The sequence below is a fragment of the Copidosoma floridanum genome, unplaced genomic scaffold, assembly GCF_036245765.1.
Source record: "Copidosoma floridanum isolate Cflo_tuat_1 unplaced genomic scaffold, Cflo_Japanese_pri ptg000013l, whole genome shotgun sequence".
NCBI classification, from domain to species: domain Eukaryota; kingdom Metazoa; phylum Arthropoda; class Insecta; order Hymenoptera; family Encyrtidae; genus Copidosoma; species Copidosoma floridanum.
Window position 1 is genome coordinate 36,114,280 of NW_028321890.1, and position 72,089 is coordinate 36,186,368.

At 41.9% G+C, this 72,089-nt stretch overlaps 3 protein-coding genes across 5 annotated transcripts; 1 reads left to right on the forward strand and 2 right to left on the reverse strand.

The window, feature by feature from the left end:
- Positions 1 to 11,839: 11,839 nt before the first annotated feature.
- LOC106646845 (retinol dehydrogenase 13) lies at positions 11,840 to 13,414 on the reverse strand. Of its 2 annotated transcripts, none has more exons than XM_089591259.1 (5): positions 13,191 to 13,414; positions 12,883 to 13,048; positions 12,395 to 12,818; positions 12,092 to 12,299; positions 11,840 to 12,015 (listed from the first exon to the last, which is right to left on the reverse strand). In XM_089591259.1, the coding sequence occupies exons 1-5, from the start codon at positions 13,262 to 13,264 to the stop codon at positions 11,910 to 11,912; spliced, it is 978 nt and encodes a 325-aa protein (XP_089447385.1). In that variant the 5' UTR covers positions 13,265 to 13,414; the 3' UTR covers positions 11,840 to 11,909. The 2 variants fall into 2 exon arrangements, with proteins under 2 accessions (XP_089447385.1, XP_089447384.1); XM_089591258.1 differs by having other exon boundaries at positions 11,840 to 12,018.
- A 135-nt stretch (positions 13,415 to 13,549) lies between these two features.
- Positions 13,550 to 15,360, forward strand: LOC106646849 (regulator of microtubule dynamics protein 1). The gene is made up of 5 exons (XM_014363003.2): positions 13,550 to 13,955; positions 14,021 to 14,215; positions 14,294 to 14,545; positions 14,620 to 14,968; positions 15,032 to 15,360. The coding sequence occupies exons 1-4, from the start codon at positions 13,869 to 13,871 to the stop codon at positions 14,965 to 14,967; spliced, it is 882 nt and encodes a 293-aa protein (XP_014218489.2). The 5' UTR covers positions 13,550 to 13,868; the 3' UTR covers position 14,968; positions 15,032 to 15,360.
- Positions 15,361 to 16,041: 681 nt separating this feature from the next.
- LOC106646865 (Wnt oncogene analog 2) lies at positions 16,042 to 54,896 on the reverse strand. 2 transcript variants are annotated; one of them, XM_014363027.2, is made up of 8 exons: positions 54,820 to 54,896; positions 33,881 to 34,101; positions 18,098 to 18,212; positions 17,551 to 17,622; positions 17,300 to 17,387; positions 17,008 to 17,187; positions 16,518 to 16,914; positions 16,042 to 16,404 (listed from the first exon to the last, which is right to left on the reverse strand). In XM_014363027.2, the coding sequence occupies exons 1-8, from the start codon at positions 54,894 to 54,896 to the stop codon at positions 16,253 to 16,255; spliced, it is 1,302 nt and encodes a 433-aa protein (XP_014218513.2). In that variant the 3' UTR covers positions 16,042 to 16,252. The 2 variants fall into 2 exon arrangements, with proteins under 2 accessions (XP_014218513.2, XP_089447565.1); XM_089591439.1 differs by lacking the exon at positions 54,820 to 54,896 and having other exon boundaries at positions 16,518 to 16,759; positions 16,826 to 16,914; positions 33,881 to 34,094.
- Between the last annotated feature and the right edge of the window lie 17,193 nt (positions 54,897 to 72,089).

Sequence of the window (72,089 nt, forward strand, 5' to 3'; positions counted from 1 at the left end):
ACGTAAGCGGTGGCACGGGGGTAGGGGGAAAGGGGCTCCTTTGTAGGTACTACCTACAAATTCGATTTCTCAGCGGAGACGTGAAGTGTGTGTGTATAAAGAAGGGGAGGGGGGCGAATAAATGCCCCTGGTATGATCGTTGCAACGTGTATCGAGAATTCATCCATAGCGAAATGACGCGATGGAGCCCTTTTTTTTTTTTTTTTTTTTTTTTTTTCTATACATCGTGGAACGGTAGTGGAAATGTAGTGCCATAAAGTTGCGTACATCGAGATGAAATATATTTGTTGTTGGTATTGCTTTTATATCAGCGCGAGTATCGAGAAATTAAATTACCTACAACTTTTTGTGATTCTTCTTTTTTCTTCCACGATAGTACATATATAGGTATACATATAGAGAGGAGGGAGTTGTACGTCGAGCTTACAACGTCGTACAAGAATAAGATAAGCGGCCCAAAGAGGAGGGAGGGGGTGGTATCTCCCTTCCTCGTAAACTTGTAAATTTACGACTCTGCATGTGAAGCCCGTTAATAACGGGGAGCTGGCGTCGTTTACCCGCGAAATTCCAGGCACTGCCTACATGTATATGTATGCTCGTTCCTATACGTAACTTCCCGTATACCAAGCCTTTTTCGTTCACTGTTACATGAGCACACGTTCGCTTGGCTTTGCGTTTCGATAGACGTGCATCTTCTCCGTTACACGGCAACTGATCCCTCGCGTGCTGGAACACAAGCGACCAAAGAAGGTACATCTCGTTGATATTTGCGCTCTTCGCCCGTTGATACGCGAATCGCGTGATTAATGCAAAGGGATAACGTATACGAGTACACACGAGCCGAGTACGGAAAGGTTGACGACTTACTCGTCGGTATATAACACGAAGGGGGAGAAGTGAGCGTGCGCGTCGTCGAGGTGGCCACCCAGGATTTAGGGGAGCTCCTTTTGTTTTTCCTCACCGCAGAAAAAGCTCCCTCTCGTTGCCCAGCTTATCCGTCGACGCCGATCCGGATACGTATTATATTCCAAGCAGGAGGGTATATCGTGCGTGTATACAGAGAACAAATGAGGCCGTCCCGCCGTTGGCGTGACATTTCTGTCGACGAGCGACAAGTTCTCGCGTGTAAGGGACGCCTATACATTTATTACGTTATTACTCGTTTGGTTAAATCGTATGTAACTTATATTCATAAATTCACGGGCTGAACACGTGCCGTGAGTTGGTTCTTTTCAAAAACGAGTCGTCGACCACCGTTATTTGTACCTCAGGCCTGATATCGCTCGCGCGACTCGTAATGGACATTTCGAGAGCTCTCCATGGAGTAATTAATACAAGATGATACAACTGAGAGTGCCTAGCAGCGGAACGATGAGGAAAGCCTCGCTGTTCGTACACAACGCCTAAGGAAAACGGAGGGAGCGAGGAACATTTTTGCGTGTATATGCATCGAGTCTTGTACGGCTGAGCACCCGGGGCTGCGTCAATAATACGCTCGCACGGAGAGGCCGGATGATTAGGGCTGGAAAAGCCCTCCTATGATCGTGTCGTATACGGTTTATCCGAACGTGCACGTGTATTTTACACGAAGGAAACGTATTACTTGTGCAGCTTCGCGTGCGGTCTGATCGCACGTTGACCCGCACTACTTGCGGGGTCCTATTCAATTTCGTTCGAGGTTTCGTGCGTTAATTTACCACACGGAGCTCCCTCCGGTCACTCTCGCGACCTCAATTTCATCGGGTAAATACCCCACCCACGCATTTAGAAAACACGTGTCACCCCAACATAGCGTTGAAAGAAAAAAAAACAAAAAAATCACACCTCGGCTAATCCCTCGAAACTCCAATCACCGTTACAGACCTGATAATTGCTGAGAGGGAGCCGATTAAGCGCACGTTGCTGCCATTCACGCGTTACCCCCGCCACAAGAGCATAACCATTTTCCACGGAGCACACACACGCGTCCATAATTACATATAGTCACGTACGGCGTTAATACACGGCACATAGTGGCGGGAGCCGAGTATATATTATAGTGTAGCGGGCTTTCATTTGCCTCGGATTCAAGTGAAAACTCCATCATCAAGTGGGTCTCGATGCGCATCGGGACTTTGACTCGGAATCGTCGGGGCGCACGTGTGCTTGTTATTATGTACACGCGGGGTATATAGGTACAGGGAGTCCGTCGGGAAACTCATCCAATTAACGTCTCGTATACGAGTCGAACACAAAGCACCATTATGCGCTCAAGAGGCTGTGGTATAGCTTGATTCACACACGCGCGCAATTTTTCTTTTTTTTCTTGTTTTTCGCAAAACAAACGCGAGAGCAATACGCGTACACATATATACCCATAAACAGTGGCAGCAGTGGAAACATCTTCGAGATAGATAGGGGAGCTTATCTCATCGTGCTCCAATCGTCGCGTAAAAGAATCACAGAGTCGAGAGTGTGACCCCGGATGGACTATTATCGGTAAACGCGTCTCATATACATTTAACTCATCGCCCCATTATGTGTATATATATACGCGTTGGAGGAGATCAGGTAAACACCTGGGCGCTCGGAGATAACGAGCACGGGGGAGAGCTTGCAGTTTTCGAGCATTACGTTGGGGACGAGAGGGTTCGATGATTAAAAGCGGCGCCGGTCGGCAGGCGCGAGCGTATATGTTTGAGCTCCTCCTCTTTCGTTAATGGGGCGCTCCAAATGGAGATTGTCCCCCGAACAAGGGGGGCCCGGGGCAGAGGAAAAAGGAAAACGAGAGCAGAGAAGAAGGAAAAAAAAAAAAAAAAGAAGGGTGCTTATTACTTGCCGCGACCTGGTGCGTCTTTTGGCTTTTATTTGTCTCCCAGGTGGATCTCGTGTTTCGGAGGGTCAAAGTACGCGGGAATGAGAGACAAAGCCGGCCTTTCCTGCACTGTAGTAGCATAACAGTGGAAAAGAAAAAGCAAGATGAGGTAGGTACGTGGGGGAGCAAGGGAAATTGGGCCGATTTTTGAAAGGGGCTCGCGCGCTGGAAAAATTATTGGAAATAAGTACGGTGTGCGCGTGTTCGCTTTAACATGCATTCCGATGAAAAATACTCTACTTTTATAGTTCGTATTGAACAATGAGCGTGAAAAAAAAAAAAAAAAAAAAAAAATTGTTGAGAAATTCTTATTAAAAGAAATATGTATACATGCACAAGTGGCTACGAACTCTTTTTTTCTATTTTACGCTCTAACATAGAATTTTTTTTTTTTTTTATATACATATATTTACATGTAAGGGTGCAACGTACTCACTATACCATTGGTATAGTATATGGATTTAAAATTCTGACAAAAAATCAAGAACAATACGTCGCAATTTATAGTCTATCGATAAACTGATTCATACAAATGATTTTAATGAAACTATAAGTATATCCCTACAAGGATTCGATACAATAGAAAATTATCGATGCAAATGTTGTACTCTTGGAATATGTGTTTGTTCTTATTTGTTTTTTAGATGATGGAAACTACAAGAGAAGAACTGATTGTCGTACAATCGATAAAGTTCCCTCGATATTTTCTCGAGACAATTTTTTAAAGACGATGTACTTGCAAATTCGTTAAATTGCATACTCCGACAAAATGACGAATCATTCATGAAAAGAAGACTCCAAAGTAAACCGGAGCTTAAACTGAGATACGAGACACCATTAGCAGGAGATTCAAGAAAAAAAGGGGGGGTGAGTGAGAGGGAGGGAGGAGAAGAGAAGATTCCACCTGAGGCACTGTACCGGCGGAACAAGAGAGCAGCAAAACTCCTCTTTACCTCTCGGAGCTCGTTGTTCGGGCTGAAGTAGCTGGTACACACGCGAAGCACCCGATACAAGCGGTACTCGAGAATTACTTCGACAACGGCCCATTAGGTACGCGTCCGCGTGTACTATTACTACATAATAATGGCCGCAAATTATTTGCGAGTGCAGCTCCGGGCCATCAGCCTTGACTGTCCTTTTTTTTTTTTTTTTTTTTTTTCTCTCCTTGCGCTGCTACGCGCGTAACGACCTAATAAGCTTCATTACTCGTTTATGCAGGCAAGATGCGAAGCCACTTTTCTTACTCACTGGGCGAAAATTTTTCCTCCTCTTCTTTATACTCTCGCCTCGTGTATGACGAAACTTTCCTCCTCCTCGCGTTGGTCACGCATCTCTTTGTCCGGAGGCTATACGCTGAGTACCGAGTTAGTTGAGTGTCAGAGGTGCTTACGTCACGTTGACGGAGGACACTATTACTATTACTACTACTATTATCATACTAATTCGTGGCGAGGAAAATTTCGCTATTTATTTGGGAAATTTATTCACGTACGTACACAAAATATACAAATAATTATCATATAATAGCTACATGTTTTCCTCGGTTTTTGCTTTACTTGCTGTTTTTTGCGAAACTGCTATAGTTTAATCTCGATTTTAAATCTCAATTATGTTATTGTAATAACAAAAATTGTTTTCAATCAAACTTATTAGTTTTACAAATTTGTCCACGTCAAATTATCAAAAGGTGATAATGAATTGTTTTCAAAAATTTATCATAAATATCGCTTAAAAATTTCGTGAAAAAAAGATAGTGCAATTAATGAATATTTCTTATATACTAATTTTTGTAAGTTTCCGATAAAAGAGTTTTGATAAAAAAACAAAAGAAAAAAGAAAGAGATGACTGAACTAGTTTTAACTTTTCAAGATTGAAAAAAAAAAAAAAAAATTTATTATACCTTGTAAGTTACAGTTATTGTGAAAATTGCATAAAAAAATGTTGTTCCTGAAACACCACTCTGATCATAGACCCTCACACTCATATGCGTACATACAGACATTTTTTTTCGAAAATTCGATCATTACACGGTAAAACTTGTTTTGACCACACATGTAAAGAAGCTATATTTTATACCGATATACAAAGTTTCCTCCGCGAGAAAACGAAGAGGAAAAAAAAGGTATCGTAAAACAGCACGTTACTTTCTATAGAAACAAGAAAAACAACTTTATCGAATGTCCAATCGAGCTCGTCGCAACGAAAGCATCCAAACTCACCGCAACCGAAACAAAACAAAAGGAGGGAAGCTCCAAACTCAATTACACCAGTCGGACTAAATCACCCCCAGCCGCGCCGATCACTCTCCAACGGATCCACCCGCGCGTGCAACAAACGCGTATATATATACACACAGCACCCCCCGCTCGCGCGCAGCCGAGGTGAGAAAATTACACTTTGCTCGGGAGTCGGATTTATTGCTGCCTCGGACTGTTGAAAGACTTTTTCCATCCGTATATACACGCAAACGACAAAAGCCGAGTCGGCCCAAAGTAATAAAATTCAGAGCAAGCCGAGGCATCAGTCGGCCGACAGTCGATATTCCCAAGTTTTATTGGATCCCAGCTCTCGACTTTCCGACTTTTCCCATCCCCTCCCCCCGAGTCTCGGAGAAGTGCAAGCCGGGGCTCGATGTCGGATGAACAATGAAAATTTTAAGGTATGCAAATTCGCCATTCCTGGGGGAGCGGGAGATCCTGAAGCCGTTCGGCGCGCGATTTGGTATTCCGAGACCCGCCGGCGCCCAAGTCGACGTGTATATATATACGTACACGGAAAAGCGAGCCGACGAAATTAAGCTTATCTGGGGGAGGGGGAATGTGTGCCAAAGTAGCGGAGGAGGGAGAAAATCATTGCGCGCCAAAAGCCATTCGAGCTCATGATCGAAAGTCATTAGAGGCTTCGTGGGTGACGTTGATGTATCTATATAGTGGTTTTGTTGCCGAGTGCGGACCGTGTGTGAAACTTTGTCATGTGGTGAATTTTTTTGCTCTCTATTGCTTCGTTTTTGTATCGTTACGAAACGTAGTATTTGAATAAATAAAAATAATCGACAAGTACTTTTTGTGCAAATTACCAAGTTAAATACACCATCGCTTTCAAAGGGAGTGGAAATCTTGTTTTTTTTTTTTTTTTTTTTTAGTAACAGGATACAAATTGCATCGCAAAATAATTGAAAAAAAAGCTGGGTTTGATCCACAGAGCCCTCAAACATTTAAAAAAAAGAGGATTTTACTTCTGCCTCTGCGTATAAACATAAATATTTGCAAAACGAATTTTCGGCGATGATTAAAAGCTTTTTGGTAAAATATGTATTTTATTAAATGTGATAAAATTACGGAGTACGTTTAGCTCGACATTTAGGATAAAATATGCGTGTAGTGTATGATGGCAACTGTCACGTGCACAATTTGACTCGATATGAGCTGACGAACAACACTTTTTTTTCTTCCCCCGTGTATATGCGTGGAAAAATCATACGTGGTTGCAAAACCCGTATCACTGCAACAATTTTTTCAATTTCCAGTGCAACCGGAAAAATTGAACAAAGCACAGCTGACGCAGTCTATAAGAGCTGTACAAAAAAAAAAAAAAAAAGTTCGCTAGTAACTCGAAAAAAAGAACCGAAAATAGCTTTGGATGTTGATTTGTTTGGCCGTAACTGACGGGGCCGTTGTATGCACCCGCAGCCATTTGTCTGGGCTCGCGGAGCGAAAATTTCACGTAACCCCCGCCGCGTATCGTATCGCGCGACCACTATCTAACTCGCTCCGAGTAAATTTAACACGCGCGGAATTTGTGCCGCTGTCCGCCTTTTCCGGCTTTTATTTGCGAGATTAAACTGGCAAAGTGCGCGGGGATTTTAGATTTTTTAACGCGAGTGAAAGGTCGTTTATCTCCTCGGAATATACACGCGAAACAAATTAAGGGGGCCCTGTTACCCGAAATCGTCTTGGTTTTTAAATTTGATAAAACCATTTTGTTATATCGCAGATGTAGGAATCGTTTTTAAGAAAAGTAAACTAAAAACTACATACTCTGTTTACGTAGAAATTACTCTTTCGTGTGTGTGTTTTTTATCGACTCTAGCATTACATTTTTTTTCCGTATAATTAGGTATTTCTAGCGGAACAAGAACTACGTGTCAAAACTTACTTCGATAAAAAGTTGAGCTTGGAGTTCTTTCTTGTCAAGAAAATTCACGCTTCTAATACACTTTCAACTTTTCAAAGCTACTTTCACCCCTTGATAATCGATTTCGTGTACATTTATAGATTGAAATCGTGAAAAATTTTATACAACTTACGAATCATGTTCTATATGGCTTGATTTCAATAATGAGAAAACTTATGACGAATCATGGAATACATCTAAATAAATTTCAAATAATACTCCGCTACCTCGTAATTGTTGGATCACAGTAAGCTATTTTTTTTTTTTTTTTTTTTCATAAATAAATTCACGTAAAAACTTTATTCAGCGTATATAATAAATGTATACAGAGCCTCCTTGATTTTCCGTTACACGTATACTGTATCACAAGCGCACTCGTAACGCATGAAGTACCTCAAACCTATAATTAAACGACCTACAACGAGGGGCCTCGCCGAGCCATAAAAAAAAAAAAAAAAAAAAAGGGGGTCCGCGTTTCTAATAAAAGAAAAACCACAAATAGACGTTTATATATGTGCATCGTCGATGAGTGTAAACGACTGCGTGAATCGTACCTCCACGTCGTACGAATCGCTTATAATATACACGGTAAACCGGGGGGTAAGGGAGTAGACTCTGTAAAAGCGGCCGATAAACGTTGGGATACGTCGCGCGTGCACGGGATGAAGCGACACCGGGGCCACGGCGTGTGAAGAAGGCAAGGGCGCGACCACGCGACGCACGTTTTATGCACCGATAAAGTTTACACGGCTATTCTCGTTTGCTGCCGATGATACTATAACATCTACATTTTTTTTTCTTTTCAAGTAAACATTAAATAAGTGCACGAACTCGTCTTTCGCTTGGTGTGTTTTGTTGTACCTCATAAGCAAAGTAAAATTAATCACACCCCCTTATCAACAACGCGGACCCTCGTAATCCGGATAAACACCGTTAACGCCCCGACGCGATACCGTTGGAAGGCTCCGCTGTTAGGGTGTCTCGGAGTCTGCAGACGGAGCCGGGAGAGTCGCTGCTGGGTGGAATTGAATTTTCGTATCTTTCGCCGATCCGCCTCAAAAGTGCAGAGGGAGAGAGATTTGCCCATCGCGGGCGTCGGTTCTGTCGCGGTTAATGCAATAGAGGCCCCATCACCTACATACCACGTGGATACGTTGGGAGTCAAAACTCGGTGAGATGTATTTTTATCCTCCAGCCTCGCCTGAGATATGTATTTCCGGCCAAGTGCCTCTATACTATCGGTACTGTATCCCACGAAAAAAAAAAAAAAAAAAAAAAAAAAAAAAAAAAAAACACATACCCAAAATATTTAACGGGTTCCCGGGGGTGGGTCGTTATTTGGAGATGCGCAATCTCGACACGGAGATACTCATCGTGAGGGCAAAAATAGCACGGGTATAGGGCGATTGCTATCGCGGCTGCATATACACTGACATTCCGATTCTCCTCCTCCGTTTCGTCCTTTGGAAATGTATTTCCGGAGCCGCGTATACATGCACACGCCCGACCGGTCACTCCTAGCTCATTCGAGCGAAGCCCCCGACCCGCCCTCGGTTACACTCCCTGCTCTTGGATAATAAATAGCCGAACAGGACGGAAGGCTAAATCTCGTTCGAGCCTCATTGAAATGCAGTCGCTCTCACCGCTCGTTTACCTATACAACATAACCATCGATAATGTACCTCCGAGGAGCTCGGCTGGTTTTGTATTTTCATACTACATGCGGGGGGAGGGGGCTTGTATCTGGCGTCCTTGACTCCGTCTGTGGTACGTGTCCTCGCTATATCCGGTCATCCTCAGCTTTATTCGGATACGCGCATGGTGTCTTTGGAAGCGTCCAGTGCCACGAGAGCTCTTTTTACTTATCTCCAGGTTTTGGAATTAGCATGCGATTGACCTTTATTTTTTTCTTTTTATGAATAATGTCCTAAGATTTGGGTCAAGATCAGGAAATACGCCGAGGCGCGTCTGACCAAACTCGGAGTATGACTACTTAAAAGTCCGATGCATCAGCGGGAGTTTCTACTTTACCGGTAGGCTGGTTTTCATCGAAGCACTGTATAAGTAGGTATATACTTATACGAATTCAAATTTATCGAAATCGGTCGAAAAATGAAGAAAGAAAAAATAATAAATACGTTTATTCTTTTTTTTCAAGTTTAATTATAATGTTCAATATATCACGTACATCTACGTCAACATAAAACAGCTGTACAACCATTGCTCCGAGTCGACAAAAGAATCAAAGAAATCACAACAAAGGCCATACGACGTAATGACCAATTAAGGTAAAAAAAAAAAAAAAAAAAAAAAACTACGCCATCGGGCACGTTGACGAGTTTCCGCTTTAAGCAAATTGCACTTCGTAGGATCTTCCGTAGCAGCTGCCCCCGGCCTTTTTTCATCTTTTCTGATCACCTCCGTTTGTTCACCTCCTCGCGCTTAAACAATGGAGAAAAAAAAAAGTAACAGACGCTCCCCTCTTTTCTTTTTGATCTTTTGTCGAGGGCCTCCGACTTTTTCTTTTGTTTTTGGACGAAGGAGCACAAAAAGAGCCAAAGATAGTCTGCTCCCGGTTATTGGATTTCATGTACGAGACCGGCGCTGAAAGATCCAGACACCGACAATGGTATACATATATATATATATGCAAAGGAAGGAAGGGAGATAACGACGCGAGAATCAATTTCAAGTTTACAATGCGAGCCACCCTACATATATATCCATCAGCGCAAAAGAAACAAAAAAAAAAGGGGGACCGATCGCGAGCAAATTTTTCGGCTCCTTTCCATCCACCCCTGCGTGTGTGTGCCTCTCTCTCTCTCTGATTGCAGCCGGCATTAAACGCCCCCCACCCCCACCCTCGTTCGCGGTCTTATCTCCACTGCAGCAATGGCCCCGGAAAAAGTGCTGCGTTGTGTATATACACATACATACATATGTGTATACCCACCAGTTACCAACAATCGAATTCCACCTGCTATATATGGTCACGAGAAAAAAGGAAAAGGGATATGATGGAGTGCAATTTCCCGGAAAGGGCTGATGGAATTTTTTTCCTTCGTTTTTATACCGAGAGGCGCACGGTGGGTAAACGCGATTAAAATATGAGCGCCCTTTTGTGCATCCGGGGATGATCGGGGTAAGGGTAAAAAGTAAAAAAAAGCTTTAACAGCTTGGGTTAGCCTCGCCTACCGTTGTGTATTATCGATCGTCCGAGTTATTGCGAATTTCGTGCACAAGTTCGGTATTGTCTCCTGGCGTTTGATCGTCATTGAAGCACGAGAACGTGGTTTACGCGATGGGTACACGCAAAAAATACACATCGTCCGATTATACTCGAATCAAAATGGCTATCGATTGACTAATTAATTCATAGCTGCTCTGATGTCTGTATTACACATTTGAACGATACAATATGCGTTTCGGGTATGATAAGTATAATTGAGTAACGCCACGCGCTACAGAAAAAGAGAGAGAGAAAGAGGAAGTTCGTGGGGGAAAAAAATCACAGTGGCTTAATTAATACGCCGCTATGATGATGTACCACGGGGCTACCGTTTCATTTATCCCGCAAATTGAAATTTCAGAGCCCGGAAGTTCGTGGCGCGGCTTTTTACTCCGACCATCCCTCTCCCCCTCATGGGCTCGAGTTTCCGACAGTGTATATATGCTGGATTAATTCGGGGTGGGTGTAATGGCTGGGACAAAAAGGCTGTTGTAGCGAGTATATTTACAGTGATGTGTGTATGTGGCTATAACTATAAGTGTGCACATGATGTAGTTGGGGATGGATAGCTGCTCTGGTAATGATGATTACTATACTTAACGAAAGTCTATTGAGTAAGGAAAATTGTACGCAAAGTTTTTTTGGGTGCCAGTGAAATTTACCTACAAGTTCTTGTAGTTAATTAGTACAACCAAGTGAGTGGTAAGCGAAAAGAGAATCGAAAAGATCTTGTGTATTTTTTCAATCAAAAGGAGGTACATGGAGTCAACGAAACCAGAATTTTCCCAGCGAATCGTCCCGAACCTCATTATCCGGTATCGAGTTTAAAGTCCCCTCAGAGCGACAAAGTGCATATATACATTGCACCCGGGCACACCCTACCGAGAGCTTTTCAATATTTTTCAAGTGCAGAAAGATGGAAATCCCTCAGGAGCCGCGAGTTTTCAATTCGAAGAAAAATGTTCGTCGCTGAAAAATTAAATTTTTTCATCACTCTAGAAGTATCCTTATTTCTTCGCTCGGCCAACTCTGTCGTTTTTCTTCTTCTTTCACCCCGTTTGACTGCTCGTGTAAGGTATACCTGTACAGCCAGTGTAGAGGTGCGGCGTATATGAGTCTCCTTCTGTGGCTGCAGGTCCATAAAGGTCGGAGTAATTATTCATTCGTGACGTGGCACGAGCTACACGCTGTTGCGCTACTGTACACGGGAGCCACCGGACGTTGCGATAAACTCAATTTCGACCCTGTGATTTATCACCTGGTTACTAAGTGCCGTACTGCTACCCCTGCGATCCGATGAACACTTCCGGTTTTTTTTTTTAATTTGTTTCCTCATCCTTTTTTTGGGGGGGGGGTCTCCAGTGACGAATGATTCGGGAATCAACACATATTCTTTGGATTTTCAATGCAACGATACTGCAAGCTTATAATTTATCAAAGGAAGCAGTACCTCAAAGCTTTATCACGCGTAGGGTGATAAATTATGTAGTTGAGGAAGAGCGTACGGCTGGCGGCATCTACTGTTAAAATTGCCATCGCAGAGCGGGTAAGCATCCATACCGATTGATATTATTTCGACGCGTTAACATTAAAATTAACAAATTCTTTTATTACAAAGAATTAAATATCTACAAGTAATTATTTTATAAAAACTAACTATTGGCCTCGATCTTTGTCCACTTGGCACTGGTCTTCCATAGCCACTCCTGTATTTCATCCCTTTGTGCCTGAGGATGCGCTTCCACCACCTTCCAATTGCTGCTGCAATGGTAATGGAACAATGAATATCTATCGCGTAATGTAATAAATGTTTTATACAGTATTTAATGTTTACTCGAAATATTGTCCTGACAGGTCCTCCACTTCAGGGCTCAGAGCAACGTACAAAACTGGTTGGGCTCCTTTCCTTGGTGGTCTTACAAATGGCCATACAATTGGTTTTATGAATATTTGGCTCAATGTACTATTGTAATAAGTCATGTGTCTCGTTAGATCTGTGTCCACGATGCCTGGATGTACGGCATATGCATTTACTCCAGTACCTACAACCAAATGGATTTCAATTTTTTGAAAAAAAAAAAAAAAAAAAAAAAAAAACTCGATGTTTGTTGGTCAACTTCAGTAACTATTTACAAACCTTTTAGTTTTTTGGCCAATTCTTTGGTGAAGATAACATTGGCTAATTTACTTTGAGCATAAGCTTCACCAGGATCATAGTACTCGGAACTGTTTAAATCATGAAGTTTGAGATTCCCCCTTAGGTGAGCTAAGCTGGATACATTCACGATTCTGGCAGGAGCAGAGGCTTTCATCGTGTCGAGCAATAGATTAGTCAATAGAAAGTGGCCCATGTGATTCACACCTATTTGCATTTCGATTCCATCCTTGGTGAAACTGTAAGGGGTTCTCATAACGCCGGCGTTATTAACGAGAATGTGCAGATTTGAATATTCTTTTTTGAACAGATTCACAAAATCTCTGATACTCTGCTGCGAAGCTAAATCGCATTCTCTGCAGTAAACGTATTTATTCTTGGTCTCGAAAACAATATCTTGTCGAGCCTGAAAATAGTACATTTTATCAAAACTTGAACCACATCTCGGCTGTGAAAGCAGTTTTATTTACATTTTCGCATTTTATCATGTCACGACATGCCATGATAACTTTTGCATCTCTCTTTGCCAAGCCAAAAGCCACTTCTTTTCCAATTCCGCTATTGGCACCGGTGACAATAGCCACTTTGTCGGTCAACTTTTCCTTCCCCTCGTACATGGAACCACTATAATAATCCCTGCAAAAATATAAACTTTTCAACGTGATCGTGACCACAAAACATCAAGTCGTAACAGTACGTCCTCGATTTATCAACAATTTGGTTTTCAACGACTGTAATAAAATGAAAATAAAAAAATCATTTTGTACCTAATACATACTTGACTAGATAGGAAACTCCGTACAACGCTGCAAATGAGCTTCCCCATAAGAGTGGCTTCGGCAGGGAACCCATTGCGAGAGTGAGAAAGACTAAACACTAAGTACGTGTTAAAAAAAAAATTTAGTCTCAAATCAACACATAATTAAAAGACCAAAGTATTTATTTGTTGTCAAACTGATAAGGTTAAGACGGACGCAAATTGAAACACGCACTTTCAGCGGCACGAACCTCGCGATGTCTCGGAGACAACTGTTCGATCAACCGTCGACAAGCAAGACAAGCACTGGTATAAGTGGTATATGTTCTTAGTAGCAAACTAGCAAAGGTGGACGAAAACAAACACAGATGGCTTTCGATAGCAATAAAATCTAGCAGTCAGCTGCAAAAAGTGAAATCACTGTTTAATGTGCGTATTATATATTTTGACAAAGTGTGTTGTGCATATCAACAGGTCAAATGCTCGCGAGTTATTTAAATGAGGTGCAAATCGATTTAAGACCAAAGAAATATATGTAACAATGGGGCTTTGCGCTTATCCAAGATCCAGAATGTGAAAGAGAACTGTCCGTTACGATTTAACGAGCTGTTATTGTTTCAACAATAATTTGCACTGTCAATCGTTTGATTACACGTGTACAAGTATTAGGGTACATTTTTCTTTTATTTATCAAGCAAAATGTTTGCAAGATTCGTAAGATTAGCTGGTAGGATCAAGCTGCAGCAGAGCAGGTCATTAGGTTATGCTGCTGCGGAGTTGGGAAGAGTAAGTAAAGTGTTTTTCGAACCAAATTTTTTTGTCCTCTGCAGTTTGGATTTATTGTTAATTAGCAATGTGGCAACGGATCGAGGAGCAAGACCTTTACTCCAGGGACTCCATTTTATATTTCTGCCTTATGGGGCATTACCAAGAAGACCGGAGACGACAAGTCTTTGACGAAAAAAGAGCTGCTCATAGCCAAGGCTGATGCTCTGTTTGATCAGGAGGAATACAGGGAAATTTACAAGTTACTCAATAGCTATAAGGTAATTGATTTACTTGCAACTAGGATGGAACTTTCGAAGGACATTCATAATCTTATGGGGTTGCTTTGTGTATGGTAGGAAAACAAGGATGTTGAAATTTTGTGGCGACTTAGTCGTGCTCTGTACAAAATGTCCAAACTAGAATCTAAAGAGGCTGAAGCAAAGCAGTTAGTTTACGAGGCTTACGACGTGATCTGCGAAGCTCTGAGTCTGCAAGAAGATCATTGGGCTGTCCACAAGTGGATTGCAATTTTGTTAAATTCCAAAACATCGTTCGAGGGAACTAAAATAAAGATCAAGGAATTGTACAATATCAAGAAGCACATGCTGGTAAGCTGAGAACGTAAAATTAAGTGTTTTTTTTTTTCATACACGCTGAAGTTAATCGGAAAAAAAAATTACAGAGAGCGGCTGAGCTCAATCCTAAAGATGCTACTACTCTCTATATGATTGGCAATTGGTGCTACCAAGTGGCAGATCTGGCGTGGTATCAGCGCAAGATAGCATCAGCTATTTTTGGGGAACCCCCAACTTCTTCGTACGAGGAAGCTTTGAATTACTTTGAACTAGCTGAGAAAGTTGATCCCAATTTTTATAATCACAATCTTTTGATGCTTGGAAAGACATATTTGAAACTAAACAGGAAAGATGAAGCTATCTATTACTTGAAAAAAGCTTCAGAGTACTTGGCTAAGACTGAAGATGATCTTGAAGCTAAACAAGAAGCAATGAAAATTTTAGACAATTTATGATGTAAGTGCGTAATCATAATGATAATTCATAATTTCGTCTCTAATACAATTTTTTTTTTTACAGAAATCAAGTATTATACGTTTAGACTGATAAAACACTACCGTATTACCTTCTAATGTCATGATTCTTCTCAATCTGGGTTGGTTTGGTGTCTTTTTATATCAAGCAATCTCCAACATTAAAAAGGAAACAGCTGTATTAAATGTATAGTACACTAATATTGGTAATGGTGGAATCATAAAATTTTAAGGTCCGGCACTGGGCTTTGATGGAAAACAATTTTACAATCTGTCCAAGCTGCAGTGTAGCATGTGTAATTCCATATTTTATATATATTTTTTATAAATTAACTTTTCATGGAAGTACAATAATAAAGTATATTTGATTTTACTCTGACAAACAGACTGCGTGAATACTCTCTAAAAATGATCTTTTGATAGATTTTAATTTTTCTGCAGATGTAAGAATAAGATGAGAAAGTACGCGGATAAGAGTCCAGAGTTACGATTCCTACTTAATTGAACGTGACGAAGATGGAAGCGGTGTATTCGCGCATGAGAGAGGCGAAAATTAATTACACTCACGTTGCGTGAGTATATACACGCTCGAGGCGTCTCGAGGGCTGAATGCAAAAAAGGCAAATTTTTTGCGGCGGAACTAATGCGAAGGGACGCGCGTATACATGCACCTTTTGCGAGGCGGAGGACTCGTGACAGGATCGTTTATGCTCAACATGCGTCCGCTCGCTTAAGGAAATTAATAAGAAAGACAAGATGGAGAAACGGAGCAAAAAAACAAAAAAAGGACCACTTGGCGGGGAAAAGGAGATATCTCGAATGGAAAAAAATAAAAACAACAGAGTATAGGTGCTTGAGGGCGGTGGAATAAATTAAACGAGGATGAAATACGAGTTCAGTTTCTACAACTTTGTTTTTTTTTTCTTTTTTTTTAATCATTTAAAATACAACGCTCTGCTTAAATACTTCTACGTATGCGCTATCGAAAAAATCGCAATATTACTACACGTTTAAAATCGTGCAGCGCATCACACGTTAAAAAGGTACAAATTATAATATCATTTACACGCCTTGCCGCAATTTTCACCAAGCATCCATACACACACTTAGTAACGGTATACACAGCGAAGCGCGAACCTCGCGAATAAATTAATTCTCTCTACGTACACTTCTTAGACACATTCGCTATATTCACACGTAAGCTGGAAAAGTACAATCATCTCGTTCGATGGGATGTGTACCGATAATAGTCCGTACATATGCCCGACTACTTGCACGTGTACTCCTCGATGCGTTCGGTGCACGTGTCGCACTGCACTTTGCAGCACCAGATGAACTTGCACGCGCACTGCCAGGTCCGCGTGTACTGGTGCGTGTTGTAGCCCCGTCCGCAGCACATGAGATCGCAGCCGTGCGTTTCTGCGAAAAAAGGAGGAAAAAAAAAAACAACGTCAAAGCTTGTATCGAAGGAAGAGAAGAAAAAAAAAAAAAGAAAAAGATCGCGCAACAAAACGAACCTCGCTCGCGCGTACCTTTGCTGGTCCGGTTGCAGTACCTGCCCTGGGTGCCGAAGCTGCCCTGCTCGAGATCGGGCTCGCAGTAGTTGGGCGACTGTTGGAGGTAAACGAGCTCGCTGCGCTTGGGAAAGCGCTTCTGGAGGCTCGACGCCGCGCCACCGCTAATTTTGCTCGCCCGCTTCAGCACGAGGTGGAGCTTCTTCGGTTGGTGTTGCCTGGTTAGCAACAGCCCGGGAGCCACGCGCACTTTGGGCTCGCTACCGGGTCGCCAGAGCGTCCAGGGCGCATCGCCGACACTACCCGGGTCCTCCTCCGTCGGGGACCTGAAACCGTCGCTGGGCTTGCCTTGGGTCTTGGCGTCGTTGCCGAGGATCGGCGACACTTCGGACGAGCGCAACACCACCTCCGTGCTCTGGAATGTAAAATGTACTTAACAGTCGATATACATTGAAATTCGAAAAATAGAGTAACGGGTATTGGTGTGCGCGTGAAAATATATACGTACGTGTACCGTGGGTGCCGAGGGCGGCGAGATCGGTACGACCGATCTGGCCCTGTCGTACTTCCTCATGAGGACGTCGCCGATCTCGCGGAAACTCGGTAGGGTTCGCCAACAGGTTCTCACGGTGCACGAGCCGCTCACCCCGTGGCACTTGCACTCCACGTCCAGCATTGTTTTCACTATCTGAAAATCGAAACGTTTCACATGTGATACAAAATTACAATTTTATATATATATATATATATATATATATATATATACTCGTGCGTGGATTTTGAAAAAGTGTTGCACGCACCTTTCTCCCGGCTTTGTTGTTGTGGAGGTTCATGAGGCTGCGCGCATCGCCCTCGATTTCCCTCGAGTCGAGGAACCTACGCGCGATCCTAAATTTAATCGACAACGTTATAATCCTCGGAGTTAAAATTATTAAACGAGTTTATGTACAAAAGATCCATTGATCACTTTTCAGTGTCTCGTGTGCTTGTATACCCACACAATTGTGGAGGTATCTCAAATAATATATGTTATTGCAATGCGTTGGTTTACCTCATTCCGTAGGATACGTCGGCGCTGCAGCCTCCCCATTCCCAACCGTTGGGCGGCATCTCCTTCCGCGTTCTTTACCATGTAAACATACGTCATATTTATTTATCATTATTATTATTATTATTATTTTACTTAACTCTTACACCAAGCAATTATTCTAAATTTACGCTCAAGCGCCGAATGATTTTCCGTGTACACCTGCAAACGCTTGCATGTAAATTTACTTGGTTATTCATCCCGCGGATATTTTAATATATTTTTTGCAAGCGTCACAATATCTCTGTATACGGTTGTAGTTTTTAAAAGGATTTATCGCCATTGTATACGTAGGCGTGGCGCGATTCGATGGCCGAGCGGAAGAAAATTTCTACTCGTACAGTTTGAAAAAATATATGTATGATCATTCGCTCGGTATAATCGACTTTGCACAACGAAAGCAAAAGACGAATTTTCCTTTCTCATATCCTTAATATAATTAATTTTTCGCTTGTAATCTATGTATACTTATGGACGTATGATAAAAATGGTCAAGTACTTTCTCATTAACCTGGTCGTCGGCTCGCATCCGCAGGCCGTTATGTTTCCCCGGCTACAGGCCGCCGTGACCGCGTACGTGATGGCGGCCGAGCTTATCGCGTACATGAACGCCGCCTCCCTGCTGCCTGAAAGTACAAAAGAAACGAAAAAAGGTTTATTGGAAATTTGTTGTTTTTTTCACAGTATTTTTTATTGTTACACACATATTTCGCGCAGTGCGCGTACAAGGTATACAGGAAAAAAAAAAAAAAAAAAAAAAAAAGTGTCATGTGGTTTTATGTAATTTTAATGTATAAATTAAAAACACAAAAAGCTAAAGCCTCGCGTGTGTCCGTATTAATCGAAGTATACGAGTCGCCCAGCCAACTCTCGTTGTCTCACGATTCGCATGTATGGGGTATACGGAACGGGAGAAAAGAAAAGTTTTTGGTGCCGTAGCATGCGAATGGTCGCTTCGGGCACACGTATTGAAGAATTCGAGATGGAAATAACCCAGAAGGTAATTCCTTGAAAAGACAGCCATATGTTACATGTATACTCGTGCTCCTCTTTTGTCGCACAATCAACGAAGGTACAAGAAAGGGGTGTGTATCCCCGCGCGCTTGACACAATTTTTTACGGAGGCACGCGATGATATGAGTGGATTTTAAAAAGGCGGGGGGGGGGGTATCGACGAAAAATCAATTAGCCGCGCGGGATCGAGTTGCCCGCGCTTCCGAGTGTTAATCGACGTCGCGGTCGCGTCGACAAATTAATGCCGCGCACGAAACTCGTTACATTGAAATTTCGACGCTTCTCCCCCCCTTTGCCCCGCCGATCGAGATTTATCACGTTTTATGTTTATGCATGTGTGTTTGTGTGTGTGTGTACACATATTTATATATATGTATATATATATGTATGTATGTATGTATACAAACGTACACGCACACGCGGGTATCACGAGCAAACACGACTTTTAAATTGGTTTGGCGAATCAAGTGGCGTGGAATATCGTGTTACCATCAGCAGCAGCACAGATATGACTGCATAGCGTGTATTGAGTATATGTATATATAAGTACACCAGTTGCTGCGAGCTATAGTTGATTTCAGAGAGAAAAACGCGTTAATCGCGCTTCTCAGAGACAGTCTTTACCTTGAATTTTTTTTTTTTTTTTTTTTTTCGAACGAAGATTTCGTTTATTCACACGAACCACGTAAGATTAAAAAGGAAATTCGATTGAAAAAAAGGGCTCGTTGAAAATTTGCAAAATTTGATGATCCTTCGCTGTATACACGTATATTATATGTATGATTATAGAAAACAAGTGGTATTCAAGTGTATACAGGTACTATACTTTATAAAATCCGTATGACGTAGAAAAACGAGCAACAGCATTATTATACCTACTTATCAAAAGCAGGGAAAAGATACATCGCGACCGCATTCCGGTCAGTTTATGAAAGTTCAAGTTATAAATGTTAAATGCGCCCACGTGTGCCTATACATATTTTACAATAAATAATACAAAGCGACTCGACCGATGGGATATACGTGCGTGCGTGATATATGTTATGCGTAGCCTTACTTGTTGCGTATACATTTTATTATACGTACACATAGCAGATTAGTATTTAGCGCTTACTACTTGGTGATTAAACATGGGGGTCGAATTTACAGATGTGTATTTCATTTATTTTCTATAGACTCCTCTTCTCTATAAAAAAAAAAAAAAAAAAAAAAAACGAAAGAAATTTATCGAATCGGCGGAGTTATCAAACAACAAAAGCTTCTTTTTTTTTTTTAATTTTTACATCCTCGTTGATTTTCTCCGTGTGCAATACGAAAGCGCATCGTTGTAATATTTGTCATAAATCAAAGTGGTATCGATCGCTTACCCATAAATGCAATATCCATACCCTAACGGGACACGACAAAGGCGCCGAGCGCATCGGTGCGTCGCGTAGGTGCGTTGGTTTTCAATAAACGCGACCTCGGAGCGAACTGGGATAAATGTGGTGAATGGGAGAAAAAGATACCTAGCCCGTCATCGTCGGTGCAGATAATAGAGAGACACGATATATAGGTATACATATATGTATATATATATCGGGTGTGCGCAATTTCATATACGAGGTTGTACATTAGAATATCGGATGTGTAGCTACCGGAAAACTATCGGTGTATATACTTATGATGCATCCAATAACGAGTTTCCATCGCTCGTTACGTTTCAATTGGTATACATATGAGTACATACTGTTTAGATCAAATATAAGTATTACCGAAAGCTTCAATCAAAACCTTATTTATACATAATGGAATTTCAAGTACCCCGTGCCTCGTTACGAATTATATCTTGTTCAAAAAAAAAAAAAAAAGTAAAAAAACCGTTTACACGTATATTTCTAAAAAGAATAAAAATTCGAATATAGCGCTTACATACAGTTCTCCTGTCGCCGGGGCCGTAAATTTTCGGTCCTGGATAAACTTGTTTCTCCCTCCCAAGAGCGAGGGATAATCAATTCATTTATAATTGGCGTTAAACGTTCCTCCGAGTACATATTTTCCGTCCCCTCTTCCCATCACCTGTATATATATTGTAATGCACCGTGTGCGTACACCAAAAATAAGAGACACGAGCGACCGAATAAACTTCCACTGGCGAAATAATGATTTATCGACGAGCGTAAAAATCACAATCCCCCCACCCCTCCCGGGAATTTGCATGTGTACAAAAGCTCGCGTGAACGTGCATATATATTATATACTCAATAATGTACAACATGCTAACTACTCGGGTATGCATGTGTATATCTAACGATGAAAATCGTGGTGGCTCGAATTTATGAGTTTGCGTTTTTTTTGAGCAAGAAGAGTACGACGAGTAGGTATATACAATATAAAACACGCATCGCACAATGCATCACGCTCAACCATGGGCATACATGTGTATATGCACGCGGGGGATATGCCCTAATGGGCCCAGGCCAGAAATTTATGAAGAGTCGCGTGCAACGAGCCGTGGTGTGGGCGATTATTTACGAGACGATGTATATATATAAAACGCGTGTGATGCATGTATAGGTGCGGTGCACACGTACACGATACCCCCCTTGAGTCGGACAATTATGTTATTTCGATTTCAACACGGGAACCGAGAGATGAAGAACACTCGGTTTTGCGATCGACGCGGCTTGTCCATTTCCTCCATATATATTCCTGATGTTGTATCTCCTATACTTACATACAAATCAATTTCTATCGAAATAATTTTTTCAAGTTGTCGAAAAACACGGAATGCTGACGATTGCGACTAATATCAACGGAAAAGGTATCAGGTGGGGTCCTGAGCTTTCACACGCGAGCGAAAAACGCGGAAGCCTTTTTGCCCGTGTATATATATGTGTGTATATTGTGGGTATTTGCCAATACACGCGCACAATCTGCTCATTATTAGATTCCAGGGTTTTTTTGTGCATCTCCTTGCACGCGGGGAGTTTTATTATTACAGAGATAACAAGCTGCCACGCACACGCGTGCGCATCGACGAGGGATCGCGTGCGCGCGCGATAATGAAATATTCCGGGACAAAGACTGGGGGGCGCGCGAGGGAATTTTTTTTTTTTTTTTTCATCCCCATATGGGTATACCGAAAGGAGCTAAAGGGACGGAGCAGTTTTTGATTTGTAATGTATACCAATCAGCAGTTTGGCGAGCCCTTGATAAATATCGTTACTGCGGTGCACGCGAGAACGAGGGCACCTTTTCTGTTTGCGAACTTTGTGTGTATTTTGCTCAAGTGGGTTGAAGGATCTTTTTGCTTTTCATTAATTTTAAAGCCAATAAAACATAGGCAAGTACCTACGTCAACGACTTTCAAATCTGTCCACAATACTTATCGTCATTCCGTGGTGATCGTTGGTGGTATCGTGTATTTTTACACTGCAATCCTTTTTTGTCAAACAAGTGAAAAAAATCCTGCTTTAAAAAGTAACGGTCCCTTCGCTTCCAGGTAATGTAATTTTGTGTTGAACAGTACATAGTATAATGTTTATCTCGATATTTATTAACTGGTGTTTTTCATAGTTTTTTTTTTTTTTTTTTTTCAAGTGCATTATTTACGTGACGGAGAGTGGGATGTTTTTTTTGGGGGGGTTTTAGAAGAAAAAAGTAAGTTGAACAGTAATTCAAGAGTAGCAAGTTGTGACAAGCTAGACTCTGGTGAAGCTAAAGTGTTTTGTTTGTATCAAGTGAGTTTGGTATACTATCAAACTGGAAAGGGCATTCAAATGGAGCTTACATCAGCGCTTGGTTTGTTTTTAACATGTATTCTCAACTTGAAGGGGAAACATTTATGACTCGTAAATTTTTCTTCTTCCTTTTTTCCATCAACTTATTTTTTATATATAAAAGCAAGCATTAATTAGCTCGTGTCGTGAAAAATAAGTCGTCGTGTGTTATGTGCCGCGATCGCAGATTACGTACCTACATATCTCTAACATCGTATTTAATACCAACTTCTACAAATTTCACTGGGAAAAATAGTTTATTGCCCCGTTACGTATTAATTTGATGTGTAATAAAATTAATGCTGACAGAGTTCACATTGTAACGGTACATGCGATTGTGTAAATTTCCATGTGGTGCCTCGTAAATTCATGCCGTTTGTATACGTATACGATTGAGAAATTTCATAAATATCGTACAATATATACATACATACGTATATCACGTGAAAGGCGCGTTACGGCTTCAAGTGTTACGAATGACGATTTTATTGCATGTTTGATTTTTATTTCCCTTGTATTTTACGTTCTCACGCGAGAAAACGGATTTTTCATTTCACAAAGCCCGGATTTTAAATGTTGTTATCGTTGTACGTATAACGTACAGCATGTTTTGATTACCTCCCATATTATAATCATCACTCGATAGAAGTAACGCGTGTACTACTGTCTATGAGCTAATTAATTTAAATAATCTCAAGGATTTTCGAATTGCAACGGAGACATTGAAGCTCTTACAGATAACAATTAATTTTCTTGTCAAACACGATTGTTACGATAATGGTCAATTGGTAGTGCGCGGATTTAAATAATCGCGCTTTACCGAGGAAGCAGCAGTTTAGCGCCAAAATCAACCGCTACGCATCGCCCACTCGAAAAACATGCTTTCCTCTAGAGGATTAGCAAACTTTAGGGTATAACAACTACGAAAACAATTGATCGCTCCCTGGCCGAGTTGCGCTGACTTGCGCTACGGCAGCGCGCTGTATCTGTTATAAATATAGATATCTAGTATCTAAGTAACTCCCTTTCAATGAACGAGGTATACTTAAGCATACCATCGATTATTCGGATATACAGTATATTATATACTTTCGATTTCGTACTCATCTTCATCTGTTTTTGCCATTTTTGCTTTTTTTTCACTCTTGGGTAAAGAGTAAAAAAACGCAAAAAAGGCGAAAACAGACGAGGATGAGTACGTAATTGAAAGTAACTATATAATGAAATTTCCGGACAGCCAATTCTTTCGTTTTTTTTTTTCTTAACTATCGGATTGTTATTTTGGACCTTTAGCGGTGATTTTGCTATTTCATCAATGGTTTCGACCACATTTTTGGCTTTGATTGGGGTCAGTCCGTTAGACCGTACATATTATTATTATTATTATTCATATTTATGTTTCGCGAAAAATTTCAAAGCTCTTCGTACGTGTACACATCTAAGAATAATTATTATTGCAGGGCGAGATGTCTGGAGCTTGCATCTAGGCTCCGATTGCAGTAACGGAGGAGACACAACAGAATCAATCATAATATTTATGAGTTAACAGCAGAGGTTAGATGACAAAGAAAACCTACTAACATCATATATACTTGCGCGCGGTGGCTCAGTCGGTTAGGTTGTGAATTGACACGCGGGGGGGAGACCGTGGGTTCGATTCCCGGCCAGTGCGACTTTTCGGGCAAGTACCTCTGTGCTTTTTCACCACGCAATGCTCCTCGAGGAAGGTTTTAGGGACCTTCTCGCAGCACAATTGCCTAATTCCCCCTACCCCCCTCCCAAGTGATGGGAGGCCTCCTATCCCTCTTCCCTTCCTTCACTCAAGTGCTAAGTGCCCATAGTAGTGCCCTTATTAAAGGAGCCGGACGTAGAGCACTATAATATAAGTATTGATACGTGTAAACGATGTTACTTTATGGACGTTTGTAGTACTTAATTACACTTTTTTTCAATCGAAATTGGCGAGGAGAGCAAACTTATCTCACGGAATGCGTCCCTGCACGCATTCCCAAAGTACAAGTACGAAACCATTGAGAGCAAATTAAACAATGTTACGATCGCATTGTTTGGTGTTTTACACTAAATCAGTCAAGTACATAATATATAAGTTGATGCTCGAACGGCCAGCATCCGTAACAACATATTACAACATATATATATACACGAGCACAAGCATGTTCCATAAACATAGGTGGGTGCTTCAATGATGAAAATTAAAAAATAAAAACACCCAGGAAAGCCAGGGTTGCTCCCCCGTCTCATCGGTCTCGAGGCACGTCTGATTGTAACGCATCACGAGCTAACAACGAAAAAACGAGAGGAGAAAACTTAATACAAGCACTTCACAGAGGCGAGAAGAGAAGAAGAAGAAGAAGAAGAGGAGGAACAAGTGAAAGATGGAGCAAAAAAAAAAAAAAAAAAAAAAGAGAGAAACGCGAAGGGAAGAGACGTGCATTTAACGAAGAGGTTTCATTAGCGCGAGCATATATATATACCTATATACGTCGCGCGCGGGAATGTCGTAAATTCGTGTAAGCGCGCGAGCGAAGCCCCCCCCCCTCTCTCTCTACGTATTGATGGGCGCAACAGGTGGATGATGATAACCGACTGCCTTTACATGCCCTCCACTATTACCTGCGCCGCGGTATATATACTTTGACCATAAAAGCCCCTCTGCTTTCCAATGTAGCGATATATGTACCGGAATCGCGGAATAGAGTTACAACGCGCCGTACCTACATATACATATATATATATATATATATATATATATATATATATATATATATATATATATATATATATATATATATATATATGCTACTCGCGGTTGCTGTTATCATCATGGGAGCATTTGTCGTTTTATCATGTCGTTCCGGGACCTCGCTGAGCATATATACAGATAGAATAGCTTACTTTTACACGAGTATTTTTTGCTCAGAGTATGATCCTTTGCTCCGGGGAAAATATATAGTTTTTCGACAATCGTCAATTTCTTTTCTTTTTTTTTTTTTTTGGTCCATCGATTTCATGTTTTTTTGCCCCTTAAGAAAAAAAAAAAAAAAAAAAAGGTGCTGGAACAACACTTTGAAAGCAAAGGCAGGCGAAGCGAAAAAAAAATTGAGATGAGATCTGCGGGGGTACACACTGTTCCGAATTCGGGCTCTCGCGATCGCGTCGAGATAATCGTTGAATCACCGCTCTAATGAAACCTGCAAAGATAGCCAGAGAGGGAGATAGAGGGGGGGGGGGTAATGAAGGGTATTACGGGATAATTACACGGGATTACGGGACGGAACGGCGGGTTGCACCGATGAAATATTAATAGTTAATTACACGGGGCGGCGAATCGATTACAATCAATAACGAAGGAGCCCCCCACCCCCCTAACGCGTATACACGAGATACACCTCGTGCATGAGCGCCATTCGTCTCTATACACCCCGTGGGTGCCTTTTTTTTTTTTTTTTCTCGAGAGAGAGTTTTTCATTCGGCGAAATCGGTAACGCGCCGAAGGTCATAAATCACACGCGCTTGGGCCGAATCGATCGGCGTTACATCTCGCGGATCGATTGCTCGAACCGATACGGGTGTACACGCACTTTTCCTCCCCCCACACGCCACTCGTTCTACGTATACGAGCGTTACTCTCTAGCGATTTTTTTTTTTTTTTCTTCCTTTTCTCGTGCCTGCACGCGGGCCCTCGTTTCCTCTCGCGTTATCGCCGACGATACGCACGTTTATGAAAGTCAACCCGCGAGTGCACAAGACACATTATGTATACCAACATGTTATATAATATATGTTGTGTTCTCGTTTCCCTGAATAAGCGATTTCTCATTGTTTTTCGTAACCGAGTCCGATTTGTTACGACTTAACGCGCCGACATCGAGTTTCACGGTTAACAAGTGGTTTTTCTCTCGCCCTGCGTACACAACGTGTAGGTATTATACATACTTTTTTTTTTTTTAACGAGTCGCGAGTACACTATCGACAGCTTTCGATCTCCCTCCCTTTTTTCTTCCAGAAAAGCTTCAATTAAAACGAGAAATCACTCGCGCAATGTGTCCCGGAATCCGAGAATGTTTGTCGATAAATCACGCTCCCCTCGAAGAGGGAGGGGTGAAACGAAAAACTACGCTCATAACCAATTGGCGCGTAGTGTTTGTTGAAAGCTACTCGATTCGCTGTACTGTCTCTTGGGAGGTTGGCAAGAGAGAGGGAAATATATACGTGTATATTAAAAAAAAAAAGCCTTGACAGCGCCCACACGACTCCCTCGTTCGCGATAGGTATATACCTGATGTCTGTATTGTACACACCGCCTGCACCAGTGGACGCGCCACGGCTCTGATGTGTACAACCGTGTAACTATACTCTCCCTTTTCTCGCGCGCCGCGGGTGTCTCTCGGTCGGCGTGTATACACTCGTTTGGGAGTCTGTTGAGCGGGTGCTGCGAGGACGCATGTTCACGCGATTTTAGGTCGAGGTGCGCGCGAGTCAATCAAAGCTGAAATTCACGGTATTCCGAGCCAATGACGGAAAATCCATCCGTAATATTATTCGATCGATACAAGAATAAAAGAAAAAAAGAAAAAAAAAAAGGGAAGCCAGCTCGTGCAAAAGTAGCAACTCTCTCTCTTGCTCGCATGCAGGCGGCCAAGATAAGATCGGTAGAGTCGCGGGTAATGAGCCGCGGACTGACGTCAGTCTCTTCCATAAAGTCGCGTGGCGCAAGCTCCCAGCCGAGATAATGCCGGGAGATAGGAAGCATCGACGTTTCGGGATCTCTTCTTCTCTCTTCTATTTTGTATTATTAGAATTAAACGGGTAGGGGGGTATTACAGCTACCTCAGAGTATATTAATTTATGCCGAAGCTCTCGGTATCGCGTTATTTTCCATATACAGTGTTATATAGGTATGTTTACATTAACACGCGTATATTACATTATCATCGATGGTCTACCATAGATATACTGATTTATTCAGTGGGAGCGTGTAAGACACAAAAGATGAGCTCCCATCGCGACACTCATCTTTTCGTAACTCACATAAAATCTGGTTTGTATATACATGAAGTATAGGTACTTGTTATCGTGCATTCCTTGGATACATGTTATTTATACCATGTAACCGAGGTACCTACATCGTGAGATTACAAATGTAATACGCGAATATGTTCGTAATACACGATACTGTACACGGGGAGATAGAGAGAGAGAGGGAGGGGGGGAGGAGGAAACGGAAAGCCGTAATATATATATATATATTAGTCTGCAGAGCGTGCGACAGGAAGATCGGTATCGATCTAATGCAACGTTTTTACACAAGGCCTCGCCATCACCGTCATCATTCGAGCATCCGTCCCGCGCAGTACGAGTACACTTGTATGTATTTTTACAACTCGGTTGTACTACACGCGATACAGAGTAGTCAGAGATCGGCAGGTAAATAAAATGTTGGCGCAACATACACCGAGCATGCATGCCATCTTGGCGGATTATATAGGCTTTGAAAAGCTATATTTAAAAAAAAAAAAAAAATCCTTCCTCCAAAGGAAATATCTTCGCACATCAGCCAACCGATTCATTAGCCGTTGACGATAGGCCAATTTTTACCGATCCCCCGGATTCTCTCTCCGCCCCATAAATCGACCCTTAATTGCAGTCCCCGGAGTACATCACGCCTCGGGAAAAAGCGCGAGCTTCAAGGGCTTAATTAGACCGGCTTCCCGGACTCTTCGCACAATTTGTACGTATACACACGCACGCGAGGGCTCTCTCGGCAACGCCAACATCGCCCCGGTACGTATACAGCGGATCTCCCGCGACGATTGGAATTTTATACACCCACATTTTTCTCTCTCTCTCTCGTATATATATATATATATATACATACCCGTACGAGGAGGCGAGATAAGCTATACGCGCGTGGAGGATTCCTCTCTTATATCGAATTCATTAACGGCGTCCAGGGCCCTTCGATGGAGGGAGTCGAAGGTCGAAAGGAGAAAAAAAAAAAAAAAGGCCCAAGCGTGGCGATAGCCGTTTTCGCATTATCGGCTCTTAATCCGGGCGCGTTCGTTAACGCGCGCTCCTCGAAGAGGATCCTCGCTCGTCCGATAAAGCGTATATATACATATATAACCCGCGCGCCGATAACTCAACCAGTTGGCCGATCTCGCGTGCGCCACGCACGGGTGTATATATATTATTCCCCGCTTTGACTGGCTGATTGTTTCCTCTCTCTCCTCTTCGTTACATTATATATTTTTATAAACTCTCGACCCTCTCTCTCTCCCGATGTGTATGGTATTGTAAAAACCCAGCTGGGTTATTTCGCGGGATGAATCTTGTTGCAATGGTAAGATTGTTATTTTAGTTATTTTTTATTTTTTACTCGCAGGGAGTCGACGATCACGGAGCAGATTTCCTTACTTTTCTCTCCCTCGGAACGGATCAGCTCCGTATAAAAAACTCAACGTGTCGTCGCAGTTATGTATATAGACGTGCGTGTGTATATATGATGTACACATGAAGGCCCCGAGGCGAGCATGAGACCGTTTAACGAGGGCCCTGTCTTTTCCGCGATAAATTAATTGCCCTCCAAGTACCGTAAATCAGGACCAAATGAGACCTTTGTGCTTATTGTGTGTACGTATGTACACATTATGATGGATGGGCTCGAGTTTCCTTCTTCTTTATGTTTTTTACTTCACCCCCCCCCTCCCTCATGAACCTCTGTAAAGTTACCGATTTTTTGTCGCAGTCTCCGTGTAGAGTATTGTGCGTACATGCAAAAAATCGATATAGTTATACATTTTGTCGCTTCATCTCCTCGGACTTGACTTCAAAAATAAAGAGCGTGAATCTTGCGGGCGAGTTTCTCACGATTCGCGAAACCAGAAAAACGTCATCAAGTGGTGGATCCACCGCGCGGCACCGATCGCCGCCTTACAAGGGCGCGTCCACTTAACGTAACGTGGAGCTACCCCCCCAATATCAGCAAATTGCGGCGGCGACTAAATTTGGAAGGCTCCCCTCTTAACGATGCTTAATGCACATAGTTGCTGTTTATTCTCTCTCTCTCCATCGTTGATCGTTTTATCACGCGTCCCTTTCAGGCCCCGGCTGCCGATCTGTCGCTCTTTTTTTTTTTATCGGTGCTCATCTTCCCACTAGAATGCACGGAATTGGGAAAAGTATGCATCTTTCGACGCTCGATCGAATAAAACAGATCGACATAGTAAATCTACGATCACGTGTAACGCCCAGCTCGTTTAAGTGTGCGTATACAATAAACACCGAGAATTGACGAACGTGTATATATATATATATATATATAGGCAAATAGCGATTTCGTTCTCGCGTCGCGTTAATCCACATACAGTAGTACAGTAGTGGTGATGATAATAATAATCATCCGCCAATGTATGCAATATATACAATGTACAGCTCAGCAGCGGTAGCGGATATACCTATCCGATTCTCGTGGCTGGCTGCAGCGCGTGTAATTCGAGCCGATCGCCGAGCTATTCATCGCCCGTAACCCGCTTCACTCGCGAATAGGTACATCGGCTGCAATAGTATATATACCGCCGTAAGCCGCAGCTCTGCCATAAGTATATATATTAACTGACACAGCTTCTTCTTCTTTTTCTTTTTTTTTTTTCCATTCCGGTCGTTTTTCTTGCTCCCATGTATGTATTATATTTATACATACACTGTTGCGGATATGTTGCATATTACCTATATGCGGATCTATTCGCTCGCTCTGCTTCACGTTACGCGCTGGAGACAGAGGCTCATCCTCTCCCGTTGACGAATCAATTCGTATTATGTGTACATTCTTTTTTTCTTTTCTTTTTTCGTTTTCTTTCATCGCGTTCGCGCGACATACAACACGTTAAGTACCTTTACACGTGTACAACTCGGAGAGGGCTTAGATATACGGCGTGTATTACACGTATAGGTGTAGATACGTGTAATTCGATATATGCACTCGTAATGCCACTGCTATACTCTCCTCCTCCGTTGGAAGCGTCGTAGGTATGTACACGCACGAGGTTTTATCACTCGCGGGTCGTCCGTTTCATTTTTAACAAGTCAATTATAATGCGTGCCCCGCGTTGTATACTAATACGGATGGATGGCTGGTGTCGAGCAAAGGGCGCGATGACTTGATTTTCCTCTCTTCGGAATGTACATGTAAATATATGTTATCATTATTATGTCAGCGGCAAACGCGGTGTAGATGAGGAGGAGGGACCGGTCAAGCGGAGTAGGCGAGAGAGCTCATTGGGTATGGGCGCATTCGCGTCTCGGAGGAGAGATAGCCACCATAATAGCTATCTGCAGCTCGCGGAGAGATCGCCGTACGGTATTATTATATCGGCCATACGCGCCAATTGACAAAGCGAGTCGAAAGACCCGAGTTAGTGTGTTGTATGTATATGGGGGTGTGCAAACGTATCCGTTTCAGAGTCGTAAATCCACATCTCTCGCCTCTAGCGCTCTGCTGCAACGCGATAGGTGTGTACGTTATATATGTTATTGAAAAAAAAAAAAAAAAAAGGAGTCTCGCTCGCTTTGGCATGTGTATACGTACACGACGAAATGAGGAGGTACGAGCATATTATAAGCGCGGGTCGGCAACGAAACGGGCTATCGGACAGATTGGACTATTCATGTACAAGTGGACAACACAATGGACAATACAAAAAAAAAACAAAAAAAATGCTGGCTGATTTGCAGAAACCTAAGAAAATGTGTACGCAAAAATTGAGAGAGCTACGTAAAAATTGTAGTTACATTACCTAAAAAATAACTCTCAGATATGTTCAGAACAAATTTTTTACAGAAAAACTTTTTTTTTTCAACAAATCAGTTTTTATCAATTTGAGAATCCGAAATACGTCAAATGGGTGGCAGAGTACTCATACTTGAAACTTCGTAATAAATATCTATCAGATAAATATTAAATATCCAGAAAACTTTTAATAACTTGGAAGTTCATAGCATTTAATAATGTATCCAAATAAACGCAAATTTCACTTTGATTATCGATGACATCAAACTTAAAAACATTAAAAAGACTAATGAACGAAGTGACGTATACCGATACAAGTTTAGATGTATATACAAATTATTGAAATTTTCTCCTTTCATAAATTAGTTACTACTGAATTGAGCACGACAGAGACGGATCGGGCCGAGTTGCCATACTGCAGTGAGATATCATATACAATTTTACGTGGACACTTAAAGTACCTGCCATGCATATAGGCATACATATAAATTTATACACAGACTCGCAGTACACAGTTGACCATCGCGGCTGCGATTAGTAATGCGATATATACACAACCGAAGCCCAACTCTTATAGTTCAAAGAATAATTAATTGCTGGGAAGTTTTTCGATTTGTCTTTGGCAAGTGGCTCTCTTACAAGAGTAAACATACATGTTAAAATGCGAATGTTCGCAACTACTACAAGAAAAAAAAAAAAAAAAAAAAAAAAAAAAAACTATTATTTCCAACGATTCACCCGAGTACGCGTATTTCTACAATAAACACACACATATGTATATTATGTACTAGATATTCCAAGTACGTGTAATATATATTACACTTGCACGATCGACTCGCGCTATTAGTTTGGATGGGTAAAATGTACATTGAGCGTCGATACCTCTCGCGGAAACAAATCTCTCTCGCCAAAGGGGAGGAGAAAAAAGACGGGCATACCCGACGCCTCGAGTCTCTTGAGCATCCGAGCGCCCGGGAGAGATTAAAGGCAGGTGGGTGTGTCCGACGAGGCGACATATCGCACGCGATCTCGTCGCCTCTCGCTATATACACACACAGCGGAGTTGACCAGAGAGAGAGAGAGGACCAGTTTGGATTTCAGCCCGAGTTATCCGAGACGGACGTGTGAAAGGAAGCGCGAGCTGAATTACCTATACTTGCCGTCCGTCCGAGGGGCTAAGTGTATTATCGCGGACCACCCAAGGCAAGGGGGGGGGGTCTCTGTCCGTTTGTATGGGCGGAGATTAGCGCCGATGCGGGATTTTTGCAAAAAAAATCACTTTTTCCTTTAGATCGGATGTATCGTGTCCACGACGTTTATGGGCGCGCGACCCACGCCCGAGATCTGATAAATGTTTCTTTTTTTTTTTTTTTTTTTTTTTTTTTTTTTTTTTTTTTTTTTTTTTTTACCACAAAAGAAGCCAAATTAGTCAGCCGAGCTGAGAACCGGGGCGCCGGTGCTGCAGCCTCCGACACAATAGACGAGATAAGCGGCGCGGGCTTATGGAGTTTCTTTTTGTTTTTTGCTTCTTCCTCTTCGTCCGAGACCGTAATTATTGTGTCTGTCGTGGGGATAGGGCTTTAGAGGGGCTGTGGGGATTTTAACGGTAAAAGCCGCGTCTTAATGCGTCTTTTCGAGTCACACGCATAGGTATATATGTATACAACATAATGAGCACTGCGTATAAATATATAGTCACGCGTATCGAGGTTGAAATAAAATCGTCGAGGTGTCGCTTTAAATCAACTTTCTCGTGGTTTATTGGGGATAAAAAAAAAAAAAAAGAGGACGAACGGTACCGCGAGTATAGCCATATTCTCCTGTGACGTGCGTTTATGAGTATAGCGAAGTTTCTTTTCAACCCACCAAACGTGGTTGCCCATTTTTTCTTCTTCTTTCATCTACTTAAAACAAATTGTTTTCGTTCAGTGTCATCCGAGGCAGCGTTCGCAGTAAAATTTGTTACCATAGGCAACGTGGGATTTTTCCTGATGCTGTCGAAACATGTATTATTATTATTCAGGGTGGCCGACAGGTCGCACTTAGCGCTAAGGGGGGGCGTTTAGCTTCACGAGCTTGCCGAAACGTCAAACGCTCATCGGTTTAACGCGCAAACAAGATTAACTCCCTGGGACTCTTATGTATACGATTGGGGGTCCCCCCCCCTGACTTTTTACGACTTGTGTGCAAACGACAACAACAATGGCAACGGGCGTTGAGTGAGCAAACTTTTACAGGCGACTCGCCGTGTAGAATGGAATATTTGTCAGGAGGTGAAAAAAAAAAAAAAAAAAAAAAGCCCCAAAAAGCGCTCGTTAAGAGTTTCGCGCGTGGGCGTCCCGACCCGTGTCCTCGGCTCCAGCCTTATCTCGCTTATGTCCGTGTTTTCTTCGCTTCTTTCTGCAACTGTTGCCCGAAAACGCGGCGGCTCCCGATCCTTCGCCAGAGATAACTACATCGCCCCGCGGGTCGTCAGTGTGTAAAAAAGAGTGTAAGACAATCAACTCTGGCAACTCCCGTGTGTGCGGGGTTCCCTAGGGTTCTTGATTCCTTTTTTTTCCTTTCTGTCGACAACAAAGTGTCGCGTGCAAAACTAGATGTATATTTTTTTGGGAATTTTTTGGAAAATGTTCTGAATAAAGATGACCAATAAAAAAATACGAGGTATACCTTACGGGATACGGTTAAGAAATGAATGTGACATGCATACCGACAACAAAGACGTGTCCGAAGATTTGGTTGTCGACGAGTTGAGAGCAGTTCCAGCGGTGGTTTCTGAACTGGTGGCGGCACTCCTTCAAACCGAGCTCGGCACCCTCGCCGATCACCGCCATCACGTGGGGCGCCTTCTGGCACATTTCTCGCTGTTGCTTGGTCAGCCCGAGGATGCGGCCGCACACCACTGCGCTGAGCATCGCTGCTCCGACCACCCTGTAAAAATAACACGCGAGATGACGGGCATTTTTTTAAATGTCCTCTAAAGTATATAAGTATTATAGTATATAAGTATTTATAAGTAACAGTTTACATTATTTATACAAATCTACTAAAAATTCTTCAAAATTTTAAATGGCCATATCTCCGTAAATAACGCAGATATCGAGGAAAGGACCATAATTTGAGATCATTGAATTTCAAAAAATTTTAAATTCTTATTCACGACTCTGAGTATATCCTATTCGAATGAATGGCCTCTTAAATAAACAAGTATTCAATTAAACAGTAAATTATTCAAAAAATTCAGTACTAAGTCAGAGACATGGCTCTATAATCGAAATTGAGAACTTTGAAAAAGTTCAAAACTTTAAATGGCCATATCTCCGTAAATAACGTAGATATCGAGAAAAGGACCACAATTTGAGATCACAGAATTTCCGAAAATTTTAAATTCTTATTCGCGGCTCTGAGTATATTCTATTCGAATGAATGGCCTCTTAAATGAACAAGTATTTAATTAAACAGTAAATTGTTCAAAAAAATTCAGTACTAAGTCAGAGACATGGCTCTATAATCGAAATTGAGAACTTTGAAAAAGTTCAAAACTTTAAATGGCCATATCTCCGTAAATAACGTAGATATCGAGAAAAGGACCACAATTTGAGATCACAGAATTTCCGAAAATTTTAAATTCTTATTCGCGGCTCTGAGTATATTCTATTCGAATGAATGGCCTCTTAAATAAACAAGTATTCAATTAAACAGTAAATTATTCAAAAAATTCAGTACTAAGTCAGAGACATGGCTCTATAATCGAAATTGAGAACTTTGAAAAAGTTCAAAACTTTAAATGGCCATATCTCCGTAAATAACGTAGATATCGAGAAAAGGACCACAATTTGAGATCACAGAATTTCCGAAAATTTTAAATTCTTATTTGCGGCTCTGAGTATATTCTATTCGAATGAATGGCCTCTTAAATGTACAAGTATTCAATTAAACAGTAAATTGTTCAAAAAAATTCAGTACTAAGTCAGAGACATGGCTCTATAATCAAAATTGAGAACTTTGAAAAAGTTCAAAACTTTAAATGGCTATATCTCTGTAAATAACGCAGATATCGAGAAAAGGACCATAATCTGAGATCACAGAACTTTTTATATTTTTCTCAGGACGACAACGATGATAATTGTCATTATAATTACAGAACTCCCAGTGGAGAGGAAGGGCGAATCCTTATGTCCTTTAGTTTCGTTACCCAAGGCGCACGTGCGCGCATGTTAATCTACTCCGGGCGGAAGGCGAGCGCGCAAAATCTCCGCAAAGTCGAGGAATCACGTCGCCGCAAAGATGCGGGCCGAGGATAAGCCGGGACGGCGTGTAAGTATTATCCGAAACGCGAGGGCTAGAACAAAGAAGCTGGACCAAGGGGGAAGGGGGGGGACAAGAGCCGCACGAGTACTCCGCGCCTCACGTACAACGACATTCCTCATGTAGACGAAATTTCCGAGAACAACAAAGCGACGAGCATTACCCCGAGGGGTCAGCCCTTGCGTTAATGTATAGAGTGAGTGCTATTTGCATTGGAATGCGGTGGGCCTCCCGAAAGATATATCCCCGCGTGGGAATATCTCGCCGGTGAAATTAAAACCCGCCCTCTAGCCCCGAAGGAATAAGGGGCCAATTTTCGTTGGCCTCGACGATTACGCGCTCGAAGATCACTGCCGATCGACGACTATATATATATATACATAAATCAAGACTCGTACAGCCATGGGATTTGTATACATATCAGGCTGAGCAAAGATGTTATCGTTGCCACCAACCCTCGCAATTTTTCGAGTTTCGGTGTGATGATTTTGTATACGGTATAGCATCGAGTATATACCTACATTTCGAGAGCGCGCCCACGTGATTATAACGAAGAAGAAAAATACAGACCACGGGTAATTAGGCCTTTACGGCAGGTTAGCGATTACTCGTATACACGTGTACGCGCGAAATTAAGGGGCACTTGATCGCGGAGCTCATTAATATTCGGATAGGACTCGCTAATGGTCGGTCGATTGCGGAGGGTCGGGGACTCGGTGTTCATAATACTCCTGAGGCATGTAGTACAACATAAGAAAACAGCGCTGCAACGGCATCACATGGAGTTGTACAGACTTGTGCGTGGACTTGGGTTATACATGAATTTAAAAATGGGTAAATTCTCGATAAAATATTTAGCCGCGGTATTTAATGGTAAACGGGCGTACGCGTATATATGTATCTGCAATATTCCGACGAAGCGTAGCGCGGAGAAGAAAAAGTCCCACTATCTGTATAATATTGTATGTACGTGCAGAGAGAGAGAGAGAGAGAAAACGCGGCTAGAAATAAAACTGGAAGTTGGCGCCAATGCAGCTGCCGGCTTGTGATACATATCGGCTGGGTATTTATTAATTATCGGGGCGCGCGAGCAGTAAATACGCGACTTTATCATTTTGGAATGTAATTCCCTCTTTTCCTCTTGGCTGCAACTCTATATGCATAATATGTATATGAGTCCTGTTTGTCATCTGTTTGCAAATTCTTCCGAATGTGAGGGCTTCCTCCGAACTATTGTTATGTGTGACCATCTCAACTACGAGCAATACTCACGGTTTCGTCTCTTACCTTACAGAAATATTATGATCAATGTAAGCATTCAAGGGAGAAAACGTACAGTGTGAGCCCCACTATGTATACTACTTTATTTTATTTATAAAACTTACACGCGTTAAGAAATAATTCGCGGTGTAACAAAAATTATCATAGTATTTAAACATAATAAAAAACGAATGAACGAATATCTCCCCGCTTTTCGAGATAAACTGGAAATTTTTACTACGCCTTCCCGTTAAACTGTACAGGAAAAAGCATATGTTTCGAGATCAAAACGGCTAATGTGTATAAGAGACGCGTCTCATCGGCTCAACCGTCCATATTAAATGTGCTTGATCGCTAGTGGAGTGTGCAACGCACATACTTACATTTCGCTCGAGCAAAGAATCGTTTTGGAACCATATTTCCTTCTCTCTTCCCATACATTACGCAATGCAACAAAGTATCGATGCCTCGGAGAGGCAAAATTACCGGCACAAAGATGTATTAGCCTCCGGGTTTGCGAAATTACTGCACTTTCCTCGCTACCGTCAGACGCGATCCATACACACGTAAGGGTGTAATAACGTGCGCGCAGCAGAGAAGCGGTAAAAGATTCCCTTCCGCCTACCCTATTATATTGTGTCCTTTTTTTTTTAAATTGCCCCAAGGATACAAGCAAAAATACATATTATATTCCTTATTGCACGGTGCAGGTAGTATACCGGTACGTGAGAATGTATATGAGGAAGATTCCACTTTACAGGTATAGTGTTATAATATATTTATGTACACCCAATACGAATTTGATGTAAGAGGGCAAATATCCTCGATTCGTTATTAGTAATAACATTTGACATTACGAGCCATTAGATATCCATGATTTTCTTTCTCTCTTTTTAATGGCTGACATTGAAGAAACCAGGACCGTAATGGAGTAAATAATATACGTTATAATCGATTTCGTTTGATCGATCAACCACATGAGCCTCGTTGATAAAGATGTATAATAACATTGATTCAAAGACTTTTCCCACTATAATGCTCGTGTAAGTACAACGAAAAAAAAAAAAAAAAAAACTTCCTTATCTCGCGACGTACACGCGCGCTTGTGCACCCTAAAGACCATTGTCCGTCAATCACGAGTACACGAGCAACGATATCCCCCTTGTGCCATTATTAGCATAATCCGCAAAGTTAAAAAAAAAAAAACACGTGTACACACCACACGGTATAATGTTTATATGTATTTAAGTATCTGCTGCTTTTACGTGCCGTACACGCGTTCAATTCCGAGGGAACGAGGGGACTAATGGTTATTCGGAAAAAAACAAAAGTGCATTCACTGTGTACCTGTTGGCCCAATAATAGACAGGGCCGATAAATATTGCCCCTCTATACGGACCCACATCCGTGCAATAGCGAGATATATATCTCCGTGGATATACTTACACGGGGAAGGGTAAGTAGTGCATATGTATATATGCGTATTAAAGGGTATACAGAGGGAGTGTACGACCCACCGAGTAATATACATGAGAGCAAAAACAGCTCGCGGTGTAATATGCCGTCGGAGCGGCGAACACTGCAGCGATACGCGTAGATAAGGATTAAGGGTCTGTACATCCCGTTGTTCTTATTGCTGATACCTCTCGACCGTACCCTTGTAATACGGGGCGTTGAGGGGGAGGGGGGGCTAAGCCCCACAAACGTCACTGCGGATGCGTTATTTAATGCGAATGGGGTTGATACTTGTAGGTTGTTGTTGTTGTTTTTTTTCTTTTTTGGCTTGTATTCAAAGTTGCCTCGTCGCTGCTCAATAAGCCGATCCTCTGTGGGAACTATTGAATGTAAGCCGTGTTTGTGTATACGACAACACCGAGAGTATACCCTTCTTCGAGGGGGATAATACTCGATGCCCCTTTTCTTTTTTTTTTTGCTTATTGCATGTGTAGCTATATTGTTTCGGAGATACGAATCTATGAATGCCTTTTTAACCTTTGGTTTATATATATATGGTTTTTAATTTCATTTACCTTCGTCACTTTGTGAGATTATCACATGGAGAGCGCGTGTTTTGCTTTTGAAAATCATGATGTTTGATTTGTGGTGCGCAGCGTCGAGGAAGTAACCTTTTTACTTTTTTTTTTCTTCTTCTTTTTAATCAGCATCAACACCGCGATGATGCGTCGATCAGCTAATTAAAAGGGCCCTCGCTGCACTGATGCAAGATTTTATTGGAGAGTACACTCCGTGGGAAAATGTTCATAGATACCGTACGCGTACAAATGTATCATACATTACAATAATTTACTGAGGTTGTTCCCTTTTGTTCGTACTGCGGACAGGTGAAACTGTACTTTTTTTTCTCTCTCTCTCTCGAAGCAGTTGTTTTTCATCTCAATGACCAGCGTATATGACTACGATTCTTGGACTAGTCTTTAAATATTTTGAAATAAAGACAGTTGGAGCAGTACTCGGAGTTTCTTCGCAATAATCGCGTCTCTCACAGTGCAGCGAGAAAAGAAAAAAAAAAAAAAAAAAAAAACCTCTCGACCGATCGATTTTTTCGATAATCGTCAGCCAATTACCGGCGACGCGCTATCACCAAAGAGAGAAAGAGAGAGAGAGAGAGAGAGAAGGAGATAGTGCGCGCGTCACCGAATTAAACGAGAAGCCCCGAGTGACAAGAGATATCCCTCCCTCTCTTGCGTCCTTCGTCTTTTATCCCATCGATGTTGTGTATCTTTTGACGTGCGTGCAGTCGCTTATTACAGTTCGAGGATAACCGAGGACAAAAGTTGCTGAGTAACGCGGTGTTTACGGCACTGATTGGTCGGACTGGATTTTCGTGGGGAAGACCTTGTTTTCCCGATCTCACGTTTTATTGTGACGGCTCTGGTTCTACAACGATCCTCGGTTTGTCTGATCGGTAGACTCTTGAGCACGAAATTGCACAAAAGTCATGGGTTAATTAGTATATGGATATGAAAGGGTTTTTCCTTTTTCTTTCAAAAAAACAATCAAGTTTGACAAAAATCAAAGAGAGAAAGAGAGAGTATAATAAACCATGAAAACGAGTTCGAGCATTGCGTGATTCAAATTCGCATTGATCGCGTTCATTGCCAAAAATAACCCGACAAAAAAGTAAAAGCCATATTATTGGTCAATAAAAACATTACTACCATTTAAGACAGAAAAAAAAGGGGACAAACGCCACTTAAGTTCCCACGCGGGTGCGAAAAGTCCATGGTATACGCACTTATACTCCCGAAACGTAGCCTTTTTTTTCTTTCTTTTCTTTCCGAGCCTAGTATAATTTCGAGGGCAGTTTGTTGTACACGCAAACGTACAAAACTCGTTTCCCCCTATACACGTACATTATATGCATATACGCATGTATTTATCTCGGCGTGCATGCACCAGCATCAGCACGTCGGTTTTACGGTGGTGGCTATATAATATATATATATATCTACATATACCACATACGTGCGCGAAGTCGAGTGAAATGTTAACACAGAAATTATGGTAATCCGTGCAGAGGATGGCCGGCGGCCGCGCTCGCATTAATCATACGCTCTTCTCCCGCGGCACTTGTGCGAGCGCGTTTTTTTTTTTTTTTTTTTTTTCCGGACACCTCCTTTCTTGGAATATATTATAAATGCCAACGCGGAGGGGCATCAGCTTTGTCATGTACCAACGCGAGATAACACGAGCTTCCTCCACCCGTGGGGGGTTGCAACCTGTACAATATGCACGTGTGTTTCTTGTTTCATGAGTATAATATGGGTACACCTATATGTCAAGTCTCGCGTGAGCCTAATGGTTTTTCGACTCTTTCCCGGTGTATTTATTTGGTAATTACTTTTGAACGCCGCTTGTTGAATCCTTCGAAAAAATTGAGGAGAAAAGCCACGTATGTAACATAATTGCGCGCTCATGGTTGTCTCCCGGTTGTCATTATTACTATTATTATCATGATGACTGCCCGCGAGAAAATAGAAAGCGTATACGCATCGCGCGCGATTCCCGCATTCCAGCTGCCGTCTATATACACGGTGAGCTCTCCTTGTACATACCTAATAGGTATACAAGCCATTTGGCGCTCGTGCCTTTTCTCTCTCTATCTGGCCGCGGGATTAAAATTTAAAAGCTGCTGCAAACGGGCAATCATCGCGCGCCGCGGGCGATTTTATTTGATTTTAGATCGGTTACCCCTCTACCAACGTGCTTTCATTTGCGTAACTTATGGAATTAACGCTCTTCGGGAACAACATTAATCGCCAATAGGTGTACGTATGTTTATGTAGAGCGAGGGAACCTGAGATTTCGGATTATACGCGCTTCGATCGTAAATTTTTTCGCGCGTTAAACGAGAAATCGGTACTACTACTATATACCGATCTCCCTTTTCGCGAGCACTTATATACGCAAGTAAATGGCGTACAAAGGATCGAAAACGCCAAGGACCACCCAAACGCTCCAAAGTTCCCGCGTTGCACGTAAGATCATCGATCCGATCGTCGGCGCGGAGAAAAGAAGCGTATAAAATAAAATCGTCGCACGGCACGCGCATAAATCGGTTTCGATCTCGTTTCGACGATCAAAGTGTATACGCGTGTGCCACAACAATCGCCGTCGTCTCGGCGTCAAACACATATATATGCATACACTCGCGCGTGCAATACCGATCGGCCGACCGATCGATCGGTTCTTCGTACACAGCTCGGCGATAGGGCACGAAATCGCGAGCTTTTTCACTCGGTGATCCATTGCTCTCCGCAGCGCGTACACATACATACATGTAAGTACCATACGTTCACTCTCGTGGGCCGGAGCTGGGCTGGATTACATCTATCGGTAGGCGTGTTCTTTCTCCCGGCGCATGCGCCAACCTCGCTCGCATGAACGTACAGCCCTCCCAAGAGATTCAATTTACAATGCGGCCTTTGTCTCGAAATTATCATATACACGATGCTCTTCGCGCGCATTATCATATCCTCGGGTGTACATAGGCGCCTGCGCTTACCGATCTACACACACAAGCGCGCGTGTACACGAGGGTGGAGAGAAAAATCACGGGCTAACGATCTACGGGGGGCGTTTCGTCCCATTATATTATTACCTATCGACGTTTATACTTTTTGCGTGGCGCACATACTAGTGTCACATTACGCGGACTTTTATCGCGCGACGAACGACCTTTTCCTCCACCTCCTCTTTTATTGCGTATTATGTGCATATTATCGTCCGATGGAGTGCTCAAATATACAGAGGAGGGGAAAATCGAAAGGTATATATATATAATGCGCGCCATCGGGAAATCGATCGGTGTAATTACATGCCAGAGGCTATTGTATAGGTACTTTTTTTTTCTCCTCCGTGTTTTAATGCCGATTTGATCGTTACTCGGTAATAGCTGATTGATAAACGTATAACTGTCGCTGCATTACGCGATCGAGAGAACAAACAAAAAGTCGAGTTATATATATATATATATATGGACAAATGGAAGCAGATGACGGGGACCGACAAGCGGGGCAATTTGTAATCTAGGAGAGGAGCCAGAAACAATAACCCTTCTTGGTTTCCCTCGGCTGAAGCGATGGGCATCGAGCCAATCGACGCGGCCGATCTCTCTCGCTTCGGTATATATATCGCGTCCGGTCGCGAATACATCGGGAGAGGGTCGATCGCTTGTACCCACTGTATATATATATATACAGAAGATAAATCCTTTCCCGTGCGAGGAAAAAGAGAGAGAAAGAAAGGGATTTCGATGCGTTTATATATATATGCGGTGGAGATCATCGATCTGAGGTATGCGCGTCGCGGAGGGAGGGAGCGTCTGCCGATAAGCTGATTTATTTTTATGGTCCCGGGATTATAAGAGAATTTTTCGGCCATATCGGGGGTTTTTACGGAGCGCCCCGTCCCTTTTTATCGACTCTCCTGCCATGGGAATATAATTTACTCATCCTCTTCCACATATACATATACATATACAATAATTCAATTAACCCACCCGGTTGCTTATCGAAAGCGAATTTTTTCGAGTGCTGATCCGCCGACGATCGGCATATTTTTTTTTTTTCCCCCAAGTTTCGTCGACCGAGCGTGGGATCTTTTTTTGTGGTACACACGAGTGCCGATTTCCTTCCAACAGAGACGTTAAAAGATCTTTGGGAGGGGGAGGATCGGTTAGAGGTAAAAAGATCATTGCTGGGCATCAGAAGACAGAGAAAAGGTAGGAGGATAATCCTCCGTCCTATAATCTTGGTACTTTCGGCATATGGCCATTATACAAGTCGTCAATATCATCGGAGACACCTTCTTCGAAACTAAAAGCGATATCTGTACGGAAATCAGCCAACTTGGCATTTTTCTCTCCAATTACGGTAATGATGGAAAAAAAAAAATAATAATAATAATAACGAGATACGCCGGCACGCGATTCCAGAGAAGGGAGAAACAAAAACCGATAGGAATAAGATGAAGCCACGCGAGAGAAGGGCCCGCGGCTCGGAGATGTTATTATTCCTCTGGTTTCTCACGCGGCTCTCTCTCTCTCTCCACTCGTGCAGTCTATTACGTACATGTATATATATATACACGGGCCGATCTCGTCTCCGCTGAAAGCGACGGATTGAATATTGCGTCGAAATAACACCCTCTCGGCCTCTTCTCTTTCGGCTATTTATTAAGATTGGCTGCCCTCTGGAGAGAGAGGGAGAGTCAGATTTGGCTTAGATCACGCGTCAGAGGGAAAAAATTATATATACTCCCCTCGCGACGAGTTTTTGACGCCCATGGCTCTTCTGTGCCCTTTTTTTCTGGTCGGACGCGTTTAAATTACAGTTGTACACTTCATCTCTGGACATGTACGCATTCGAAAAGTTTAGATTAAACTTTATTTTAATAAATACGCTTTCGAGGACCGCCAAAGTTGGAACAATGACGCCTTTTGCATGATCTCCTTGCAATACGCGCACTTGAGAGCTATTTTTTTTGTGGTTGTTAAAACTTATGGTCAAAAACAAAGAGCAAAAAGCAAAAAAATCTTTCAAGTACAGACAAGTCCGCTGTTACTTTGGAAGGCACGTGTATGGAACAAAGAAGAAAGTACAGGTATAAGTACGGTATACGTATCATCATTCCGCGCGGCAGCGGCAGCAAAAGTTCATTTTCTCAGGCAGATCAAAGCCCGTTGTCCGTCGGCCCCCCCCCCCGACGCAGAAACGAACAAAAAAAAAAAAAAAAAGAAAGAAAAGAAAAAAGGGAATAAAAGTCGGGGGAAAGAATGGCAAAGTGAGCCCAAAGTCCGGCCCAAGAGAGATTCGCACAGTCTCGCGGGGAGCGAGCCATAAATCGTCCTCATACCGCGAGAGGAAGACAGAGGCAAGGAGAGCACACTGGCACCAAATACACACGCCATTTAAAAGGGAACTCTCGTCCTTACGTGCATATAAGTGTATAAAGGAGTACAGCTGCGTACATACATGTATATATACTCGTGCAGTGCAGGAGAGACAGAAAAGGGGTGAGTCGTATTACGTTACTCACATGTATGGTGGCATCGCTGCGTGTACCTATATATATATATATATGCGCGAGCTTGCGTTACTCGCGAGCAAAGGAAATCAAGAGGGAAAGGAATAAGGGCACGATTATGTATACCTATATACTCCACTCTCCGTTCTCTCGCGCATCACACATATATTATATACTTACATGTAGGAGACGTGTACAAGAGCAATGCACAGTACACATATATAGTATAAGTGGTCAGCTGTGCAACCTGTCTACCATATACACCGTCCCGGTATATAAATGCACGCAAATGTGCCCGTAAATCCATCTGGACTCCGTGCAAGTATATTTATGTGCATCGACTTGTTCAATGCGTGTACAGGAACATACTTATACAATGGGAGAGCTTTTGTCCGAGATCGAACATATCTATGTATGCATTGTAACTTCACTTTGCGCCAACATTGGCAACAAGTGCAGCTCGTGCAGTGCTGTAGCAAAAGTGCACATGTATAATTATACACATTTACACTCTTCCTTGCTTCGCGTTTTAGTGATTATACTGGTTATTTACCTTTCGTGGCGCAATAAATCGGTTTGAGATCGGTACATCTAGCTCCTTCCGTTTTTTCACGAACAATCCCTCTCTGGGTGGATACAGATCATCCGCGTATGTGGGACTTGGCTGCCGCGCGTTAAGAATTCGACGAAATAAGCTCGCGAACAGCTTCCTCGCAGGTGACTCATGTGTGTATACGAGCGCGTAATCCCCCCCCCTTTTCTCCCATCCCACCAAGATGGGCCCAGATAGGCATCAGCTCGTTAGACTCTCTGAATTTCGCGTGATGCCATATTCCTTTTTTTCTCTGTATTACACAACTCCCGTTTCGTATTTTTCATTTTTCTTTTTTTTTTTCCCCTCCCGTTTGCTTTATATTTTTGCCATCTTCGATGAATGTAAAAGCTGAATAATCAGGCGGTAACCCAGTGGAATTACTAATCACGAGATGTAGGTCATTTCATGGATTTCAAAGATTTGAAAATATCCATTGGACATACCCATATGTACAGATCAGAGTAAAACAACCTGTATGTATTTATTTATTTATTTTTGTTGTTGTTGTCTTGGTAATCGGATGTGTAAATAGGATAGGTATACACTGTGCAGAACTTGAACGTATACACATTATACTAGAAGAGCGAACACAAAGAACACCTACAATGTACTTGTGTTATACGAGGTACGTAAAATAAAATTGTAAAATTAAGCGTCAGGTTGTTTTGTTGCTTCATCCGTCGAGACGTTACATAAAAATACCCTTCTACATTTTATTTATCTAACGGAGTAATCTGTATGGCATATCCATCACCTTGCAAGTATAGCCGTATCATTGCTGTTGGATGTCGTGCCACTTGTCATTTTTTTTTTTTTTTTTCGTTAAAATTAATGTGCGAATCTTCCCAGCACTTGAGTGCGCGCACAATACACACAAGTGGCACAAACGGTGTGGATTACACGTGTTCATATATGCACCGCCGGGCTCTGCAGTTGATATGCTTACAGATCACGAGTCGAAACTCGTGTAGCGGGTGCACGTGATTGAACACAGTAGGACTGCTCAGGGTTTTACATATAGATCGATGGATAAGGACTTACTTCTGAAATACACCCCAAGTACAGTATACTTACGAGAGAAAAGTTTTTCTTCCATTAATTTTTCCCTCGTCTCTCTATGCCATGACATCGGCATGTGTTTCTCTAGAAAGTCAAAACCGCGCTCGATCCATCCTTGGCAGCTTGAAAGCTCGAAGAGGCCGTTTTTCCTACTTTTGCCGTCTTACGCGCGGAGGAGGAGCAACCCACTTTTGGCGAATCCAGGTATAAATACTACATCTCGCGTGTTCAAATTTACCTACTCGGGCACATCCTACGGACACAATCTCTCCGGCACTGTAACATAGTACACACGGTTCCACGGAAAATCAAGCGGGACTCGTGGCCTACCTTCTTTTTTTTTTTCCTCCGTCGCGCCCACCGCTCGGAGATATGATGAATAGACCAAAGGAGAAGTGTACATTGTCTCGGTGACCTTTCCGAGGACGAATATTTACCGTAACGGTCTCTCGGGCAACGCGACAGGAGTTTGGCTGGCGGAATTGTTTTTTTTCCCCCTCTCGTTTACGCATCTTCCGTATAACATGTCCGTACAATTCTTCGCGCATTTTTGCAGATTATATCGAGCTCGTCCTGTATATTATAATCTCAACGTGGGCTGCGTATACGTCACGTGTATGCTGATGTTAAAAAAAAATTATTGTTCGCACTCGGAGGGGCCATTATTGTTTTCGATGGTGCATGGGAGAACGGTCGAGAGGAAGAAGAAGCGTCCGAGTGAGTCGGGCAAAAGCTCCGCTGCTGTGGATAAGTATATAAGCGTGAAAAACCCATCATAGCCCGAAGGGAGAACACAATAACGAAAGAGACGCGGAAGAGAGGGAGGGAGAAAAGAAGGTCGACTGCCGAGCCACACATTTATATATATGTATACACATATATAAGCCATAACGAGCGCTGAGTTATTGTTTCCCCCATATAAGCTCTCTCTCTCTCTTTCTCTGACGCTATATATATAAATGCGGCACTCCACACGGAGGCTTTTAACCGTATGGGCCCCCGGCGATACTATCTTCGGCATCTGATGATCCCTTCTTTTCTCCCTGCGGGGTATGCCTGTATAACCGTGTTACCCAGGTAGGTGTGCGCGTGTAAAGGGACAGGGTGGCGAAAACTCCGTATACCTGTGGCGCCTCGAGAATTATTGGCCTGGCCGACGACTACCTATACGCGCCCTTCGACACAGGAATATTATTGCTTCCCGAGGAAATAAGTGTGCATACAATGCGTATTGGGCATATAGGTATATTATGTATATGTTGTAATAGACGCCTATGCTACCGGCGCGTCGAAAAGCCCCCCTGATTTTTTCTTCTTCTTCTTCTCCTTTTTGTCGATACGTTACTCGAGAGCCCTAATTTTATCTGCGCTCATTTCAACGGGGAAACAGAGAGATCTTGATTTATATACATATTGGGCAACGATGGATGCGCAGGGGGTTTCGATAATTGAGCCTTTTTCTGTTTTTTTTTTTTTTTTTTTTTTTTTTTTTTTTTTCTCGAGTGTCAATTAAACGTTGCACGAAACACACACGCGTCATGTTATACACGTATCGGTACAACCGCGATAGCCCGTATGTATAAGTAATTAAGTAACGAGAGTTGGCCGATAAACACGGAATTTCATAAAATCAATAAACACGCGTATGGATTACGGTGCACCGTCGCCGTGTTATTAAAAAGGGAAAATTATTTTTATAAGCAGGGGGGGGGGAAGTAAGGGAGGAGGAAGTGTAAATCACTTGGGTATGCAAATCAAGAACGAGGGCAGGACACGACACCACGGCGACGTTAAGTGCGCGTAATGGCGATAACAACCGCGATGGCGTGGCAGCTTTGGCGTTACGAAACGCACCCGATAATGATCGCTCTCGGCGTTTATTTTGTTATTTTTTTTATTTTTTTTCCTTTCTCTCTCCCCCCTAGGGACAAATTGAGCCTAATTAAATTTAGAGAACTGATGCTAATGGGGCCGGGTTACGGTGCGCGATAATTACATTAAAACGGGAAATTATGGTGTTTGCGCGCACGACCCTTTTTTCCTTTTCTTTCTTTCTTTTTTTTTTTTTTTTTTTTTTTTTCAGCCGCCGTTGTAATAACGTCGGAGGTGTGTTGGTACACTTACACCTCGTGCGGACTTTTTCGTGGTGATAAAGTACGGTGAGACCGGCATTTTGGACGGCATGTGTCGATAACCTGTGACCCTACAGATCTGTCCTTACAGTTAAGTACAGGATAATTTTACATCGAGATAATATTTCGGTGCGGAAGAGACCAAACTGAGGTGTGTTATTAATGTATGATATGATACTAAACAAAATGCTATACGTTGATAAGGATTCATAAGCAATTATATTTTTAATGCCATATAGTTGTAAAAGGAGATTTTTGAGATCTGGCAGGCCTCGGTTAGGATAATTAGAGTTAGTAGGAGTGAAATGTGGATATGGGATGCAAGTGAAGTACCAGGTGTAAAATACGTACTACTGGAAAACATAAGCTCGGCAATTTAAACGAATCCAACACGAGACCAAACGTCACGATTTCCACCGTAGACTTTGCTCACCCTAAAGTACGAATGAAAAAGTAAAAAATTATACCCGAAATCCAAGCCTTTCACGAGCTGATACTCTCTCGTTTGGATTTTTTTTTTTTTTTTGAGAGGCTGTGCCCGGGAGTGCAGATTCCGCGGTTATGGATTTTAAATTGCCCGCCCGCGTCGACGCTTGGATTATCTCCCTCTGCTCTTTTTTTTCCTTCTTCTCTTATTCCCTTTTTCGTCGAAGGCGCCGAAAGTATTTTATATAAGACCCGGCGTCGTTGATGATTATGACCATATTGTGTTTTTTTACGGCACACGGCCCCGAGTTGTCGCTTAATTGTTTGATTGCCCTTTTTTTTATTTTTTTTTACGGGTGCCGATACAGTGGCGCCAGGAGCAATCGGAGATTTGCGCTTTTCCAATAACAAAATCATCACGAGGCCCCGATTTTACGTTTTCTCGTTTATCTGCGGAAATAAAAATGCTCCACATGAATTGAAATCGGCAGTGGTGATGGCTCGGTGGGTTGGATCAATCGAGAGGGAAGAGATGGACACCGCGCGTCACCGGTCGACAATAGGGCCGAATTCCTCCAAGTCCCCCCCCCTCAAGCACTACATTTGGGGAGCAAAAACACCCGAGGGGGAAAAAAAAAAGGATGAGCCAAGTGTATCTTTTTCTCTCGTCACGCGTGCGCGTCAAAGTATAGGGTCGGCGCGGTCGGGAGTGTGGCGCAAAGGACGAGCCGAGGAATCTCCGCCGGGATGGAGGGAAAAAACGAGGCAAAGGGGGTGGGCGTGTATATATATATATATATGTGTATGTTTTAATGGCGCTCTCTCTTCCCTTGGTCTACCTCCCACTTTTTTTTTTTTTACTCCTTTTGGACAGCAACCCCCCGCCCCGCTTTTTTTTCTACCTCGCAATTTAAAATCCCCGTAGCTTTTGTCCCTCTTATTCCCGGCCTATACCTGCGAGGAGCTTTGTATTAAGAAACAGCAGCGCTTTTGTATGTGTACCCAGCTCGCGAGGGGGAAAGAAAAAACGCGAGAGAGAGAGAGAGAGAGAGCCTCGGTTATTTTAATTGGATTTTCGGCGAATCTTCTCCTCTCCTTCTGCCCTCGCAAAAATCTTCCTCGGCCGCGCAAGTGTCCCTCCCTGCGTATGTTCCAACGATGTTCCTATATATATACATTTTACTAGGATTTCTCGTCTTTCGAATTCACTTTGGAAGCAGTGGGCCCAAAATACCCTGCAATGTATACCTGCGATCGATCCTCGCACGGATGTATTTGTGTGTGTGTGCCTATACATTGTAACCGATGCAGGAGGAGGACGAAAAAAAAAGGAAGGAGTTGCATTCTATACACGTGTAGCGACGCGGCGTAACACGCCCTTCGCCACAGGTTGCCATACGTATATATTTATATACCTATTGTAGGGTGTACACATATATACATACATACATACATACATACATACCACAGAGAGGGAGTGCGCCCGCGAGGAGGTTCCCACACGCGCGATTTCTTTTTTGGCCCACTACGCCTCCCGATTCTTATCTCCATTCTGTGTTTATACATATAAATATACTCTCTTTCTTTCTTTCTTTCTTTCTCTGTTCAAGTTATTGTGATGTAGTGTGTGAGTACACGCGTTCACGGCTTCTGCCTTGGTTTAATAAGTACAAGTATACTTGACACCGATGATGAGCCGAACGAGTGCTCGATTAGCTGTATACATTTTACGTTTTTTTTTTTTTTCTCTGCTTCCACCTTCTCGGTACCAAAAACTAAATTTGTCCTCTTCATCATCGGAATATACATTGTGATCTTCGTAGCCACCTGAAAATTCAGGTCGCGAGATGTAATCGGTAGCACGTATATCTCAACTAAAGGTTGGTGAAAAAAAAGGGGGGGAGGAGGTGGTTGGAGAAACATCGTTGCGGCCAAAATTTTCCGAGAAGGCCTCGATCGTGCAATGTCCTTCGAGGTGCGTAAATCGGTAGCCGGGAGCTCGAGGAGTAACGAGGTCACTCGCCGTCACCGAGCGCGTCAGATCGGCAGCGATAACTTTCGTACACGGCTTTCCCCGCCCTCGCACGCGGTATAAGGTAACCGATTCCTCTCTCTCTGGTAACTTGTACAAGTATAGCGAGTATTACCAGCAGTGCCGACGAACAAACGCCGGGAGTAGGTTTTCTCGCGCCGCGCGTGATTCGCCAGAAAATCGGAAATCGACTCTGACCGTACTATCGGTTTTTACAACTCCCGATTCCCCCGGACAAGGAGTTATGAATTATATCGGAACCGGCAACGAACGCGACACCGACGGATTCTCAAGGGAATGTAATCACCGGCAACAACAACAACAACAAAAAAGGGGAGACACGAAACAAGCGCGCGCAAGTATATTAATGAAAGGGTGCGCGGGCTCGTAAACCACGTATGGTATACTCAAAGGGGGGGGGTGGGCTTTCTTAAATTATCATCGTCATTACTCCCTCGGGTATAGTCGCAATTATCCTCCGGACACAAAGGAGCCCATGTCTTATAGGTGTGCACATGGAAGCGGGGCCTTTTAATAAAAATGTAGCCGCGCGATATGCTGGCTACCGAGAGAGAGAGAGAGACCCGCAACAACGAGGATGAAGACGCCGGGGTTCCCCGCGCCACGGGAGGGCCCCTTTTTCTCCTTCTTCTCATCGCCACCGACGATATTTTAGCGCCGGCTGCTTTGGCGCACTTGTTGTTGTTTGTAAGCTTTTACTCCTGGGACCTTCATTTCTTTTATATCTTTTCGCTTTTCCACGCACACAGCGTGTATGCATGTATACAGATTGTCGCTGGGCTCTTTAAAATGATCATTGGCTCGGAATTGATGGCGATTTAATGTTCAAGGGATATACCTCGTGCCCGTGCGCGGCTCTCGACTTTTACTTTTCCTTGCAGGTACATGATTATTATTATTATTATTATTACGATACAGCATCCTCGAGCCACTCGCTCGTACATACGTCGTGCACGGGGATGTGTACACGAGGCCGGCAAACAATTTGCGTAATGGCGCGAGCCTACCTCCCTCGTGTTGTATACCTCCGGCGAAATTAGATTCTTGTTTCTGCGTTTCTTGCACGTGCAACGCGCAGGTGTAAGTATGTAATATACGGAGTGCGCTTAATATAACCGCGTGTCGCTTTGCTCTCATCTAATTATACGAAATTGCCGGTCTACCCTACAAATAGAGCCGTAGGAATTCACCCATATGAATCAAACACGCGTTACATGTGTTATGCAGTATAAAGCGCTTCATACCAAACATTCCGCGACTTGAAAATATCATATATATATGTACACGCCAAAGCATAAATCGCACATCATAAACATTATTCGGTGTATGTAACCCATACTGTATAATTATGTACGGAATAAACAAAGCGACGCATGTAAAAGCAAATGTCCAACTCGGCCGTATACCGCACATAGCGAGGGATTTAATTCTGTCCAACACGTATATATAGGAAAACAAAAACAAAAAACAACTCATATAGTTCTGGATTTAATTAGCCTCGGAATTAAGGAGCCGTTCCGTGGTGCAGGTGTTAACTCGACGCAATACCAAATGTATATATAAACACGCGCGGCAAGGAGCGGAGTAAAATTTACCAACTGCAAGAGCTTGAAAAGAAAAAAAAAAAAGCGGCGCCTAGAGTATATATCTTGACGAGTGGCTACCCGATCGGCGGACATAAATCAGTGTACCTACAGCTGGAGCAACCGAGGAGGTACATATATATATAGACACGTGTACACCGTGCAAAGAGTTGATTATATGCTGTGGTGGTATATCGCTTTGGTTTTGTTTATTCAAATGGTCAACGAGGCAAAGGATTTATCGGCGGAAACTCGCACGCGGACCCGTTGATTTCGGCTCTCTGAGGGTGCCATTGGAGTTTGACGATTAATGGCATTGTATACATTTAATACCCACACCCAACGTACACGCGCGCTCTCGTATGATTAATGGGAATATAAATGGGCCGGGGATTAATGGATTGTAAATATCATGGATTTAGCCGGTCGTATATATATTTACGCAACGCGTCACGCTACAGATACACACGTTAGAGCTTCCGACGGGGAAATTTTCTTTTCCTCCGGAGCATAAGAGTATACGCTATTGCCAAGGAACAACTGTATCGCTTATTTGCATGATAATGTTAATTGAAGACAATGCCGGGAGCGTGTTTTTTCAGTCGTAAAACAAAAGCAACAAAAAAAAAAACAACGAGCACGTCACTCAAAGGTATTATATACACGTGGATATTCACGAGAGGCATATGTGCACTGCTTTGCGAATGAAAAAATATTAAAGTGAGAAAGCAATCACTCGCGCCTGAAAAGTATATTATACACAGCGAGGGGTAGGTATACCGTACACACGTATAAAGTGATACGACGCTCTGGCGCGGCCCTTTCGTACCATAATATAATACGCTCGTATGTATGCATACGTGTAAAAATGAAAAAAAAAAAAAAAAAAAAAAGAGTACTCGACGTGTGTTTGAGTGCGCGCACGCGTTTCGGAGTCAGACGCAATTGTTCGCGGGGAGATTGACGAGTGACAAGCCGTGACGGGGCTCGCGGCACGCGCTGCACTTCACCCTTCCGTTTTGACTTCTCAATTGCGTCCGCGAGACCGAAGAGTATAGCCATGTACCCATATTATATGGAGTGTATAGCTAAGGGATGGGACGTTTTGCAACTACGCGCGTGTGTAACGTTTTCCTTTATTCCTGTGGTACATATAGGTAAATATGTTTTTTCGATTTTATCAATAAGATCACGTGATGTAATTAAAACTAAACTCATTAAGTCCATCACAGATATGAAATACACCTCGGAATGATTATAATTGTGATCTGTGAGGCTAAGCGACGAGTAATTGCGTTGTAATGTGCCCACGGTGAAGGTCAACGACACCACACACGAAGATTTCAAATTCATTAATGCAGATAGATACGCAGCTATCAGTGTCTGGTGTGTAATGGACAAAACGCTCGAGAGGTCGTTGATTCCTTCATTATACATGTTTTTTTTTTTTTTTTTTTTTTTTTTCACATCGGCGGGAGATCGTCGATTACTTTCCATGTTTCAGGGGGAGGGAAAAATGGCTCGGTAAAGCGTTTTCCGAAAAAGGAAAAAAAAAAAAAAAAAAATCCAATCGTTCGGCTGTACCGATCCATCTCAATAGCCGGCGCGTGCTGTCGGAAGGGGTTTACATTAGAGGCTCTTCGTCGGAGCTAGTAGTGCAGAAAATAGACGTCAGCCGTACCACCTCGTGGAAGAGGAAGAAAAAGAAGAAGAGGCCCGCGGTTCGTGTTTCCCATCTCTTTGTTTCCTCCCTCGAAATCGAATATCGAGACCAAGGTGGTCGCCCCCCCCCCTCCGGACAAGCATGTATTTTTATACTAATTTTACTCAATTGCCCCTACACGCAATATTATACACCTGCTTCCGCGAGGATATAATGCCATATAATGCGTATCCTCGATTGCGCAACAGCATTGCCACGTTCGTTTTTTTTTTTTTTCGTTCGCTTAATCGCCACCCGGCAATTGAGCCAATGAATGATGATGCCTGTACGTATAATATACACCGGTAGAGCGGATATCGTTGTAAAAATGGGAGCAAGTGTAATACATATACTTGGATTTTTTTTTTATTTTTATATGTTTAAAGGTATTGTAAATGTAGAGGAGGAGGAGGCGCCACGGGCCCGACGAGCAGGCGTTACTTTTCGATACTCGAGCGCGTGGGAATAGCACCGTGGCGTGCCTCTCTTCCCTCGTCCGGTATATATATATACTTGTACCTTTCCTTTTTTTTATTTCTTTATGCTCTCTTAAGTATATAGCTTTTTTTTTTTTTTTTTTTTCATTTCATTTCATTTCGAGTTTTTGATTGGTGCGGCCTCTCTCGCGTTGGGTTTCGTTTACTGAGGGGCATGCGTGCAGCTCACGGTGAGCTGACATGCTCCTACCAGGTGTAGGTATTACGCAAATCAATTAAAAGGAAAAACAAAACAAATAACCACCGCAGGTTCAATGAAGACATTGGCAAGATTTAAGTACTTTGTCAATTTTGTGTATCGTCCAATACTGTTTTCTACGAGTGCCAGCCCTTTGACTTACACACCATTACGACAGACCCAAATTGGTGCAAGACTTTTGTACGAGTGTACTCCCGATCAGAAGTTCTTATATCTCGTATAAGTCAAGTATAATGTGACAAGATATAGCGACAATATGTGCAATAATAACACCATCAGTGGCTTACCTGGACTGTCGCGGGCTCTGGATCTGCCCGAGTACGAGTAGGGCTATCACGGCCACAGCGATGTCACCGCAACGCATCTCTTACATCACCTCCGACGGAGCATGTGCACATATATGTCTTGTTTTTCGGCGAGCCGATGCTGCTGCTGATGCAGGATATAAATATATATATGTACTCGCTCACAAAAAAAAAAAAAAAAAAAAAAAATCACGGCGAGTTTACAGGATGAACGAAACAACCGAGCACTGCCCGTCGATCCAACACTGCGCGAGGATTTACAACACCGGCATCGGAGTACGCAGAGTCCTGCGGAATCCGACACCCGGCGACCCGGGTTGTTTGCTCGCCCCCCCACAGCCCCTTTTTGCACCAACGCACTCCCGATGGCCCCTCTCCGTGGACGCACAAGCAACGAGGACCTTCTAGCCGGAAGGATTTTTTTTCTTCTCCTCCTTGCCGGTGTTTGGATCGAGGCGATCGGTTCCGGCTGCGACGATGGTTATACCGATGGCCAGCTTCTTTTACCGGTGATGCGTATAAAGAAGGGAAAAAAAAAAGTGTCAGGCACAAGAAATGTGGAGATTGACGAGAAAGAAGAGGACCACTCGCCGAGCCGCGTATAAACTGGCACTTGAAACTCGACGGAGCGTATATATTATAGTATATTACGTGAACGTCGTCACCTGCCGTCGCGCCGTCAGCGGCACCGCAGCACACCCGGACCGGCCGCGACGCGTTTCCCCGTACCGTCGACAGCAACCTGTCGGCAGGAGCGCCCGGGCACCAACCCGCGCCCTATCCCTCCCCCCCTGTCGCTCCTCGTCATCGTCCTTTTTGCTCCCCTACTCCTCTTCCGTTGCACGTTACCGCTGATTTTCACACTTATCGGGGTTACCTCGTTAGCCGCTCGACGATAACGACCACCTCTGTGAATCACACGAGCTCGCCGCTGCTCTTCTTACTCGTCAACGCATTGTTATCTCCCTCTCGTGCACAGCCGAGTCACTGAACAACCATCTTAATTGCCCCGATTTTAAACGATATACGGACAAACTCGTGGGGCCAAGGGGCTGCGAAAGGGGTTACACAAATGTACACGGTGTAGTGCGCGGAGAGCGCGTGTTCGTACGAGATGAGGGCCCGCGATGGACTGCCGGTCCGGCTCTCAAGTGCGCCTATACCTTTGGGGGCCTCAGGTCCCGGCAGCAGCGCCTCTCTATGTATACGTATACGTGTATGGTATGTTATATACCTACGACGTGTTGTGCGAGGCTCGCACGCACTACACACACCGGCTCTATCTCCCCCGATATAATGTTTCTTTTTTTTCTCTCTCTCTCTCTCTCTCTCTTTCGTCCTTTCGTTCCTTCTCTCCCTGAACACACAAGACTGCGTTCCTCTCTTTCGCTCCCATTTCCTCCCTTTTTTTTTCTCCTTCTTTCGTCTCGCGGTGCTATGTATACGGGGTCCAGAGCGTTAAATAACACGTCTCCACTTGACCGAAAGGGATGATGTGCGAGGGCTGCTAATTTCGCGCCCCTCCCCGCTGGCGCGTCGTCGATTATCGCTTCCCTAACTTTTTTTTATGAAGGGGACCCCCTGCGCTGTTCAATGACTCCTTAGGTGGCGATCGCCGGACACGATGAATATTTATACGCGAAAAGACCCCCGGGGCAGACTATTCCTCCTTTTTCTTTTCTTTTCCTCCGCCGCTTTTTAGAAAATCTCAAATAAGCATTTAAAAAAAAAAAAAAATACCTTTTTGGGATGATATAAATCCTTAGTTTCGTCTGAGTGCGGTTACACGATTATGTACGAGGTTTTTTTTTTTTTTTTTTTTTTTTTTTATTGCGCGGCCTGTGGGTGTTTTTCAAATAGATTTGTTGGGTGAAAAAATAAAAACAAAAACGTGTAGGAATCCCGCTTGCAACGATTGTGCGGCCTTTCGGGGAAAACATTTTCTTCTCAAATTGAGAACCTCGAGCTTATATAACTTATTTGGCTGTTGAAACTGTGGAAGAGGCAAAAAGTAAAATAAAAAGAGTTGACCACCGGATATGGCCAGATACCGTTATTTATACGCAAAAATAAGCTAATCGAAGGAGCCGAAATCGCCACACAAGTCGAGGGCAATAAAAATCGAAGGATCCCAAAGAGGAGGAGGAGGAGCGGTCGATATACACTATACGTTGGTTGTTTTTTTTTTTTCCTTACCTTCGAGTATGGGCACCAAAAGCGACGATTTTCGCTCGATCCCTCCTCTCGTTCCTCTTAAATCACGCGCGATTATGCGTAATGATATGTAATTAATGGCGTTTCGTCAGGAGTGGGCCCCCCTCCCCTCATCTCTTTTTGCTCGGCGTCGTTTCTCCATACAGCAGAGCCCACCTGGTTATCGGCTCCTCTTCTTCTTTTTTTTCTTTCTTCCTTCTTTTCTCGCTCGACCGTCTCGGTACGTGTAGATATATACGGGATGGATATACCCTCCCCCCCTCCTTTTTTGGTGTAGTATAATACAGCAGAAGCAGCTACTTTCGCTCTCTTCCGTTGCCTTCTTTTTTATTCCGTTTGTCCTCTCGCAACTGATTTGGTGAGAAAAGAGGCCATATGTCGATTTTGAATTTTTTTAAAAAAAAAAGGTACTACCCGGTAAACGAATTTAAAACTGATACAAAAATTTATTTAACTGAAGGTTAATTTGTTGTAAGGAAAAAAGCGTGGATGTTTAATTGCCAACTTTGCTTCAATCAATACTTGAAAATATTGATACAAACTATCCGGTGAAAAAAAATTTTGAAAATGACCTTTTATCCGGAATATTTTACGTTTTAAAAAATAGTTTATCACTTTCGAGGCTCTCCCGATAGTATTAAGGTCATTATCGTCCGATAATTTTCAAGTGCAGATAACGTGATTTTGAAAAATAAAATTAATGAACTGATGATGAATAAACTTGCTCACGCACACACGTTGAATCCAATAACAATACGTGCATCGGTGGACCGTATTCGAAGGAAATTTATGCAAAATGTGTACTAATGTCTCGATCTCAGCGTGTATTGTATTTCCGTCAGCAAGAAGAGAAAAAAAAAAAAAAAAAAAAAAAAAACTAACAGCTCGTAAAAATTAGTATTCGAAAGTTTTTTCAAATAACACAGCCATTGCCTGAATTCTTAGTCAATCTGAGACCATTAGTATAGAAATTGCTGTTTATTAAGCGTAGGCAACTCGTTAAAATATTTTTCTTATTTATCGATGGTTCGATTTTTTCGTTATCACCGTACTACTAAAACGGATCATAAAAATTTGAAAACGATCACATTAAAAGCTTAGGTGTTACGGATGATTTCACCTACAACGGCACGAGTGTCGAATTTGTTTATACGATTCAAATGTTACACGTGTTATCTGGATTTCCAAAATTGCAAAATGACAGTTATTTTTTTGACTTGGACATTAGTCAAGTAAGTAATTATAATAAGGAACGAAAAAAAATTCACACTTTCCAGGCATGACTTGTTCGAAAATAATAAAGAGTTTGACCATCCAAAAACGAAAATTTCCGATAGCTGATTTTATTTTATTTAAACAGCGACATTAATTCAGACAATATATGAGATTTTTTATAGAAGAGGGTATGCAATGTAAAAAAAAAAAAAAAAAAAAAAAAATCCAACGAATGTCGTATACGAACAAGTAAAGGGAGGGGGATTGGCAGATGAGAGAAATAAACGCGCCCGCAAGCATTTTTGTTCAATTAGGCTGAAAAACGAGAGGCGGCTTATCGCAGCTCTTTCCCCGCGTACAAATATATATATATATATAGGTATCGCGACTCGCACGCGCTGTTCCATATCTGATGTCAGTCAGTCACTTTGAGGGGAAGAAAAATTGCACGCCTGAAAGCCCACCGAAACCGCTGGCCAATTAGAGGCCCATTGTCCACGTCCAATGGCTGCAGAGCCAAATTAATCGCCGCGAGAATCTCCCACCACCCCCGACCTTCTTCATGTCGTGCGTGCAGCACCGATTGCACGGGAAACGGCTTAAAAGGCACCGATTTGCCGTTGGCTTTTGTCTTCCGAATCGTGCCTATACTTATATACCTTATATCTTCAACAGGTCGCTCGTTAAACGTCACCCCGGATCCCATACCCTCCACTCCCCCCATGCGTGTGATCCGGCGTCTCGATACAGCCGACTATACGCTACTCGGCACGCAAGAGAGACCATAATATACACTTTTTATACGCATAGAAACGACTTCCTCCCGTCCTTTGCCAAAACTATCGGGAGCAATCGATCTACACGACCACCAATGCAGCACAATAGGGTACAAATATCATATACCCTTCTCCTCTATTTGTTCATCATCATTTGCCGTTTAGTGTAATTAGTTAATCCAAGCGTGGTAAAGTAAGCACGTTTAAAGCATGCAGTTGAAATTTTATAAAATTATGTCGTGGCCGTGTGGACAAGAGTTTTAAGAACAACTGAATCTAGTGGTTAATCAGTTTTACTAAATTGGACGCTTTTGAATGGCAACAATCAATGTAGGAAAACTGTGGAGCGACAAAAGTATAGGCTGTCACAGATTCAACACGCGTAATGCAAGAAATCAATGACAGAAACGTTTTACTCTCTACAACATTCTTGTGTCAATCGTTGATGAAAAAAAAAAAATATTTTAGTGTGGGTGCTCTTTGCTTTTTTTTCCGCGCGTCAATGGCGTATACGTGTTTTCAATATGGTACGCGATGAGGCGCAAATTGCAGCTGTCAAAGCAACAGTGGCCGGGGAGCTTACGAGCCAGCTGGGGCATTTAAAAACGTCGGCGTAACTCTAGCGCGAGGAGAACGGAACAATCGCGGAAAAGGAAAAAAAAAAAAAATCACGAAACAGAGCCGGTGACGCCGCGTATTTTCATCATTTAAACTCCGTTTTGTACGAGATGTCAAAAAAAAAAAAAAAAAAAAAAAAAAAGGTGTATATATAGAGAAATGTGGGGGGGGGACAAGCAAAAGAGGGTACAATGGGCGCGCGTATATATACCGTGCACCATGTGCATGGGCTTTCGACGAGTCGGAACGAACTGGAGACAAACGACAGGAATCATGTCTGGCTGATTCCGCGAGCACGCATACGTATATGGATATACACATATTATGTACCCCCGAGAGTCTTTTCTCTTTGGGAGCGATATCGTGTTGGTTTTTTTCCCTATTTGCCAGTTAAACTTGATTATTATACATTTAGTTGAATCAAGTGTTTTGGTCGCGTTTCTCAGGAAAATTGGAAAAAGAAAAAAAAAAAAAATTGAATCGACTTTAACGTGTGAGCTGCGTTTGAGCAATTTACCACTCGCATATTCATGCATACAGGTAGTATCGCGCGTTCAATTCAATAATAAATACATCATTCGTGGAATAAAGTGTAGGTACACCCGGAGAGGTTGGGTCAAGGAAATTTATCACCAGTATATATATATACATGTGATTTCGTGAAATGTAGTATCGCGTAGGGCATATAAAGTACATCTGTCTCTCTTTTTCCTCGAATAGGGACACACTGTGTTATACTATTGCAGCGTGCGAATAGGAGAGCAACTAAAAAATAAAAAAAGAATGAAAAAAAAAAACAACAATACGTAACGCGCGGACACACACGTGTATATAGGTATACAATGAGAGAGAGAGAGAGAGATGTGTATAAATCATATACGGAGCGTCATAAATTGAAACGAAGGTATATATAAAATTCGTGTGACGGCGACAAAGCTATATGCGCGGACAATACAAATCGGAGAGGATGCGCGTGTTGCGCAACGTTTGATTAAATGCCCGGAGAGAGAGAGAGAGAGAGCGGACAGGTAGGTATTGTAAAAAGCGTGCGACAATGCATGTATTACGTGTCCTCGACAACGTACAATACGAGTGGCCGTTGATGTGGATGGATGAAAAAAAAAAAAAAAGTCTCCTCTTTCGACCAGTACAAGTTCGCGACCCTCAAAAGGTATGAGGGGATGCTGGGGGTTGTGCCTATGTATAGGTACTTTGGACCATCCAGAGATAGAGATGCTCGCGAGATAGTTAACTTGACTAAAAGAGCAAAGTAGGTAAAAGTACCTACATCTGGTCATGAACGACACGTACATACAAACATATAGGAGCTCAAATAGTGGTGTTTCTGTGAACATAGTACTTACTGGAGTAGTGATAATATCATCCTGGGTGACAAAAATGTGATGGAACTACAGACCTGTAAATTGTTAAATGACTCATCGGGAGTGCCTGGCTCCAAACCCCCCAATGATTCATCAGTTTCCAAGAATTACTTTCTTTTTTATCTAAAAGTAGAGACTGCGAATGATCAGTTTATTCTTGTATAAGTGTACAAACGGTGGGTAATCACCAATGCATATAAAATCGGGGACAAATCAATGCAATTTGAAAAAAAAAAAAAAAAAAAAACATGATTTGGACGTGACATCAAAAAGAGCGACCGAAAAAAAAAGGAAAAGCAAATAAATCAAATGCTTCTCCCCAATATGTATATACCTTTCCGAGCCTATATTATAATAGAACCATCAGAGCAATCGACAGGGCCGTACGATGTATATAATATTATACTCGCACATCTCCTCCGAAATGTGGGCTGGTGAGCAGGTAGGTATAGAGTAAGTACCTATACATAACATAACGTCTCCTCCCATATTTTCAACTTTCATTCACGGCCTTATATATATACCTACCTACTCTCTCTCTCTCTCTTTTTTCACGAAGAAAACAGGATGAGTGTATAATATGTATATATATATATATACCCCAATGCGTGGTCAAGCCAACAAAAAAAAAGTAGAATGGGGGGAAAAAAAAAGAAAAATAGCCAGAAAGACCAAGAAGAAGAAGAAGACCTCATGTGCCTATATACACAGATTATCCGGTGCGACCGAAAATTGAGCATCCCCCCCCCGCCGTAAACTTCTACTCGTTGGCTATATATATATACACACACCGTATATTAAACCAGTTTCGGAATTCACTTAAAATTGGCCGCTCGCCATGTACAACAATAAGTATATTATAAGCTCGTGTCGTGTGTGTTGTATTCCCTTCCTCGTTCCATTGGCCATGTACACGTGTATACTACACGTAATAGTTACATTATAGTCCTGCATGTATTAGAGAGAGAAAACACGGGACTGTATGGTATACTTGTACCGTTGTAATGTGCCCAATATACTTGCACTTGGACGCGCGGGGTCTATACCCCCAATCTCTTTTATTGTACATTATATGTATATATACATGTGGGGGGGGGGCAACAATGCCTCTCTGTGCGTATATATAAGATCCTCGGATCTCTCTGACCCCTCGTGTAAGCGGGTATATTGGCATCGTTGGCGCTCCCCGGACACAAGCATCTGCTCGTTATACAAACCGCTAATACAAAAATACACGCATCTCTATACGTTATATTTATGTATACCTGTACTCGACAACCGAATGGAAAAAAAAAAAAAAAAAAAAAACCAAGTATTTGTCTATGCTATACGAGCTCGTAAGTAGGGTACTTCGGAGGGGGCTGCTTTTGTTAAGAGTCTATATATAAACATTCGAGAGGGCCGAGTCTTCGTCGTTGGACTTGAGAAACGTATAATAGGGTAGACGAACAGGAGAGCCGCATCCAATTGGAAATCTCATCACTTCGCCCATACAACTGTAAACCTATATGTAATGCGCGTGTTGCTGTTTTTTTTTTTTTTTTTGGCAATTTTTATGTAACACACATATGAATATATGTTCGTATTTGGATGACTATGCGTGTTTTATATTGGGTAGAGCTTTTGCTACGGATGCGTAAAACGGATAAAAATGCCGATGAACAATCTCATAAATGTAGCAAAAGTAGAGACTCGAGGGTGAAAAAAAAAGGGAGGGGGAAGTTCGCGCAAAGTAAGAGTATACTTACTCGTACAGTGATTGTAAAACTGAGGAGAAAAGTATAAAATAAAAAAAAATTAAGGTAGGCAGAAAAGGAACGCCTCGCGCGCGAGTGTACTTTCCCTTTGCGCGGGTAGAGAGGAGGGAGGGGAAGACACAAGCGCCAACGTGGAATAATGGGCGTAACCCCGCGGCGATACGATACGGGCCCGTCGCTTCGGCTCGCCCGGTATAGCTACATTATACACATAGTCTACACTTGTACCGCACCGTGTGTTCCTTGTGACGGATAAATATACCTCCGTTTGATCATATAGCCGTTTTTATACGGAAATCCATCGGCGCGAGCTTTTTGTATACGAAAAGACCTTTTCAAAGAGCTCACCGGGAGAGGCAGTAATATGAAAAGGGGTAAATTTCGGGCTACGATCAAGTAGGCGGAGCGTAATCAATTACGGGGTGTAATTCCAGCGCGCGATATACATGTACTTACACGAGCGCTAGTAATCCAACAGCGGGGCCGAAGCTGGAAATAAATCGACCCAGTGTTTTTTGTACGAAGGAGCGCCTTTTCCTTCCTCTGTATGTATACATGTATATATATGTTACACCTGCGCTGCATCGCGGGCCCAAAATTGTGGAGGCAAAAGTCACCTCCCGCACGTGCTGCGTATTAACTCGCACGTATACACGTGCAGAGAGGAGAAAGGCTCATCTTGCAAGCGTAAAGAAAGGAGGGGGGAGGGTCTAAAGCGCCGCGGCTCTTTGGTAATTAGAGGGCGGTTATTATATTACCCTCGCGAAATGAAGCGGATAACGGAGGAGGAGGGAAAAAGAGTTTTAAGGCGATCGGGGAAAGGCAGAGGAACACGTCAAGAGTTCACGTGTATATAATATGCAGTATACACACGAGTGTACGGGCAGTGTAAAGGAACTTTTCGGAAAAGTGTGCGTCGGTGTTGTAAGAAAAAGTGGGTTCTTTGAGGATCGAGATTTTTGCACGATGATCAAGGAAGGAAAATACAAGAAATGAAAATTTTATCTTATCGACAAAAAATTAATAAAGTATAGTTTGGAAAAGCAGCACAGGCTGACGTATCTTTTTATCGTACATGAGCGCCCGCAATGCACAGTACCAGGATTTTAAGGGCGTGGGAGGAAAAAAAAAAAAAAAAATTAACTTTCGGTGAAAATGTCGAGAAAATCGGCAAATTCAATCCCGCTCGGTACGATTATTGCTTTCGCCAATATTCATAGTATTGCAAGAAGAAGAGATTCATCAAAACGAACGGCGCGTTCATAAATGTTGGATCTCCAAAGGCATCGCTTAAACCTCTCTCTCTCTCACCTCACCGGAGACATTATACCCTCGACGCAATATTTACACAAACTCAGCCAATATTGCGCGGTTTCACATAAATATACCGATCCTTTTTATACATAGATATTCATTCGTATGCCTTAACTGTACGTGATACGCGAGACGTAGGTATTATATTCATACAGAGGAGACAGGGAGAGGGATTCCACGTTTGCTCGGCACTGCACAATTAATCACGAGGTCTGCAACTTCCACGGATTGAAAAGCTCTTTCATAAACCTTTTAACTCGGACGCGCGAGAGCTTTTGTGTGCATAGGTATACCATGATCGCGTCGCACTAAAGGGGACTGACTCTCTTTTGCCAAAAATAAAGAGAGCAAAAGTGACGCTATAGGTATGCGTGTGTCATCACTTGCTGTGCGCATATAGGTATATACCGTACACTTGTACGATTCCCTGTCCGTTTCTCTCCATATGATACCACAAATCATAGGGACGATAAATATGCCAGGCCGAAAAGAGCGAGACTAACGTGATACATATATACCTACATACACGTCGCAACCATGTTTAGATAGATCAACAATTATTTATGCTTACACATCAGTTGTAGGGAGTACAATACAAGTGCCATTGCATGCATGCAACGGTCGTGTCCACGTTGCTTATTTGTACATGGTGTACCTATATACACACACACGCAAATGCTGGATTAAAGTTTTTACCTTTCGATGCACTTATATGACTGTACTTCAATTGTCTTAATGTATAAACCCAAATCAATCAATCGTCTCGTATAGGTAATGATGACTACGAGCTTGAGTAAGTCATCGGGGTGTACGTGTAGGTTCCATAACGAGCGTTCAATGGGGGGATGAACTGAGCTCATTATAGCCGGTCCGAGTTTTTTTTTTTTTTTTTGCCTTATCCTCGCTTGATTTGCCAACGTATAATAACGGCCCTCGAAACAATCGAGGGTACGCGTTTAACACGCCCTTAACAGTCTCGTATATCAATCTCTCTGTCTCGGTTTGGCACTGTAAATAGCGAGACGTTGATTTACAGGTGCAAGGCCATTACTGTTCCCCCTACTAGAGAGAAATAGCTTCTCGAAAAGCTCGTCGGTAAATCAAGTTTTTTCATCACATCTATTGGTATATCAACTGCGACGATGCGAGGGACTTTTTTTTTTTTTTTTTTCATCGCGCATAGTCGAGGCACGTGATTTCTCTCGACGGCTACAGTGTCACATAGATGTGGGCGAGGGTTGAAAAAATTTGACGAAACCTGGTCAGGTGCCAATAAGGTTTCGCGTCGTTTCTCTTATATATATATATGTACACGCACGAGCAACAACAGTTTCCGAGATAAAGATATAAGTTGTATATGTGTACCTATACATACCGATCGATGCCCACACGATCGTCAATGTCGCCGCCGTGGCCGTGTTATTTTTATCGCAAGGTATATAAAAATCGATTTTACATATACACAAGTACTCCCAAGATAATAGTAGCATTTGAAATGGAGCATGGACTCGAGGAATTTTATCCTGCGTCAAGTATATGTGCGCGTGTATGATAATACTTGCAAAAACATCGGCCGAGCCTTTTTCGCTTCCACTTGCGATTAAACTTTTATCTCGGCCCGAGACATAGTTTCGGATTCCTTTGGAATAATAATTATTGTTGTTATTACAAAATCAGACCCACTATGTGTAATATTTATGTTGGTAATAAAACGTGGTTTTTTTCGCTTACGTTGTCTTAAAAATTCGTGTGACTACGTACAAAAACTGCATCTTAGGAAGTCTCGTGAATTTTAATAATTTTAATTTTTGTAGTACCAATGATAAGTTCATTCTATAAATGATTATGCTTACAAGGTACTTACTCGTTGCAAACCACAGTGCACGTATAAATTAAAAAAAAAAAAAATACCCTAACTGTATTGTAACGTATCTACCAGCGTACAATTATGGGAGGACGTGTTTAAATTTGTCAAATAAATGCTACCTTTTAGTTTTTCTAAGGTAAAAATAAGAGTAGAAAAGCAAGTCCCTCCACATTTGTCGAGCTGATTGATCACCCGCTCGATAAACCCTTGAAAAGCACACTGATCGCACTTGAACGCCAGCAGCAGCTACAAAAGCCACTGTATACCTAAATGCTTTCAAGTGATCCTCACAAGAGGTCCTCGAACGTCGTACAATGCACTGGTACGTATATATGTGCATACAATGTCGTCCCAGCGCGGCGCATTTCACGAAAGAGAGAGCCTCGACAATCAAACCGTTGGGTGAAATCGTTCCCATACGAGCAAAGGCCCCGCCGTAAGGTCGAGGGTATATAATTACGAGGCGCACCGTTTAACGGGAACGCGGTTCGCACGATAGGGTCTTTTGAAAAATTTAGCACACGTAAGTATATTGAGGTATACAAGCGATGCACGCCCGTCCCGTTGCATTTTTGTATGAATATTAATCGCACGGGTTTGATCCCTCGGATATATCGAATCGAAATGCCTCTCGTTGCAAGATTTTTTTGATCATCGCGTATACGGCACGCGATCGATCTTTTCGAAGCGTTTAAATTTTTTTTTTATCGAGAGCCGCTTTTTTATTTTTACCCCGGAGCGTTTAATTATTTCGATCACTTTTGCGTCACGATAAGTACGCGTGCAGCGGTTGATGGCCACGTATCCATTTGTCATCGCTCGCAACTCGCGTCACGGAAAAAAGGGCCTGCAGGGTTTTCTGTTTCAATTATGCTTGATTCGACTTTTTAATCAATGAAGGTCAGTGGTCGTGTGGTCAATCGAACGAAAATCTTTTGGGATTATCTTTTTTTTTTTTTTTTTAATGTTTTCCTATTTCTTCGCAAACATCACCTGCGTACAAAAAAAAAATAATTGTGACACGTTGGAAAAAAAAATCACGATTTTTTAGTAAGTTTCTGTTAAAAAAATTTATTTCAGTATCAAATCTGCACTCCTATTTTTATCTGTAAAGTAAAATTTTTTTAAGTAAAATTAAAGTTTTTCAACGTAAAATTAAAAATATATTTATTAATTTATTTCTCAGATAAAATAAAAATCGAGATAAAAATACCACAGAAGCGATTATTGCTTTAGTCATATTTTCAATATATTATGCCGTGTATAAAAGAAATTAGTAAGAATAACAAAAAAAAAAAAAAAAATTGATTCGCCAGATAAAGTTTCTTAGTAAATTATTAATATAATTATTTTCAATTTCGTACAACTTACTCCTGATGCCTTACTGTGGAAAAACAACCGATGCTAACAAATGAAAAATATTAAAAGTAACGTTAACACTTTCGAAAGTGTTAGAAAAGACGAAGGAAGATTTTATAGTTCATGATCGAAAATTATTTGTCAAGCGCTAAAACCTTTCCATTCGTATTAAATTTAATTGCTGCTTTGTACAATTTAGTTTCTGTGAGATTTAAAATTTAAAATACGAAATCATTTAGCCTAAAAAATTTCGAAATAAACAGAAACAATACTGTATGTGTAGTTTTAAGGGGTGGTAACGCACCAACTATGCCATGGATTGTTTAAAAATTTTGTTAGCTCTACATCTATGTAATAAACTATTTTGAACCTCTTAAAAGTGGTTTACTTGTCACAAAAGTAAAAAAACTCCTTTCAAAGGTTTAAAATCAAGTCCATTGTACTCTTAACTCAGGCTTTTTTACAATAATTTATTGTAGTCTCCGACGCCTTACTCTTATGATAAGCTAAATATTTGGACGATATTGTTGACGAGATAAGGGGACGACCAATAATAAAAAATTGTGTTTCTAGCTACATACAGTAAACCTACTCCACATAAAAACTGTACTGCAGATTACGAATAAGGTCAAAGTTTCTGTTGGGGCACTTTTTTTTTTGCACGTCATTTTTAATTAATGTTTTTATGACCTTTTCTCGTAGGCCATTTTACAGTTGTACAGTTTCAACTGGTAATGGAGAACCAAAAGCTCCGGGAGTCATTTCCACTAACACAAATGTAATTAAACATTACAAAATCGTGTGCCTGATAAAGGCGCATATTTATCAAAGAGATAATTTTTTTTTAAAACGTGTAGGTGTGTTGGAGATCGACTAAGTCAGCAGCGTTGTACTCGTCACATTATACTCAACATGGTTTGGTCAAGTGCCGCCTCGACTAGATAGGGAGTTGTGCTGTTTAAAATATAATTTTGAGGTTGGAGTTTGAGGTCTGATATACACCCACAGGTAAGCTGTCGGAAAGTGAAAGGTAGATATACGTAAATTACTCTTTTCCCTTCATTCGATATTTTTTTAAGATTTAAAAACTGATTTGCTTAGAGATATAGTCGAGTATCAACTAATGGACGATATTTAACGAAAATTTTCGAGCGTTGCGTTGAAAATTTTTTTGTAAGTTATTATACCTAAAAATAAGTATCACGGACAAATTGCTCGATAATTTTTTTTTTTTATGTTAGTGGACGAGCGTAGGGTCAAGAATTTTTTGTAATTGCTCTGGTTAGCCACATACTACTGTTGGACGATTTTTTGAATTTTTTTATATTTTTTTTAAAGTACTGTATAAACATTTTAACCTTAAGAAATACGTACAAGTGATGAAAACTGTTGATCAAAAGATATGTTACGCGAAAATCGTGGGACATCGACGCCTCGGTCAAACGAAGCGCTTACTTACTATAAATATTTTCAAAATGGCGTGTTTTCTGACCGTAGCGTTGATACACTATACTGTTTAAGGGGGCTCCTACGACTACTGCTGAGGTCAAAGACAAACAAAAAATAAAGTTTTGTTTTTCAATAAACAAATGTGTCTGAAAATCATTATGATATTTTTAATAACGTATGAAGTGGGAAAAATGATATTTATGTGTGCAGTTTAACTTTGTACGAAAAATTAATTATTGTTTTGACCAGTCTAGTGCATATGAGGGTACACCACCAGACCAGACCACCTGTGTTGGTGTAGTATAGCGATGTAATATATAGGTATATGGTATATATATATATGTCGTGAACAAGTACGTCTGCTACCCACGTGACCTCCTGACCTCCCGGACACTATTTATTTATTTCCATCACAAATATCTCGCTAAAATGGTCCTTTATCCACAATTTTTAATACAGCATATTACAGAGGAAGACTTCATCTACAAAACGTATATATTCAGTCTGCTGGGACTTTTAATTTAGGTTTATTATAAACGAAAACAAATTGTTTTTCACGCTGCCCCATAGGAACACGTGCTAATAGTTACAACTTTGAGCTCGGATTTCTCAAAATTTTGACCCATTCGAAATATAATTTAGACCACCATTAAATTCAGTAGACTTTTATTTACAAGAAATAATATATCTCTGTTTGGGGACTTTCGCGAAGGAGCCCCCTTAAGGTGGCTCGAGCGCCTAGTGCCGTATCAAATGGGGAGACTAAAAATTAATCATTATTTTCTTTAAAATATGGTATAAAATTATCGTAGAGACTGTTGTAAGCCATATTCTACATTTTATCTGTTATTTTAGTGAGTTAATATAAAAAAAACAAAAAAGTGAAAATTACGTTAAAGCAATGATGTTTGTAATAAAACAACGTAAAAAAGTATTTCCGAAATATTTTGGCTACATCAAAGACAAATAAAAAATTATGGCTAGTCATACATAAATTGCAACATTTTTTTTTTACTACTAAAATGACAAAATACTTGAAAATTAATGTATTAACTGAACCCATTTTGGTTTTCCGACAAACCTTATTTCGTGTCAGTGGTAGTAGAACATTTTTAAAAATCCTGCCACAATTAAAAATGTTTTGGTTTAAATTAAATTTAATAACCGTAATAATTGAGAAAATAATGGGTAACAATTGTTAAATTACATAGGTCGAGGAGGATTTACGCAACGTACCAACTGCTCTCAATTTGCCAAAAAAATAATCCTTTAACGAAACGGCTCTTTGAAATTACCAATAACATGGGTAGCAGTGGCAACAAAGAGGAGTACAACGGCTGCAATGGTAACCGCAAAAACGAGGAAAAAGCTAGTGTAAAACCCAAGACTTATAAAAAATGCTCGATTTGTCGTAGAAACACGAGCTATCCGCCGAATACCAGGAGAAGTGTTGTTTGCACCAATTGCAGGGCAGCCAGAAATTGTGCGAGATGCCTCGAATTTTGCATCTACAATCTTTTGCAGAAGCCGCCCTTCAATCAGTTACTGAATGTTCTATAAATGCATGAATCTGTATAAATAAAGTTTCATACATTCAACCGCAAAAACATGACTGTCGAAGCAGGGGAAATTTTTTTTTTCAACACTTTTCCATTCTTTTAGCAGCATACTGAATAACATTTGAAACCGTTTATATGATAAAAATAACCATTCGTGAGAGTGAATTGAATGAGACAATATTTTAAAAAAACTCCCATTGGATTCGATTTAGACTTTTTGAGATTAGTGTGCACTGCATATACTTAAATTCAAATAAAAAAGTTTCGTTTAAAATAATGCAAATATTTATTTTTTGTAAAAGAGGACACGAATTGTCGTGAAATCGGTACCGCGTTCAAGGAGCAATAAATTTGTCACGAGTTGAAAAAAAAATTTTTTTTTTTACAAGCTCAATCTTTAGATTATCGTCGCTTTCTCGCGTGTGGATGTATGCAGGCCACGTTCATAATGTTCGCGAAAATGACTCGAATTAAGCGCGAGAAGTTCGAGAGAAAGAAAAAAAAAAAAGCCCCGTTTTATACTGCTTTAATGGCTCGTTTAGTGCGTCGTTACGGAGATACTCGATAAAACGGGATTAATAAACGTCCGTTCGTATGAAAACAATCCATTATTCATCAAAGCGAAAGGTATAGCGCGGATGCGCCATCCATTGAGTTAGCCTCGCAAGCGTGAATTTGACTTGGCTGAAAATTTCTCTTTTACAGGTATACATTTACATTGAAAAAAAAAAAAAAAAATTTCATCAATACAAATACACGTTAACAATGTTAAATTTGTTTGGTTTGTAATTATTTGTGTAATGTTAACGTTCATTTGGATTGACACAATTTTTTTTATCTCATGTCTGAAATCAATTAAACTGAAGAAAAAAGGGCGCCCAACTCGCGTGTAATGTAACATACTAAATATTATTGCACTCACAGCAGAGATTGTCCAATTGATTTGCAATCCGATTCATCACAACAATATGCGTAAACGATTTTTCCGTGTTTTGCGAAGGAAAAAAAAAAACAGAAACAGAAACAAACAGTTGCAGCCTTTCATAAGCAGCGTCGGTTAGAATTTTTGCTCTTCGAGCTGTAAATATAGCTGCACCGCGACGATCGATCGATTTATCGATAGCAGCCGGCGCGTGTACACGAAAGTCAATATACGTGTAATTCAGCCGTTTACAATGAATAAATTATCTCTGGACGCACAGGTGCGTGCGGACAAAAGAAATAAAAGAGACACAAGTGTGCACCCATGCGGCAACAAACGGAGCGCTGATGCAGACGCGATCGACACGCTCGATTAGACCGTGAATTACATATAGAGCTATAGACGTCCAGGATGTTGGACCGTACTATTATCCATGCACGCACGGGGTCGATGGTACCAGTCAATTATCGAAGTGAATTTATTCGAGGGTCTCTAGGGATGCCTCTTGAAGTAAAAAAATCGATGATACCGATCGATCGATCGATGCTCAATAAAATGCCCAATTAAATACTGTCTCTAGTAAATTAAGCGTTGCATCGAGTTGTGGAATTTCCGGAAATAACTTGAGCGCAGAAACACAATTGATGATTTACCACGGGTCGGTTTGATTTTCTTTCACGCGCCGTTAGGTACAAGTGTTACAAATTATTTTCTTTTCTTTTTTTTTTCCTTCGCACACGACTCGATGGCTTTTCATTAAAATTCAAACCCACGAGTTTCGATTTATCGAGTACGGGTGTTATTAATGCGGATCGCATTA

What these genes read in the sequence shown, in the direction of transcription:
- LOC106646865 (XM_014363027.2), bottom strand. Translation starts at nt 54,896, where the DNA reads ATGCGTTGCGGTGACATCGCTGTGGCCGTGATAGCCCTACTCGTACTC. An exon ending in CCTCGGCACCCACGGTACAC is followed by an intron (nt 16,915 to 17,007) that starts GTACGTATATAT and finishes TTTACATTCCAG; the next exon opens with AGCACGGAGGTGGTGTTGCG. An exon ending in CTGCAACCGGACCAGCAAAG is followed by an intron (nt 16,405 to 16,517) that starts GTACGCGCGAGC and finishes CTTTTTTCGCAG; the next exon opens with AAACGCACGGCTGCGATCTC.
- LOC106646845 (XM_089591258.1), bottom strand. Translation starts at nt 13,264, where the DNA reads ATGGGTTCCCTGCCGAAGCCACTCTTATGGGGAAGCTCATTTGCAGCG. An exon ending in GGAGTTTCCTATCTAGTCAA is followed by an intron (nt 13,049 to 13,190) that starts GTATGTATTAGG and finishes ATATTTTTGCAG; the next exon opens with GGATTATTATAGTGGTTCCA. An exon ending in ACATGATAAAATGCGAAAAT is followed by an intron (nt 12,819 to 12,882) that starts GTAAATAAAACT and finishes TACTATTTTCAG; the next exon opens with GCTCGACAAGATATTGTTTT.
- LOC106646849 (XM_014363003.2), top strand. Translation starts at nt 13,869, where the DNA reads ATGTTTGCAAGATTCGTAAGATTAGCTGGTAGGATCAAGCTGCAGCAG. An exon ending in CTGCTGCGGAGTTGGGAAGA is followed by an intron (nt 13,956 to 14,020) that starts GTAAGTAAAGTG and finishes ATTGTTAATTAG; the next exon opens with CAATGTGGCAACGGATCGAG. An exon ending in AGTTACTCAATAGCTATAAG is followed by an intron (nt 14,216 to 14,293) that starts GTAATTGATTTA and finishes TGTGTATGGTAG; the next exon opens with GAAAACAAGGATGTTGAAAT.